The sequence below is a fragment of the Cantharellus anzutake genome, assembly GCF_015039405.1.
Source record: "Cantharellus anzutake strain C23 chromosome Unknown EI90scaffold_3, whole genome shotgun sequence".
Classification (NCBI taxonomy): domain Eukaryota; kingdom Fungi; phylum Basidiomycota; class Agaricomycetes; order Cantharellales; family Hydnaceae; genus Cantharellus; species Cantharellus anzutake.
The window spans coordinates 287,000-345,804 of NW_024066953.1; the positions used below are offsets into that span (position 1 = coordinate 287,000).

The 58,805-nt window shown below is 48.8% G+C and overlaps 1 protein-coding gene and 2 non-coding genes across 3 annotated transcripts; all 3 read left to right on the forward strand.

Annotated features, from left to right (window-relative positions):
- Positions 1 to 24,229: 24,229 nt before the first annotated feature.
- EI90DRAFT_t28 lies at positions 24,230 to 24,303 on the forward strand. Its single transcript has one exon. It is a non-coding gene; the product is annotated as a tRNA-Ala (tRNA).
- A 363-nt stretch (positions 24,304 to 24,666) lies between these two features.
- Positions 24,667 to 24,740, forward strand: EI90DRAFT_t29. The gene has a single exon. It is a non-coding gene; the product is annotated as a tRNA-Ala (tRNA).
- Positions 24,741 to 38,165: 13,425 nt separating this feature from the next.
- Positions 38,166 to 39,006, forward strand: EI90DRAFT_3115822 (uncharacterized protein; the record flags this gene model as incomplete). Its single annotated transcript, XM_039062828.1, has 2 exons — positions 38,166 to 38,211; positions 38,264 to 39,006. 2 exons carry the CDS (start codon positions 38,166 to 38,168, stop codon positions 39,004 to 39,006), a joined length of 789 nt encoding a protein of 262 aa, XP_038922623.1.
- Between the last annotated feature and the right edge of the window lie 19,799 nt (positions 39,007 to 58,805).

Sequence of the window (58,805 nt, forward strand, 5' to 3'; positions counted from 1 at the left end):
TGAAAATGACCATCTTCATTGATGGATCAAGTCCCTCCGTAAGGCTAACGACGAGCTCAACGGGGACATCTTTAGAGTCATGCGCATGGCAAGGGGACGCCCTGCATCTCCCAAACCTGCCCTGATTCAATCTTCTACTCCCTCGTCATCACAGCCCACTCTCCCCCAAACCATCGTCATCCCCAGGGTTGGCCCAGTGGATCCTGTGTCAGCCAAGTCTGTGCCGTCAAAAAAACCACCTCTTCCAAGAGATGGGCTCCAACATCCGATGATGACAAGATGGAAGGTGAATGGGTCATTGACCCTGATGCCCCCTTTGAGGAATTTGTTGCGAACCATCCACCTGGTTACCACTATTACGAATACTACAACGCCAAGCTCACCAAAGTGCATGGCGGACCCCTACCCACACCGACATATTGTTGATTGGTGGCCCTTCCTACCCACTTCTACGACATTGACCATGTCAACAGAATTGAATTCCCAGACACAACTGTGCTCCTCCACAACAAAGAACCTAAGTGGTTCGAATTGATTCGTGTCAGGGAGCGACCCGGGGTCGAGAGTGCCCGGATGTGTCACCCGGCACTGAGGACCCAATAGGGTGTAGCATGGGCACATGTACTAACGGACCCAGCACAAAAGGGCGTCCCTGGCCACTTAGGCTAAAGTGGGAAGTGTGAGGAGAAGGTTACTTCTCAGTTCCCACTTAGGCTGTGTTTATGTACATGCGGTTGGAGGTCACATGGGGAGCGCCACATCATCTACACTGTAACGGGTCTATCAATCTAGACTCACGACTCAGGTCTGGGGGGGGGTAGGTATCTCTCTATCTCTAGGGTAGATGTGGGTCCTGCAAGTACGATGCTGATACTCCGTCTAACCTCTAACTAACTGTCTGTACAGTTGTCACGGAAGAGTCCGATACAAATATAACAGGAAAGTCACATGTGTGAATGAATGAAAATAGTAAAGAAAATGAAGAAAATGTCAGGTCTCCTCAACTACTCCACCAAATCCGACGATCTTGGTCTCGTCAGAGCCACCTCCACAGTCTCTACAACTCCTACTATTACCATGACTCACCAATTCTAGTCCCTGATGCAGTAGGGGGTGAAGTGTGCAATAAGTGTCGGTTTGGCCTGCATGGACTTGTCCCCACAACAACGCGCACAGCCGTGTCTGCCCGGGTATCTCTGTAAGAGATCTCAGGAGCGTCCGGTGTGTAGGGCGTCACCCGGTGTGTCCGGGTCCAGGCATGTTGCACAGCCTGGTTAATGGTACATTGAGCAAGGAAGTCGTCCATGTAGTAGAAAAGGAAAGAAGAAGGAAGAAGAAGGGAAAGGAAGAAGGAGAGAGAAGGGAGGAGGGAGGATGGGGGCACCGGGTGAAGGTAGTGGGATCGGGTGAGGTCGGACTGGGTGGAGTGGGGTCAGGCAGGTGTGCCCTGACATCACCCCCCCCCCCCCCTTAAGCCGCTTTGCCTCGAAGCGGCCAGGCAGTTCTCCCTCTCTCTTCCTGGAGCCTGGGGGTGTGTCCTGTGGAACTCCTCAATCCGGTCGGGGGTGTGGGCTAAGTGGTCCTGCTGGAGCCATTGGTTCTCTGAGCTTGGCCAGCCTGTGAACTTTACCAGATACCAGAGTTTCTGGTGTAGCCATTTAGAGTCCAATACTTTCTCAACTTCATACTCCTCTTCTCCATCTACAAGTGCCGGGCCCGGGCGGGGGGTCAGGGGGTCGTTCTGCGATCTTGTCCAGGTGGTGGGGTCTTATGTTCGTCACAGACACAACTGGGTGTACTCCCTTCTGCTGTGCGGTGAGCTGGAGCTTGACAGCAGCCGGGGAGACGACTTTGACGACCTTGAAGGGACCTAGCCACTTATGGACCAGCTTCTTGGTCAGACGGTTGGTCGTATAGTTTTGGGCGCTGAGCCAGACTTGGTCGCCTTCCTGGTACTTGGGGGCTGCCTCCTGGCCTCGGTTGTAGTAGTGGGCCATCTCGTCCACTGCATGCTCCAGAGCTGCCTTCGCCTCCTCCTGCATCTTCATCATCCTGGATGGGAAAGCGTCAGCAGCTTCTACCTTGGACGTACGTGTGGGTTCCGTCCCCATCCTGGGGTGCTGCCTGGTGTCCAGCTTGAAGGGGGTTCGATGGGTGGAGGAGTGTATGCAGTTGTTGTAGGCAAACTCTGCCAGTGGGAGCCAGTCTGCCCAATCGTCCTGGCGGTGGTTGACAAACACCCGGAGATAGGCTTCAATCTCCTGGTTGACCCGTTCCGTTTGTCCATCAGTCTGGGGGTGATAGGGTGTTGAAGGGGTTAGTTTGACCCCCAGGAGGTCCACGAGTTCCCTTGAGAAGCGTGAGACGAAGGCGCTTCCCCTATCACTGAGGATCTCTTTGGGGAGCCCGTGGTGCTTCCAGACATGCTCCAGGAAGAGCTGGGCGATACCAGCTGAATCCACGGACATCATAGTAGGGATCGTGTGGATACGTTTGGACAGGCAGTCCACTACAACTAGGATGGCATTATATCCCTTCGACTCTGGGAGCTCTCCCACCATGTCTACTGAGATCACCTCCCAGCGGTGGGTGGGGACTTTATTTGGGGTGAGCTTCCCAACCTTTTGTGTGGGGAAGGTTTTGACACAGTTACAAGTGTCGCATCCACATACGTATCGTCCAACATACTCTGCCATCCGGGGCCACCAGTAGTCATGGGAGATGAGCTCCAAGGTTTTCCATCGCCCTGGGTGCCCCATCGCCCACATGTCGTGGTGTAGCCGTACCAGATCGTGGTGGAGTTGTGGGTCTTTCGGAACATACACCCTACCCTGGTAGAGGACCAACTCTCCCTGTTTTTCTCACTCATCCGACCTCAGCGTCCCTTCCCCCAATTCCCTCATGGCCTTCACCACCTGTTCATCATGATCCTTCGCTTCTCATATCCTCTCCAGAATATCTGCTTCCTCACCCTCCACTGAGACTGCCTCTGTTGCGCAGGCCTCAAACCAGCCTGGCTGGAGGAGTGTCAGTCCCTCGTTGTCATCTCTCCCCTTCGGGTGGTCAGCACGTTGTAACAGGGAATTTATCCCAACATCACACAGGCTCACAGGGGGGACAGTAATCTCCTGCCTGCCTCTCTCAATCTCACCAAAGGTCCTTGTAGTACGGTGCTGTATAGTTGTGGCTGTGCAGTCACGGGACTACCCCAACTACACTCGCCAATGTATGTACATGAAAGAATGAAAGAGCACTGTTTTGTAGTGCAAGGGTTTATCCCTGCAACAACGTCGTGAGAGCACATCCGGTTTCCCCATGAGTTTCCCTGGGCGGTGGACGAGGGTGAAGTAGAAGCAGGAGAGGAAGAGGGACCACCGTGCTTGACATCGGTTCAGCCTCTGGGCTGTGCAGAAGTACCCCAGGTTGCGGTGGTCCATGTAAACCTCAACCTTCTCCTTGGCACCTTCCAGGAAGTGCCACCACTCTTCAAGGGCTCAGATGATTGCGAGCATCTCCTTGTCGTATACCTCGTAGTTGCGTTCCACGTCCATGAAGCTTTTGGACATGAACACTACTGGGTGGAACTCCCCATCTGACTGGAGCTGGGAGAGAACTGCACCGGTTGCGAAGTTGGAGGTGTTGCACTTGAGCCTGAAGTGGCCGGAATCGGTGGGGAAGGAGAGGACAGGGGCAGTGGTGACGGCTTCCTTAAGGGTATGGAAGGCGTGGTCTTCATCCGGGCCCCAGTTCCAGACTTTGGTTTTACAGGTCAGTGCATGAAGTGGGCAGGCTTTCTCAGAGAAGTCTCTGATGAACCGGTGGTAGAAGTTTACAAACCCCAAGAAGGACTGTACTTCCTTTACCTTGGTTGGGGTGGGCCAGTCAAGGACTCCCCGGACCTTCACAGGGTCCATTGCAACACTCCCTTCAGAGATGACGAGTCCGAGGTACTCGATCTGCATCCGGTCGAACTTGCACTTCTCTGGCTTCAGGAAGAGCTTCCTCCTTCGCAGCATCTCCAGGACCTCTCGGACAACCCTCTGGTGCCTCTAGGGTAGTTGTGAAGATGAGGATGTCATCCATGTAACAGATGACAACCTCCCGGTCGATGAAATCCTGGAGGATATCGTTCATCATGGTTTGGAAGGTCGCGGGTGAGTTGCATAGCCTGAAGAACATCACCATGGGCTCGAACAGCCCCCGGTTGGTTGCAAACATGGCCTTCCACTCGTCACCATCCTTGATTCGGACATTGTTGAACCCCCAGTGCAGATCTAGTGCTGAGAAGTATTTGGCATTGCAGAGGCCGGCAAGGATGTCAGAAATGAGCGGGAGTGGGTATGAGTTCTTTACTGTGATCTCGTTCAGCTTCCGGTAGTCCTGAACCAGGCATAGTGACCTGTCCTTCTTCTTAACAAAGAAGACTGGGGCTCCCATTGGGGACTTGGACGGTTGGATGTGCCCGTTCTGCAGGTTCTCTTGCAGAAACTCATCCAGCTCTTTCTGCTCCAGCCATGAGAGCGGGAAGCTCTTCCCTCTAGGGAGCTTGGCATCCGGCACTAGGTTGATGGCATGGTCCCAGGGTTTCCAGGGAGGCAGTTGATCGAAGGCCTCTTTGGAGAACATGTCCCAGAAATCCTGGTACTGCTCTGGCACCAATGCTTCGAACGGTATGGGCTCTGCCTCTGGGTCATGGGCTTCTTGGGCCACCTGCTGGGAGGGTGTGGTGGTCGCTCTCAGCTCATGTCCCCATTCTGTGTTGTAACTCAGGTTATGGCACCTCTGAGATGAACTGTAATGTTTATACAAGAGTAGAAACAGATAGAGTTCATCTCTGCAGTCATGTGACACATAAAAAGAAAAGAAAAGGAAATCAAACAAGAGGTAGATGTACTACAACATTCTGGGGGATGATCATGGCATAGATCCCATCTCCAGGCTCTAGTGTGGGGTCTTGGTCACTTCATGCTTGTGGTGGGTGGCAGGAGGATGGGCAATGGGACATGACGACCTTTTGCCGTACCCAGTCCACTTCCGGGTTGTGGTGTAGCAGCCACGAGTGCCCTATGATGAGGGACTGTTGCCCGAGGTTCGCGACTGCGAAGCGGGCCCACTCTGTATGGCATCCAAACGTCAAGAGGGCCTCTAGTTCCTCGGTTATGGCCCCATTCTTGTTTGGGGTTCCATCGACATTGCAGACAGGGATGGGTTGGGGGAGCGGGGTGGTCTTGAGCCTGTGCTTTCGGACGAACTCGGGGCTTATGAAGTTCCCAGTGGCTCCTGAGTCGAGGAGTGCTGACATGGATACAGAGGCCAGGGAGGTCAGGGTGGTCAGCTTCACAGCAAGGTTGAGGGATCTTGGAGAGTGTTTGGAGAGGATGTAGATAGCGGGTGGGGACACTGCTACCTCTGGGGTCACCTCTGCAGTTTTCTCGTCCTTGTGGGCTGGGGGTGCTCCCTTCCTCTTCTTCTTTGCAATGACTCAGTGGAGTTTCGGTGCTGGTAGGGGCTTGTGTGCGTCATGGCGTCTGCGTGAGCTATCCCTCATGGGCGGCTGGGTCTCTGGTGTAGGAGAAATAATATTCAAAGAATAAAACAATGATCTATCAGAATAGTCAACAAAAAGGTGACAAGTTCAGATGTTTAACAGATCTCATGATCTTTATGAGACTGGACAGACATTAGAAGATCATTATAAATTATCTACATCCATGTAGCATGAGATTTAATCTACTACAAGCATGCCTAGAACCTGGCATAGGTGTAATATTCAAAGAATATATCCCTACAACAAGAAAATAGCACATAGACGGCAGAATAAGAAGGAACATTGGGAAAGAAATGTGAATATCTCGGGAACCAGTAAGCATTTGACTGTAATCTTTTTACCATCTAAAAGGACTATTCCTAAACTTTATCCACGGTTTTGTTTCATTCTAAAAGCTTCAAAACCGACGGAGATATCGCTCAAACGGCGAAACACCTTATAATTCATATATATTTATTTGCTAATTCTTATAAAAAGTAATGTGACTCAAGGGAAATATATTGGCGCCCGGAAGTCTGGCGGACCGAATACCATATGACAGAGTATTCCCCGACGCGGGCGGACAGTTTTTGATCGCATCAGAAAAGGAGAAAATGCTAAAACAACGGATCTTGTATATTGTCCCATGATTCATCAAAACCTTTTGATTTTAAGCTCAAATAAATCGGAACAAAGGAACGTTTGATGATCTGGATCTCGGATCATAAGCATAAAGTGATTCAGAAGTCCGCGGATCAGTTAATTAATTGGGAAAGCTCTAGAACATTAGTAATGATGCGGCTTCACAAAAAGGGGTGAATTAGAGAACAGTCTAGAAAGTTCCTTTATAGCCGAGTCATTTCTAAGGATAACCGTTCGTAATTAAGGCGGTGTAGAGCATAGCTTTAGCGCTACAAGACCCCGCTAAGATCGGCCCAAAATACAAAGAACTGAATTACTTATTGCTGAGTCATGTCCTAAGTCCATTATTAAGCTTACACAGCCCAAGCCCCTATATCATTCTAGAACTATCTATAATACAAATGTAGCACATGTAACTAGTGTGAGGCGTGGGAGTAGAGAGGCCTCTGAAAAGCATAAAAGGCCGCCGCTTCTGCCCCCTCTCAAACCTCAGGTAGAAATAAAAGTTTAATTCTCCTCACCAGTGGTTGGTTCGTTTGCTCCAAAAGATAAAAGCAAATATTAGTTGTTAGCTAATATAAAACTAACACGTCACTCTAAGCGTGAGTTAGGGTCAGTTAGACACAGCTGAACAAAAGTGTCATAGTGAGAATTAGTGAGAATTTGGTGGAGGGACTTCTTAATTGAATAATCTCTCAGCAATACTTGGTTATCACACCACAGGAGAAAAGTGAGCAATCCTGAACCTGCTAGATAACTAGCACGCACTCTAAGCGATAGAAAGAGCAGTTTGGTTACTCCTGTATTGAGTAACATTTATTGCGGAATTATTTTATTAGTAGTTTTCCTTCAGTAAATTATCAGGAAAATCACGTCCTACTGAAAAGTGGTATATCTAGGTGTAATATTGACTAGAAATCATAGTAAAGTCAATATATAATTTTATCCATAGACGATCTATACGTCAGGTGAGATCGTTGGGGGGTGTTTATTGTTGTTTAGACAGTGAACAATTATATATTTGGCAACCAAAACACGGTCAGTACGCAAATCAGCACAAACTCTAATATCGTTATTGGACGTAGGAAACTGGTTACATAAGGTGATCCAGCTCCGCTCCTCCACCGGGCGCCCTCTTTGGTCCATGCCTAGCCCCTTCCCTCTTGCTTCTGATCCTTTCGTCACTTGGCCCCTCAGCCCCTTCATCAATGTTTGGAGGTCTTCTGGGTGCAAGCGTTGGGTCTGGCTGGCCTCTGGGTGTGGGTTCGTCTCTGGTCTGGGGCGGATTACGGGAGTCATGGACGGGACTAGTGGGGGAGAGGGAGAGGGAGAGGGCATACACAGCTGTGTCCTCTGGAAGCGCTGCCACTGGCTGTCAAGGAGGGTGGCCTTGCGTTTCCATTTGGACCAGGTGGTGGGCATAGGGTGGAGCTGGTAGATGCTCTCACGGAGTCAGGTGTTGATTGCCTGCTCAAAGCAGTCGACTACCCCTACATTGCCCAGCTGCGAAGTGGGCCCCAATATCTCAAACTCTTGTCCATGGGATCACTCCCCTGTCAGATGGTAGCCAACCTCTGCTGGGCTGTGGCCACCTGGTTCGGGTCTTGGAACATGGCATGAGTTCTGCATTGAACTCGTCCATAGTGGGTGTGGGAGAGCCCATTGTCAGTAGCGCCATGGTGCATTGCGTCACCCACACTCCTGCAGTCCCTCCTTTCATGTAGGAAAGCATGAAGAGGACTTGGGAGAGGGTGCTGGGGAATTCAGCCGCACAGACGTAGAGATAGATCCCGCATTCGGCCCTGAAGCAGTCGAGGTCCTCGCTGACTCCTGAGAAGGGGGTGGGGGGGGGCGACCTTGGGTGGTCTGGGTGCATGCGCAGGCTGGCCTTGGGCTTGGGCTATCACAATGGCCTGTAGTTCCTGGAATTGGGCCAGCAAGTCATCATACTGTTCTTGCATCACCATGGCAGGGGAGATGGGGGGAAATGGGGTTGAAACCTCCTTCTGCTGTCAGGGACTGACCTGGGGTCAAGAGCGTCCGGGTATATCGCCTGGGGCTGAGGGCCCGGTAGGGTGTAGTGCAGGCATGCGTAACAACAGGCCTGAAGCAGGCAAGGGTCCCTGGCCACTTAGGCTAAAGTGGGAAGTGTGAGAAGAAGGTTAATTCTCAGTTCCCACTTAGGCTGTGTTTATGTACATGCAGTTGGAGGTCACATGGGGGAGTGCCACATCATCTACACGCACAGCCATGTCCGCCCGGGTATCTCTGTAAGAGATCTCAGGAGCGTCCGGTGTGTAGGGCATCACCCAGTGTGTCCGGGTCCAGGCATGTTGCACAGCCTGGTTAATGGTACATCAAGCAAGGAAGTCGTCTGTGTAGTAGAAAAGGAAAGAAGGAGAGAGAAAGGAAAGAAGAAGGAAGAAGAAGGAAGAAGAAGGAAGAAGAAGGAAGAAGAAGGGAAAGGATGAAGGAGAGAGAAGGGAGGAGGGAGGATGGGGGCACCGGGTGAGGGTAGTGGAATCAGGTGAGGTCGGACCAGGTGGAGTGGGGTCAGGCAGGTGTGCCCTGACAGGAGGCGAAAAGACTTCCTGACCAGTACCCCCTGGCTTGTATTGCATGGATGTACATCCTCGCATGTAGATGGATAAAACCAATGACTGATGATGCTTGTGAGCGTCGTAAAATTCAGCATCAAGAACGAGCACTTATGTACTTGAACCCTCTGCCATATCCCGGATCTTCTACCTCCTTCTGCTCTATTCCTATACGACTCCTATGACCTCCCCCATCCCCCAGCCTTTCCAATCTCTCTCTGCTACCTCCGGTCAATGCCAACGGCCCTAGGACTATCTCCTCCTTCGACTCTCTTCTGCTCAGCCTCCCACCTACATCTGCATCACCTCTGGACCTCCACCACCATACCTCCACCTCCTCGGACCCCTTGTTCAACAGAGATGGACCTGCTCGTTGTGGATAAATCTCAACTTGCCTATCCACCCTCCTTCCTACTTCCGGTCTCCGCACCTCCGGTACCTCCCTATTCCTCCTTACCTCTGGTCTTGATAATCTTTATTGTTTTATCATTTGATATTTTCTACCACCCCAATCTTCCGGACTACAACTTCCGGGCTCCGGACCTTTCTGGACATCTTTCTCTGTAGTCCCCTGCCTATTCTTAGACGGTTCCAGACCTTGCCATTCAGTTGGCTTTTAATTCTCTCACTCCACAAACCCTCAGACATAATTCAGGCTTTTTGCCTATTCCTATTTGTCCTGTGGATCCTTCTCTATTTACTTCCCCTTCCCCTTGGTAACCTTTGTTTACCTTCGGATCCAATTGTTTCCACTATATGTATGCACGTACTCACCCTAGTAAATAGTTCCCCCAGTTATAATATAAACAGTCTTGAGCCCCTCCAACACCTCCTCTAGGACATCTATCGCATCCCACTCATCTGCTGCTCTCCCCTAGAACTAAGAACTGAGTAACAGGCACGTCTAGAGATGCCTTGGTGTTAAACCCACATGAATCACATGACGAACGATTGACCCTCGCTAATGCCTCCATCATTCAGTAGTGAGGGGGGGGCTTCTGGCCCCCTTCTGCTGGCGGCCTCTGTTCTTCCGTCGCCAGCCCCCCTGACAAATTGGGGACAACGAGAATGTACTGGGCACAGTGCTCCATTCTGAGTCGCTGAAGCCGAGTCCCTTCAACACCCTGTCACCCTCGGAGCTCCACCCCACCTCCAGTCTGTCTCCGACCCAGAACACTGAGCTCCACCCAACAGCATCGCCTGGATAGCGATCGGACCTATCCAAGGAACGTCATCTTGACACCCTCCTCCAATGTCGTACTCAAACTGTAAGGAGTGGTAACCCCACCCCTTATTTCCCATTACATAATTGTATAATTGTCTTGTAATAAACATGTATATACAAAGTACATACAATAGTGTGGGAAAGTGGAAAGAGCAACTTAGCCTTTCCTCCCATACTGTTGCAAATAATAACTTCATACAAGTTACAGCCTGAGGAACTAGGCTAACCAGGGTTGGCACCTACACCAACCCCTTACACAAACCCACCTGCAATGTACATGAACCTTCACCCTGTGGCATATTCTAACCCTCCACCGCAGTACCCCCCTCTGATGTATGCACACTCATCAGTGTACAAATCTGCCCATGCACCACCAGGGCGTGGGCATGCTCCTCCCTCCACTTCCCATGGGCACGGCCATCCTGCGCACCATGCCCATTACTCTCACCGTCGTCAAGATGAGGATTTGTCCATGAACGACATCAACGTCAAGACTCATCACTACGATGACAACTGTCTCAGCAACAATGTCGCTGTTGATGCAGCAAGGTCCACGACAACTCATAGGACCACGTCAAATCGCCCATCCAGCTCTGGCCCATCGGGGTCCATGCCACGCAAATGGATGAGGAACTAATTTCCTCATGTCCCTACCTTCATCAACGACAATGCAGTCGTTGATTACTCACTTCTTACCTTCATCAACAACAATGCTGTTGTTGATTATCTACGTTGTACCATTCCTCCTTTGTCAACGACAATGTCGTTGTTGATTATTCACTTTCCTCTTTGTCAACTACAATTCTGCTGTTGACAACCTCAACTTGCAACATCGTCACTATTGATGATGGTATTTAATGACTTATTCTCAATGGTGTTGAAGCTGTTTTTCCTTCTTATAATTTACTACAATCACAGCAACGAGAAAGTGTCAGGGACAGCTCCGAAAGCGGCAAAGTCCTGGTGCAAGGGACTCGATGGGATAGGTGTCGGCTGTGCATAGTGGCGATCCTGTTGTGGGGTCCGACCACTTAGTCTGAAGTGGGAAATTGAGAAGAAGGCTACTTCTTCTGTTCCCACCCCAGGTGCTATTATATACAGGTGGTCAAGGTCACATGGGGGAAGCCATGTCATCTCCGCACACAGTTGCACTTCTCTGGGTGTCTCTGTGGGAGATCCTGGAGGTGTGCCGCTGTGCAGGCAGGGATGTGCATGGCAGGTGCGGCGATTGGGGGAGTGGCATCAGATGTGTAGTGATACATAGAGAAAAGGGAAGTCGACCATGGAACAGAAGTAGAGAGAAAGGGGAAGGAGGAGGAACGGGGAGTGGTAGCGGGGGAGAAGAGTAGGGCAGGGCGGTGCAAGCAGGCTAGAGATCTAACCCCCTAAATGCAAGCAAATTCATGGGGAGGGAGTCTGGGATGTCTTAAGCTCGTCCTGGGTTCGGTCCGGGTGCTAAAATAATCACAAAAACTCGTTAAGAATTACATACCCCTGGTCCGTCTTGAACAATTGTCAGGGATTCCTTATAATACTCAAGGAGTTAAGCTTAGAATTTCTTTCCACTTGGATCTCTCAGTGCTACAGTCTCTTTTGTAGTCAAAAGGGAGGTCTCTTTTCCATTCCTATGTGTACAGAGCTTTTAAACACATGGAACGGCAATAATGTGGAAAAACAAATGAAAAGAAAATATCAAGCGAAAGATTGTTGCTACGGACACCATGTGGACCATTAAGTACGGCCGATAAGTCCAACAGCCGACGTGGAAGTTCAATAAAAGAAAGATAAGCAGGCCATATCCGCTAATAATTGCCATCCTCCACCAATTTCCACCATCACACCACACTCATCCGTCTCTTCCTACCCATAGCACCCCTTCCTGACCTCTCCATTCGATTCCCCGGGTTCGTAGCTTTCTCCCGATACCAAATTTGTCCCAAATGGTTGAGATTTGACTGAGTGGTGGGCATGAGAATCGTGAAATTAGGCCTGTGCGCAGGTTTAGACGTCCCAGAAAGTGTCCATGAGAGTCCCCATGTCAATTGGATCTTCATATGCATCCTTTGTGATTTTTCTGAATTTTTCTGAGCACTCCAGAGTGCATTTTGGTTGTTTGTTTACTTTGGTATGGCTTGTGATTTCCATTTTGGGCTGAAAACCAGTTTCGCGATCTCCTGAAGTACGATCTCAGCTCCGCCACACAGGACTTTCAACACCGCCACCCTCACATGCCTTTTGACATTGTGTGGAACCTCACAGTAAGATGAGAAATCGTCACCACCATTGTTCCACAATGGCTGGGTCGATCAGGATGGAATTCAGGGAATCCATATTGATGATTTTTCTCTATTTTCTGAGCCCTTGATCGTCTCTCGGTGCCCAATAGTGCCAAGCGTAGTTTTCGGGCTGGACCAATTCAGTACCAGCGCATTATGCGCAATTGTACTCTGTAATAAAATGAAATAAAATGTTTTTATGTGTCAAAAACCCGGGATGTGGAAGAGGGGTAAATGCGTGAGTCCGAATGCAGGTGGGGCTCAACTAGAGGGGGTCCGAGGGCTCCGGTAGTGAACCGAAGCTTCTCAGGGAGCCCAGTTCTGCTGGATGGTACAAGAGGCTCTAAGAAGGACACGGCCTCAGCAACTCGGAGGGAGCGCTGTGCCTCCGTTACATCTCAGTTAGTCCTTGTATTTCTTATGTCTGAGGTGTCTTGTAGAACAGGAATGGGAATCACTCAGAGGGACTTTGGGTGGCATTTTAGTCGAGATTAGAACTGAGGAACTACAGGTTCTAATCTACGTGTATTTATAAAGGAGGATGGGGAGGACTTTAGTCAAAGTCCGAAATGACAAAATGGGAAAACACCGAAAGGTACCGAATGATACTGAGAGGTACCGAAAGGTCCCGAACGATATCTAAAACAGGGAACTGAGGTGTCGGGCCAAGGAGGGTGGAGTTGGAGGCCGGAAAATGAATGGGGAAGACAAATGGGTAAAGGGGGTTAGCCGACTGGATGGTAGTAAAAAGGTAGTCATGCTAAGAATGGAAGGTGACTAATAAATGATAACGTGAGGGAGATCACCGAAGGATGCGGGTAGCTCCGAAAGCGGAGTTGCGTATCTGAAGGATGTTAGGTGACTCAAATAAATGAAATGGGTGGAGGAAGGGTTTAAGGGCATGTCATGGGATATCGGAGGTCCGTCGGGGTATCGGAGCAAATCTGGGGTCTCTGAATGTTCCGACTCGGGACCGAGTTTCCAGGATGGGAGTGGCCAAGGTTCGGTGTGCCGCAACCAGACCGGAGCTGAGACAGTCAGGAGGGAAGGTGACTTGGGGAGTGGGGAGGCATGGTGTAGGGGATGGTGAAGTTGTTAGGAAGGTGTGGTGTGGTGGGAGTGCGCGGGTCGGGATTCCGGGATATGACATTATGCACCATTGGCATTGGTAGGTGATCATCGCATATGGGAAATCCTTAAGGAACGTAAAACCGCGAAAATACTGGTGATGTAGGGTATAGTAGGTTATCCTGCCTACAGCAGTGCAGGATGCAGCATGGGGTCAGGCAGGGTATGCCCTGACAGAAAGTCGCTTCATTGTCGACAACACTGTTGTCAAGATCTGGGTGCATATGTTCCAGGAGAAACTCTAAGTGGGCTTCGCCTACAAACTACTATTATAGCCTCCTGCAATGAGTGTGCCCCTGTTTGCATACATCCTTCATATGTAGAACGTCAAATTTTAATTTCCTTAAAATGCTTGTACCCTGTCTGCGATTTAATATTGCAAGGGAGGAGGATGTGAGGCCCCAGCCCATGTCTATATTCTGCCTACAACATCAATTGATGTTGTTGTTGTTGTTGTTGTTTATTCTGGATATTTAACCTGCAAACTGTAGGCTGCTTGTGAGAGCGCCAAGGGCAGGGGTCGAGATAAATACACAAAAATAAGGTGAGAAAATAAAGAAATAAGTCCGATTCGGGTGTCCTTAATCTCTCTGACAAGGCGTTGCCCAAATGCTGCTCCACTTTTGAGTTGTCGTGTCATCAATTGATGTTGTGTTGTCTGATAACTATGTCGCGACACTAATTTAGCATCATGGAAGCTTCTCTATTTATTTGTGCTGAGAATGTATTCAAATGTATATAAACCTCGGGTAGCTGTAAAAGGTGGACCAGCCTTTACTTCTACCCCATCAATATACAGCACCTAAAAGCATATACTTAGATGGACCAACTGAGGCCTGAGGTGAATGGGGGAACGGAACATACCATCCCCAAGTAGGGCCTTCAGCCTCAGTGACTCTAAAGGAGCGCTGTGCCCCCCAGGTGTCTCCTGGCCCTCATTTCACATTGCTTAGGTTGCTTGCTGGGGGGTCAGAGCTGAGGGAGTCATGATCTAGTTGATATTAGAGCTAAGATACTATAATGTATCATACAGGATATATATAGGAAGAGGAAGCGGACCCAGGCTGTAAGGGATATAGGCCGCATACTCACGGCCTACCCTATTCATTCTTTATTTATCGTGTCGGGTTTGTACCTGATGCAACACTTCTATTCCCAAACCCTTCATTCTACCATGCAGTCCCAAGCCGCAACTATCACATGTACATACAATAATGTATTTAACCTACATGCAAGGGGGTAAAGGCTTCCCCAGCCTTTACTCCCCCATTGATAATATAGCTACATACAGCATATATCTGACGGACTGGGAGTGTGAGGCAACACTTGACTATTGCGAGATCACTTGCGAACTCAACCCTAACAACCTTACACTTTTTTACACTCGGTGAGCAAATAAATTTAACCTTCCAACTTCTTCTTTGATCGACATCACAAAGCATGCTGATCTAATCAAAGTTCCCAACTTTTTGTTACCACCATGGTAACGAAAGCTTCGGGATCACCCTCTGCAAAGAGGACAAGGGTGGCTGCATGTAACAACATGCAGACTTCAGATAGCACTGGGGTTCCCAGTGTTAACACACCTGATATCCCTCCTGATCCAGGAGAGACAGATGACCCTGACACATCTCCAGGTCCACCAGGAGACCTGGAAGTGCCAGGCCCTTCCCAATCCATGACCACAGTTGTTACGGATACGGAGTCTCCAACGACCATATCCGTCGCATGGTCAAAGACTTCCCCTCTCTATCGCCCCTCCCCTCTTTCTCCTTTCCGTCCTCTATCCCGATACCCTATCCTCCTTACCCGTTCTACCCCTTTCCCCCCCCCTCGTGCAAAGCTTTCCCCATTGGGTTTTGGTGCTGGCCGAGGTTGTTTGTGTTTTGTGGGATTTCCTGCGACCTTACCATTTGTAGATAGTCACGCGTCTTGTACGGAAACCGCCGAAGGCGGTTCCCACTAACTAACAACTGCTCTACAACTGTCTCATGTACCGTCTTCTGTAACAACCCTCCCTGTGACTCAACTGAACCCGTGTGACTGTACAACTCTCAATATGTCTTATAAGTCTGGTTATATCGAGTCCTCTAATGGCCCTCGCTGCAAGAACTTGAGGTCGAGAGTCGAAGACTCTCGACATGTGTATCGTCCTATTGAATCTGTACCCTATGGGTCTTCATCACTCCGCTCTCCCCCCAGTACTCAACATACGACATCACCTCACGATCATGAAGATTGTGAATACTTTGAGGCCCACCTTCCATGATGCCGGCACGTTCGCTACGCAAACGCCAAGTCGCCGCCCATCCACCGTCTGTTCCCTCCTTCGCCAGTCATCATGTTTCCCCGCCAACGGTACATTCCCTTTGGGAACGCCAAGTCACCGAAGGCCCTACTAGTCAGTCCTCATTGCATGCTTATGACATCAACCGCTACCGGTACGTTCGCACTGCGAACGCCAAGTACCCGATGGCAACTATATGAAGTTCTCACCCATCTCACAAGTCGCAACCTCGCACACGGTACGCTCCATTGAGGAGCGCCAAGTACCCGTGGCTGACCCATCCGTCCTGGCATCTCCGACTACCTACCATCAATCCCTTAATAGCTCACTACATCACCAATCGCGATCGATGGGAATTCGATCGTCCACCCCAGGCAAGACTGGGATCACTCATCGATTACATATCCTGTTATGGTACAGACCAAATATGACCTCACTCATCCCACTATAAGAACAGATCGAGGAATGGGGAATTTCCCCCATCCCTGTAACAATGGTGGTACCTGCTGTGGTCATACCTCCTCCCCTGAGGAAGACCCACCTGACAATATTACTATGGACCTCCTAGGACCTCTGCCACCCCGCAAAGATTTTCCCACTCTCCAGTAGCTGTCGCTAATTCCACCCTTCACCTACCCACCCACAATGCTCAATAAGGTGATTCTCTCACAAGCTCACTGACCCAGCAAGTGGGTAAGTCCCTCTTGGGTTTTCCCTTTGTTCCCATTTGTCTCTTATGTATATAAGTCCTGTACTGTAGTTGATGGCTGTCAGGGGATGGACCCTGGTCCCCATGACCCCTCTCTCTATAGCCCACAGCCCTGTGTGTAAACAGCCTATCCTAAGGCACAACCTACTGTGGGTAAGAAAGTGAATAAGATAAAGGCAAGTAATGTACACTTGCCTACTGTGGGTAAGAAAGTGAGAAGAAGGTTAACTTCTCACTTTCCCACAGTGGCCCAATATGGTGAAAACTTCCGGGGATACCCGGAAGTCACATGAAGGTAGGATCCGGGGACCGGAGCATGCGGCGCATGGATCATGTGGTGTGGAAGCATGCGCGGAAGTGGAGCAGGTCCGGATGCGGGTCCGGGTCCGGGCTAAGTCAGGGTATGTGCCCTGACAATGGCACCTTAGTGCAAAATCGACAAACAACTATCCCCCAGAGTTCGCACCCCTCATTCTGAAGTCAAGGACCAGACTCCTAAGTGTTACTGAACGTAGGCACAGCACTCCTCTCCAAGTTGCTGAGGCCACGGTCCTTCCTCCTGTTCTCTACCTCTGGCCTCCTTCCGGGGAAAGGTCCAGGGACACTGCCCCTCCTCACCGTGTCTTTGACAGGAAGGGCAAGAGCTACAATGAGCTTCACATAGACGCTCTTGCTCATGCCCTAGATGGCGACCCTAAACAGATCATGCTTCACGAAATGAAGCTAGGATTCGAGAGTGGGACTATCCCCACATTCACTCAGCTTTTAACGAAGCTGATGCTCACATATGTGAAGAGGTTGGTGGCAGTACCTGCCACCAAACTCTTCAAAATGCTTGCTTATGTCCCCACAAAGGGGATTAAGCATTTTTATACTCAGCTTCTCCAAGCATCAGAGAAGATGATCACTTGCCCTGACCAGGCAAGTTTCAACAAATGTTTTGTAAATGCTCTCCCCTATCACATAAGGGAAGAGCTCATGCTATGCAACTGAATTTCAGTTGACTTCATGTCCAAAGATGAACTGTGGATGGCTGTTCTTCACATTGACAACATGATGGACTGTCAGGGACTGACCCAGGGTTGAGAGCATCCAGGTGTGTTGCCTGGGGCTGAGGGCCCGGTAGGGTGTGACATGGGCATGTGTAACAATGGTGTCATATCGGTGCATACCCGATCCCAATCCAACTCCCGGACCCCCATCTTCACCACCTCCGGAGTCCTACCCTATCTCCGTCCGCTCCGATACTCACCTCGGACTGAACATCACTCTTCTCGCTACCCTCCTCCTCTTACTCCTCCTCTTACTCCTCACGACACCTCCACCCTTCCGTCCGCTCCGATACTCACCTTCGGACCTGACACCTTTCCTCTCCTCCACGCCTTTCCCTGCTCCTCTCTTCTCTCTCTCCTCCCTCAGACCCTCTTCCGCCAAACCTCTGGCAAGTTATGACCTTCCACCACTGTCCCATACCCCATACTCGGACACCACTCATACATTCGCTCCGAGATTCCATCATAGTTCCGACCTCAGACTTTGACTCCACCTCGGCTTAAGTCCATTGCATTGGTGACCTCATACTACATAAACACCATTCCAACATTCCTCGGACTTTCAACCCTGCCTCCGTAACCTCTGTAACCTCCATAACCCCCGAGCTCCACGAACCATACCTGGCACTTTTGCTGTAACGGGTCTATCAATCTAGACTCGTGGCTCAGGTCTAGGGGGGTAGTGTGTCATATCCATCCCCGGCCATCGACTTCCGGTCCCTCCGATCCCTCCGGTCTAACTCCGCTCCTTCCTCACTAACCTCGGAGCTCCCGTATTCCGCAATCCTCTTGGTACCCCTCGATGGTCACCACCCCCTCATTTCAATTTATTACCTACACCTCCCTAAGTACGGAGCCCTGAAGACTTCTGGACAGCTCCGACGTCCGCTAGCGCACTCCCGCCTCCGCTGGGCAATACACTCGCCTGCCTGCAGAGCCCACCTTCGGGCCTATCCCTCCTTTCCGTTTCTGGGTTATTGCCTGCCTTTCCGCTAACCCCGCAACCCGACTCATTGGTAATATTCAGTCGGCTAATGTTTAACCCCGTTAGCTCCGCTCTGTTCGGCTCCGCCAATTGCGGACCTGTCTTCGCTGTAACCATATATATATCCCACTTGTACATAGGTTACACTCCAGTAATAAAATCAACTAGAGTTACCCCCCTTCAGTTCTGATTGCCAGTCAGTAAGTTAGGGCACAGACGTGTCACTAGGCACAGCGCTCTTGGCATAAGTCGCTGAGGCCAAAGCCCTCCGTCACGGAGACTCTCCTTCGTCTCGAATCTGGTCTCTGACATAGTGTCAGGGATCAGCAATGACCCTGGACCCTATGCCAGCTGCGCGTATGCGTGTGGGAAGTATGCCAGTAATTCCCATCTACTCCGCTTACCTAAGCCCCGGTGACCCGGATCATCTCCGGCATTGTTCTGGAACATTCTATGATCACATGATTCTATCGGCAATCCGTTTGGTTTCCTTATTGCCAGACTCTACATGTATATAGCTGACCCTAAGATGGGGACATCCCTTTCCCCCAGCTTTAATCACAACTAGGTTATCAGAGCATCTTGCATGAGCATGCATGTCCCCTGACAGGTAGGTCTCTCTGTCTCTCAGGTAGATGTATGGTCCTTGGGAGTATGGTGCTGATACCCTATCTAACCTCCAACTGTCTGTCTGTACAGTTGTCTCGGAAGAGTCCGATACAAATATAAAAGGAAAGTCACATGCATGAATGAATGAAAATAGTAAGGAAAATAAAGAACAAGTCATATCTCCTCAACCACTCCACCAAATCCGACGATCTTGAACTCGTCAGAACCGTCTCCACAGTCTCCACAACTCATACTATTACCACGACTCACCAATCCTAGTCCCTGATGCAGTAGGGGTGAAGTGTGAAATAAGTGTTGGTTTGACCTGCACGGACTTGTCCCCACAACATCACCACTTGTAATGTATCTTTCACGCTTTCCCCTCATCCTTATTTGGACTGCTGCTTCTTCCCATTCTAGCCAGTTAGTCATCATCCCCACTTCACCTCATCTTCCTGCCCCCCTATCTCCTTTCGGACGTACCACAGGTTCTAAACCTATGACCTTCGGTGCCGCTCCGCTTTCGTCTTCCCTTTGTCCCATTCAGAGGCACCAAGGGGAGTAGGTCCTGTATTTACTACAGGACCAATGCTGATCTGACCATACTTGGTCAGAAAAACAAACACTACTTTGATGTTGTGAACATCGAACATTACGATGCCATTCTAGGTGCTCCATGGTTGAACACCTACAAAGCTTTGCTGGACTTCGGCAAGCACACTGTCCATGTGAAGGGTGGTCTTATCCCCACTTTTGACATTCCTACAGAACGTTCCTTCATGTCAACTGGCCACCAAACCCATCGAAATTTCACTAGCCTCTCGAAGAGGCCTCCACCCATAAGCAGCCATGTGTCTGCTTCGACCAACACACCCAAGGTGTGACTCAATAAGGCGAAGGAGACTTCACCAGACAATCACTCCTCTAGGGAGGAGCAGGGTCTTCATAGCATATCTGCTATGAAGGCCATGTCCAATGCATCCACAACAGACACATTAAATTACCCAGCTCACTGGCCTGATCCCCCAGTCTGTTCTCATCTCGAAAATCGCCCAATGACAGACGATGGTTTTAGTGCCCTCCGCAACTGGTGGAGGTCATGATTTGAGGATGTCATGGTGCCTATTGTCAGGGCTGCAGGTTAACAATTATGATCTGACAGATTCCAAAGTGGAAAAGAGTCGGACAAGGGTTACCTGAGCAGCAAAAAGGGTGAGAGAAGAAGATTACTTCTCTCCCTGCTGCCAGGTGGTAGATAAGGGGCAGTTAAGTGGGGATTATGGGGATGCGGCATGAGGCCCAAGGATATGGGACATGGGAGTGGGGGCTGTGTAGATATGCTGACATACAAACAATGACATGAGGCAAGGACCTCTGACAAATAAGAAATGACTCGGCTCATGAGAGAGGTAAAAAGGAAGTGATAAATGAGAATGAATGGAATAAATGGCAGGGAACTGTGGTACTCTGACACTGTGCCTGAGATCTTACCTCCCTTCCAGGAGGTTAATCACAGGATCGACTTTATCAATCCCAATAAAAGGTATCATGAGAGGTGTGCAACGTGCCCCCAATCTCTCAAGCAACAGCTATGAGAGAAAACTCTTCAATACAAGCACACAGGCTGGTGGGTTCACTGACCAGCCATTATGGTGTGCCCATTACTATGTCTCGCAAAGAAGGATGGTTCAATAAGAACCGTTATTGATGCAAGGAATCGTAATGCAAATATGATTCTCAACGTCACACCGATGCCTGACATGTGATCCATTATGGATAGCTTGGCCAGGAATTCATATCGATCATTGATCGATATGACAGATGTGTCAGGGCACAGCCTAACCGGCTACCCTGACTCCCTATGCTGGAAGGGAGTTGCCATAAGACGATCCGGAGCGATCCGAAGAATGCAGGTAATTTCGCTTAGCTCTCGCTTAGCATCCTGCTTCTATCTTCCATCCACATGTCACCCCTTTCCCACACCTCGCTTACGATTATCCGAATGAATAGCTATCTTTTCATGTCGTCATTCTATCAGTTATCTTCTATCTCGTTGGAGCCGCACTCTAGTGGGTAGCAGTACCCATGTATATAACCCCTATCTCCGCTGAGGGTGGCACCTCAGCATTAACAATGACTAGGATTCTCGGGAACACCCTTATCATTGTGAACTGACACACAGCCCCTGACAAGATGCTTATGAGCAAATTCGCATGGAACCTGAGTGCGTTCTGCACACTGCATTTGCCACTCCTTGGGGCATGTACATTTCAAACATACTCCAACAGGGGGACTGTAATGGTCCCTCCACATTCCAGCGGACTGTGTCGTGGGTCCTCCGAGATAATATCAGGTGGGCTGTTCACACATGTGTTAGAACGGGGCGGAAACGGACGACTCCGGAGTGGAATCGGAGACTTAGCGTGGAGGGACCTTGGCCTCAGCGACTCAAGCGGAGCGCTGTGCCATTGCTGTTTGTCCATTTGGTCCTTAATTTCACAGTAGGTGAGCAGGAAGTCTCTTGGGGGCATTTCAGGTCGATTTCGGACTGAAACCAAGACGAGTATGTACAAGCGCCGATATATATAATGGAAGGGGCAAAAGCACAAGGAGAACAAAGGGTGACCGAATCGGAACAAAGACGTCCGAACGGGAACAAAGGGTAGAGGGAGCGGAGCGGTACCGAAGGTCATAGGGCAAGACCTGTGATACGTCCGAAAGGAGGTAGAGAGGGCGAGGCCCAGAGGGGCAGGAGGATGAGGGGAAGTGGGGATGATGACTAACTGGCTAGAATAGAAGGAAGCAGTAGTCCAAATAGGGATGAAGGGAAAATGCGAGAAATACATTACAGGCAGCGAGAGCGCCGAAGGCGGTCTGCGAAGCTCGGGGTTGTGGAGCTTACGGAGGTTACGGAGGCGGGGTTGGAAGTCTGAGGAATATTGGCAATGGTGTTTACGTAGTATGAGGTCACCAATGCAATGGACTAAGGCCGAGGTGGAGTCAAAGTCCGAGGTAGGGACTATGACGGAGGCTCGGAGTAAGGTACGAGCGGTGTCCGAGTGCGAAGTACGGAACAACGGTAGAAGGTCGTAACTTGGCGGAAGGGTGGTGGAGGAGTAACGGAGGGAGGAGAGAGTGGCGGAAAGGAGAGTAGTCAGGTCCGAAGGTGAGTATCGGAGCGGACGGGGGAAGCGTAGGAGGATAACGGGAGGGTGGAGGTGTTGTGAAGGGGGAGCGGAGTAGTAGGAGGAGGTGTGTTGCCAGGACCGAAGGTGAGTATCGGAATGGCAGCGGTAGGTTATGACTCCGGAGGTGAAGAGGGTGGAGGTCCGGAAGTCGGGTCGGGGTCGGGTATGCACGGATATGACAACATGGTTCAATGTCATATTTATGGGAACCGATACTCTCATATCCGTACATACCTGACCCTGATCCGACTCCCAGACCCCCATCTTCACCACCTCCAGAGTCCTACCCTACTGCCGTCCATTCCGATATTCACCTTTGGACCTGACACCACACCTCCCCTCATCCCTCATGCCACCTCCACCCTTCTGTCCTTCTCCTACCTTATCTCTGTCCGCTCCGATACTCACCTTGGACCAAACATCACTCCTCATGCCACCCTCCTTCCCTTACTCCTCTTCTTACTCCTCATGACACCTCCACCCTTCCATCATTCTCCTACCCTACTCCCGTCCGCTCCAATACTCACCTTCGGACCTGACACCTTTCCTCTCCTCCACTCCTCTCCCCTTCCTCTGACCCTCTCCCGCCAACCCTCCACCAAGTTACAACCTTCCACTGCTGTCCCTTACTCTGCACTCGGATGCCGCTCGTACCTTCGCTCCGAGATTCTGTCATAAGTTCCGACCTCGGACTTTGACTCCACCTCGGCTTAAGTCCATTGCATTGGTGACCTCATACTACGTAAACACCATTGCCAACATCCTCGGACTTTCAACCCCACCTCCATAAGCACTGTAAGCTCCGAGCTCCACGGACCATACCTGGCACTTTCACCACTTGTAATGTATCTTTCGCACTTTCCCCTCATCCTTATTTGGACTGCTGCTTCTTCCCATTCTAGCCAGTTAGTCATCATCCCCACTTCACCTCATCCTCCTGCCTCTCTGGGCTTCGCCCTCCCTATCTCCTTTCAGATGTACCACAGGTTCTGACCTATGACCTTCGGTACCGCTCCGCTTCTGTCATCCCTTTGTTCCCATTCGGACACCTTCGTTCCGATTCAGACCCCCTTTGTTTCCCTTGTGCTTTCATCTCCCTATTATATACAGGCGCTTGTACATACTCGTTTTGGACCTTCAGTCTAAAATTGACCTGAAATGCTCCCTAGAGATTTCCTGCTCAACACCTATGAAATTAAGGACCAAATGGACAAACAGCAATGGCACAGCGCTCCGCATGAGTCGCTGAGGCCAAGGTCCCTCCTTGCTAAGTCTCCGGTTCCCCTATGGAATCGTCCACCCTTGCCCAGTTCTAACAGATACAGTTTCCAAACACAATGAGAAACTTCAGTGGGTGCACAACCGACTAAAGTCTGAATGGCTATACATTAGCCGTAAGAAATTCAAACCGTTTGCCCTGGTTCTCGACATTCTGGGATGCAAGGTTGATGGCCATGGGGTCCACACAGACTCTGATAAAATGGCGAAGCTTCACGCTTGGCACAAACCTTCAGACCACCGGGAAGTGCTATGCTTCCTAGGCCTAATAGAGTACCTTGCTCAATTCATGCCTAATGTTAGCGCATACACTGGTCCTTTGCAGACCATTTGCACTAACAATCTGCCTTTCTTCTGGTCACCGCTGCACCAGAAGTGTTTCGATAACATAAAAAATCTCGTGTGCAAGATGCCGATTCTAAAACCAATCATCTGGCAAGTACCAGATGGCCTCTCTGAACAAGAGAGGAACAGATTTCAAGTCTGGGTTATTACCAATGCTTGCCCTGCAGGCATCAGGGCTATTTTAGCTCAAGGTGCCAGCTGGGAACTATCCTGCCCAGCTGCCTTCATGTCGAAGAAGTTCACCTCAACACAACGTTCATACTTCACATATGAACTGGAAGCCCTGGGTGTTTTGGAAGCCCTGTCCAAGTGGATGGTTGAATTGACTGGAGGGCGTAAATTTACAGTCGTTACTGTTGAAATAACCACCTCAGCCTATCAGGGCATATGGTGTAATGGCTGTGCACGCTGAGTTCGCGATCCAGAAGACTGGAGTTCGATTCCCAGTATGTCCAACTTTTAGGTTTCCCTAAAAAACCACGTGCAAATTCCAACATGGTGGACATTCTGCGGAATACACCGAGCACACCCAAATCCGGTTGCTGCCACGTGAGCTGGGCACGTGAAGTCAAGCATTAAATTAGCCAGCCTGACAAAGTTTCAGGGGGTGTAGCTCAGAGCACTAAGGACCCAAATCCGGCTGCTTCAGACCACATGACATGGACATGTAGGAGATTAGCAGTAAGTCCGGCCTGAATATGAATTCAGGGGGTGACGGCTCACGGGTTGTTGGAACCCCGGTGGTTTGGGTCACATGTGGATCACATGGTCGATCCAATGTGAAGGGGGTGTGTTGAAATAACCACCTCAGCCTATCAGGGCGTATGGTGTAATGGCTGTGCACGCTGAGTTCGCGATCCAGAAGACTGGAGTTCAATTCCCAGTATGTCCAACTTTTAGGTTTCCCTAAAAACCACGTGCAAATTCCAACAGTTACAGACCATAAAGCCCTCACCTATTTCAAACAGAAGCAACACACTTCTGGACGCCACATAAGGTGGCAAAACTTCTTTTATGGCTTCAAGTGCGACATCTTGTATGTCGAGGGCCACAAAAACAAAGTGGCTGATGCACTCAGCCGCTATTATGAGTCTTCGTCGGATGAAGACCTTCATTATGACGACTTTGTCTCTGTGGATGTCCACATAGACAAATTTGGAGAAGACCTCCCTCTAAGTTGTATTGAAGAGGCAGAAGAAATGCTTCTTCTGCACTGACTGTCATTATGACTCGCTTCAGCGAGTAGTATGATCGAAGAATGCGACTGGGAAGCCGTGATCCTAGACCCCCCAACAATCATTCAGGGAGCAGCAAGCTGATGCTCGCTGACATCGTACTGCCTGAGGATTCCCTCAGGAGTGTTGTTGAGGAAGACGACTTCCTCTCCTCTGTGAAAGAGGGGTATGCCAAGCATGCAGCTTGGTGAGGGATTCTAGAGAATCCCGGTCAATTCCCAAGATTTAAGGTCGAGAACGGCCTTATTTCAAAGTTGAATGACTTGGAAGAACCATGTTTGGTTCTCCCAGACATCATTCATAAAGGGGAGAAGGTGACTGGGATCGCCATCCAAAATGCACATGAGATCCTAGGTCACCTAGGATTCCATAAAACCTTAGAATATTTACGCTGCTACTATTGGTGGTCTACAATGGTATGCGACATGGAGAAGTATGTCTCCTCCTGTGAAATGTGCCAGACCACCAAGCGGTCTACTCAATGAAGAGCTGGGCTGTTGCACCAGCTGCCGATTCCAGAGGCCCCATGGTCCTCTATATCGATGGACTTCATTGGTCCTTTCCCAGCGAGTCTAGATCATAACTACCTCTGGGTAGTTATGTGCCATTTGACTTTGCAGGTTCACTTGATACCTGTGAAAACCACAATCAACATGCTAGAACTTGCGTATGAGTTCTTGAAAGGCGTTGTGCACCTTCACAGACTCCCAAGATCCATAGTGTCTGACAGAGACACTAAGTTTACGTCCAAATTTTGGATGGAATTACACAGATTACTCAGCATTGTTGTGGAGACAAGTCCGTGCAGGCTAAAACAAGCCTCATTGCACACTTCACCCTTTACTGCATCAGGGATTAGGATTGGTGAGTCGGGGTAATAGTAGGAGTTGTAGAAATTGTAGAGGTGGTTCTGACGAGTCCAAGATTGTCAGATTTGGTTGAGTGGTTGAGGAGATATGTTCTTTTCTTTATTTTCTTGACTATTTTCATTCATTCATGCATGTGACTTTCCTTTTTTGATTGTATCGGATTCTTCCGTGACACTGTATAGTTAGTTAGAGAGGGTTATCAGCACCGTACCCAAGGACCCTACTACATCTGTCTGACACTAGAGAGAGGCCTACCCACCCCCCCAGACCTGAGTTGCGAGTTTAGATTGATAGACCTGTTACAGTGTTCATCTAAAAATGACGACCACTTTCCATCCAGAAGGCGATGGACAAGCTGAACGAATGGTTCAGAGTGTTGTCCAAGTAATTTGCACAGCTGTTTAGCCAGATCAGTGCGACTGGGTACTAAAAGTCCCTCTTGCTGAGTTTGTGATAAACTTGAGTGTGAATAAATCGACAGGGTATGCCCCTTTCGAACTTATCTATGGGACAATACCCCATATGATGGTGGAAGTTCCACTGACTGGCCTCCCTGGAGTGGGCACCTTCGCACAGAAAGCGTTAGATAGCCTCCAGGGCACCCATGATGTGATAATAAAAAGTCACATCAAGCAATTGGTCCAAGCCAATCAGCGTAGGCACCCAGATCTGCCTAAGCTGAAGGTAGGCGACTTCGCCTACTTGGCAACAAAGGACCTCAACCTGCCTAAGGGAAGAGCAAAGAAACTCCTCCCCAAATACATTGGGCCATATGAGATCCTCGAAGCATTCAAGGATTCATCCAGTTATACACTCAAGCTCCCTCCAGAGCTTCTCAATAGGGGTATTCACCCCAAGTTTCATGTTTCTTGCTTGGCCCCACATGAGCCAAATGACTCACTGCCATTCCCAGGCTGGGCTGCCCAAGTCTTCTACGACTTTGTGTCAGGGCCCGGCCTCGGACTCGGAGGCTCCCTGACCTCAACCCCCATCTAACCTGTCCTCACACTATGCAGGGCATGAGATGTATAGTAAAAGAAAGGGAATATATACACTTGCCTATGCGGGGCATGAGATGAGAAGAAGGGTAAAGGTCTCATCTCCCCACATGGTTGCTATATAAAGGAATGGGTCACATGCCCACAACTATACAGCTCCCAGAGTTGTGCAGTGTGACCCGGAGGGAACACCCAGGTGGCAGTGCCCAGTAAGCGTGGGAACATTCTGGGTGAGCTGCTCACTCAGAAAGTCCCCACACTATCCTGTGCGTGCATGTACACAACACACCAAGTGTTACAGGAATGGGTTCCGGGGAACCCAACCTGAGCCGTTCGGCTCACTAATGGAGGTGGCTGCATAGCCATCGGAGGGAGAGCAGAATAGGATGAGTGTATGGAAGTACAACCTGTGTGTCGGCCAACGGTAACTTGGCGCTCCTGGGAGCATACCGGTAGCGAGTATGATGTGGGCTCCTTGAGGGAGCCACCTGGCTGTCTGCTAATGGGGACTTGGCGCTCCTGGGAGCGTGCCGGTAGCAGGTGTGCTGGGAGTGTTTGGCTAGCGGTGACTTGGCGCTCATGGGAGCGTACCGGTAGCGGGAGTTGTTGGGGAAAGCGGGCTGGTGGACCAGTGCACGGTAGTGGGTGACTGTGGGAAGTGGGACCCATGGGTGCGGGGCCAGGCATCCTGCCTGGACCATATCCTTCTCCTGAGGAGGTGGGATAGGCTACAGTTCCTGATAGGGAACTTCTGGTTGGATGGGAGTAACCACTCGACCACCCGGTGGACTGGTGGGAGCGGGTAGCAGGAGGTTGGGCATGGGAATGCCCTCCTCGTTGCAGTTTTGTCATGGAGAGGAGGAATAGGGAGGTGGACATGGTTCCAGGGTTACAGGTTGAGTTTACAGTGGTGACACAATGGTGAGGATGTTACAATCGCGGTACAAGGTTTGTGGGTTATGTATTTTGATAATGAAAAACATTTTCGGCATCTGCCTTACACATCATATGACTTCTAACTATCTAATATAAAAGTTATAATGGTCAAGGGAAGTCCCTTGAAACTCAACAAATCCCCCAGCCAGCACCAAAACCCGGTGGGAAAGCTTGGCATGGGGTTTGATGGAGAAGTAAAATGGAGGGAGGCCCTGGGTCCACCCACGGACCATAAGATTCTAGTCTATATCCATAACACCAAGGCAACAATGAGGCAACAATCAAAGAATAAAGGGGGTAAAGTAGGTGGGGAGTCCGGGGCACCCTAAGGCAGGGTGCTGAACCCTGACACTTTGGTGAAGATCCTGAACGGGAATATCAGGTCCAGGAAATCCTGGATCATTCCTGGGACACTGGCAGTAGCCTGTGGTTCCACATCAAATGGGGCCTGGGGGATCTCACAATGGGAGCCTCTCACTCATTGTGACGAATCGGCTGCATTAGATGACTACCTATTGTTACATGGAGTCGATGCAGTAGAAAATTTGAATAAGAAAAGCAAATTTCCTTCTATTCCCACATGAGGGGTGAATAAAGCGCCCTGTCCTACACACTCCCAACAGACTACCTGCTTGGGAATAGTCCTACAACCTAACGAAGGACAATTATGGTGCTAGTTGCCATATTTGGGTTTTGCCTCCGGGGTATGAACATTGTTCCCACGGACAAAACTTCATCCTTCTTCTTTTCCTCCATCATGCCTGAGCAAGTGCAAGATAACCTTGGGAGAGAAATGCCGCCCAATGACGACCATGGGCAAAGCCCATGATCGAACACCACCCCCATGGACACTGAGACCATGGGTCCTGCTTTAGGCAATATTCAACATACTTCGACGCCGGGTGCTGAGGCCCCCAGTGTCTCCAATATCCCTGATCCTACCCTGATACCAACAGTATCAGGGTGTCCTTCCCCTGTGATGGATGTGCAAGCTACTGCAGCTTACACTGTGTCCAACCATCAGACAGTGGGCCCGCAATTTTTTGCGGACTCGATGGCGCCAGGACAAGTGCCGCCGTTGCCATACTTTAACCCCAATCTCTGGGGTTACTGTCATATCCCGGAATCCCGACCCTGTGCACTCCCACCACACCACACCTTCCTAACAACTTCACCATCCCCTACACCATGCCTCCCCACTCCCCAAGTCACCTTCCTTCCTGACTGTCTCAGCTCCGGCCTGGTTGCAGCACACCGAACCTTGGCTACTCCCATCCCGGAAGCTCGGCCCCGAGTCAGAACATTTGGAGACTCCGGATTGCTCTGATATCCCAACGGACCTCTGACATCCCATGACATACCCCTAAACCATTCCTCCACCCATTTCATTTATTGGAGTCACCCAACATCCTTCGGATACGCAACTCTGCTTTCAGAGCTACCCGCATCCTTCGGTGACCCCTCTCTCGTCATCTTTTATTAGTCACCCTCCATTCTTGGCACGACTATCTTCTTCTTACCATTCAGTCGGCTAACCCCCTCTTACCCATTTCTCGTTCCCATTCATTCTCCAGCCTCATACTCCACCCTCCTCAACCTGACACCTCGGTTCCCCATTAAAGATATCGTTCAGAACCTTTCGGTACTGTCAGGGCACACCCGCCTGACCCGGCTCCACCCAGCCCAACCTGACCTGGTACCCCGCTGTCCACCCTTCCTTACCTCCTCCCCCTTTCCCTTCCTCCCTCCTCATTCTTCCCTCCTCACTTTCTCCCTATCCTACTTCTTCTTTATTTCTCTCTTTATTCTACATGGACGACTTTCTTTGTATCAATGTACCATTGACCCATCTGCAGCGTGCCCACCATGTACCCGGACCGGGCACCTTGGGCAACTTCCCGCTGTGCCCAGTACATGCATCTGCACCAGATGCCCTCGGGATCTCCCACGGAGATACCCAGGTGGTTACGGCTGTGTGCAAGGGTGACGTGGCACCCGTCATGTGATCTAAGCCGCATGTATATAAACGAACCTGAAGTGGGAACCGAAGAAGTAGCCTTCTTCTCAACTTTCCACTTCAGTCTAAGTGGCCAGGGACCACTGTCCTGCATCGGGCCTGTCAGTACGCACGCCCAATCCGCCCCCTGCCAGGCTCTCAGCCCCGGACGCTACACCCAGGCCCCCTCGACCCCGGACGAGTCCCTGACAGGTACCTCTCGGTATCATTCAGCACCTTTCGGTGTTCTTTATTGTCATTCAGACTTTGACTAAGTCCTTTCCCATTCTCCCTTATAAATACCTGTAGATTAGAACCTGTAGTTTTCCTCAGTTCTAATCTTGACTAAAATGCTTCCCAAAGTCCCTCTGAGTGAATCCCGGCCCTTTCCTACAAGATACCTCAGACATAAGAAATACAAGGACTAACTGAGATGTAATGGAGGCACAGCGCTCCCTCCGAGTCGCTGAGGCCGCGTCCTCCTTAGAGCCTCTTGTACCATCCAGCAGAACCGGGCTTCCCAGGGAAGCTTCGGTCCACTACCGGAGCTCCCGGATCCCATCTAGTTGAGCCCCCGCCTGCATTCGGACTCACGCATTTTCCCCTACAATCCGGGTTTTTGACAGTTACCACCCTTCCTTCCCTCATGGAGCACCCACTCCTGAAGCGGCTCACCAGCCACATGCTACAATGTCAGGGTCTTTCCTGACTGAACTCCTTACGGATGCAAACACCTGTGTTCGACGTCTTGATGACGAATTATTGCAGTCTCAAGAGGGGACTCGATGTTGTAGGTGGGAATCTCCGCTACCATACAAACAAGCCCAGAAATCGCGATTCTAACATCCTGACAAACACCCCGTACCCGAGGCACTTTATACACGGTCCCAGATACCCTTTCTACCATTTCCCCATTTTTCCTTATTTTTCCGATGCATTTCCAGCCCCACAGTCAAGATTCCCATGCCTGTCAATCTAGCGGCCACCCAATTCCAGTCATATCTCAAGAACCACTGGATGGATTTGGATGAAATTAGTACTGTTGGAAAGCTATGAGTGAGGAGAGTCCATTCGGGCGGCGGGAGAAGGTTGTTGAATGCTCGATTAGGAGGGATACTATTTCCATCATTCATTTTATTGTTTCCGATATTGTTTTCATTGCTTTTATTTGTATTTCCTTTCCATCACTTTCTTTGCTATTCTGTGTCGCCATAGAGGCGTATTTCTATTGTTCCCCTTTTCCCTGCAATTCCTCACTTATAGCGCATATTTTCATGTATGGTACAGAGGACTCCTGTCATATCCATACAATCCTGACCTCCGCTCCGGGCTCCCGGAACTCCAAACCTGACTTCCAGAGTCCTACCCTACTGCTGTCCGTTCCAATATTCACCTTTGGACCCGACACCACACCTCCCCACACCCCTCATGCCACCTCCACCCTCCCATCCTTCTCCTACCCTATCTCTGTCCACTCCGATACTCATCTTGGACTGAACATCACCCCTTCTGCCACCTCCTCCTTGCCGACTTCCAAGAGGTTATCCCACCTCTGGCTCCAACACCACCTTCGGTCCGACTCCGGAACATTCCGTGTCCGACCTCATCCTCGACACCTTCCAGACGAGCACGCAACACCTATGCTCCCGACTCCGGACCTCCGCTCCGGAATCCTGTTTGCATCTCTGTCTCCGGAACCTCTGGTCTTAGCTCCGACCTCAGACTTTGACCCCACCTCCGCTTATACCCATTGTATTGGTTAGCTCGTTCCATTTAATTATGTTTGCCAATATTCCGGAGTTTAACTTCCGAGTTCGGACTTTCCAGACTTACATCGGACCTTGCAACTATTGGATTGCTCCATTCAATTCCGCTATTCTCCCTCATTCCTATTTGGGCTGCTGCTTCCTTTCTATTCAGTCGGCTGGCCATTCCCCACTCCCATCCTCCTTCCTTCCTCCTTGGGCCTTGGCCCTTCACTCCTCCTTTGGGAAACACCATTGAGTCAAACCCTTGACCCTCAGTGTTGTTCCTCTTTCCAGCTCCCTCTGTCTCCTTTCGGAGTACCCTCGCTCCTTTTGATTCCGGACCCCTCCTTATATACATTGTACATAGTAACTTGTAACCTCAGTCCGAAATCGACTTGAATTCCCCCAAGAGACTTCCCCTCTGCTAGATCCGAAATTAGGGACCCCCAGGACAACCAGCAATGGCACAGCGCTCCACCTGAGTCGCTGAGGCTGAGGTCCTTCCACGCTAAGTCTCCGATTCCACTCCGGAGTTGTCCGAATCCGCCCGTTGTAGGAGAAATAACGGCCACACTATGGAAACCCATTATGGAAATATGCCAGATAAATCACAAAAACCTCATACGACAAGGAGATATGAGAAAATAGAAGGACCTGAATTTTTACGAATTATTATGACTATACACGATAAATCGAAAGAAAGAAAAATAGCAAAAATACTTCAAGCTTACTATCAACGAGACGGAATTCTCGGGGGAATTTATAGCAAATATTAAACCAAGAATTAGGACAATCGACCAAGATTTGACTATAAAAATAATCAGAGAACCTCCACGGAAACTACTTTCCCACATCCGAACACATAGCCAAGGATGGAAGTACCACGGAACGAAGATTCCTCAGGAACTAATGCAAAAGTCAGAGTCGTGTTTACAATAGGAAATGTAGATGTCCTCTAAACGGAACCAATGAGAGTAATTACAGGGGAAACTACCTATAAACGATGGAGATATGACTAAAACTCCTGCAAAACGAGGACAATGCCTAAAAGGGAAGCGCGAAGATTAACCAGTAACGACCGAAACAAGCTTGATAGCCCATTAGAAAGGAAGGGATCCAATCTTAATCCTCCCAAATTTTCATAATAAAAGGATCATGCGTTAATGAGATATCCAATAACGGGAATAGTGACATCAAAAGTCCGAGCTTAGGGAAAAGACGATGTTTGCGTAGGATCCAGAATTAAAACATACAACGAAATTTACACGGAAATTATTAAAAATGGGGAACTATAGTTATGCAAATTTTCAGCCCAAACAGTCCAGCCGTTGTGAAGTTATACCCATGACGGGAATATAGAAATCCGCATCATGTGTAATGACATGTGAGGGTGGCGATGCGCAGGGAACCGGCCATCAGAACCGAGATCCGCACTTCGGCAGATCGCGAAGACCAATTTCCATCCAAATAAGGAAGAGCCCGGTCAAAACAAAGCACGGAAAGTGCAAAACAACCTTAAATCATGAGGGAAAAATCTGAAATAAATCACAGAAGCCCATATGAAAGAAATAAACACCCACGCATATCATAAATCCCGAACAATTAAACGGAAACGGTGCCCGCATACGAACGACTATGGGAATGATGCACATGATTACCGAATGTGTGCGCGAACTTTTGCTAACTCAACGAATACCAGGAAATAGGACACAACCTTGGTACCATTGGAAAGGTGGGAATAAATGAAAATTTATGATACCAAGAACGTGAGAAAACATCCAGAAATGAATGAGATATAGGGACATGAAGTTAGAAACCTGAAAACATGCGGGAAAACAGCTTCAAGAGGTCCAGAGTCCTAAATAAAATACATAAAAATATGAAATCTTCAAGGACGACCTACTATAACAACGAACAATACATATGGAGGATTAGGATGTGATAATACAAAAGGGAATCAGGGAATATGAACGAAATTCACGAAAACCACTAAACTACGACGGACCATGGTGGAAATTTTAGGGAACAATATTCTAATGAGGTGGAGAGCTATAACACATTCGTTTGAGTAATTCTTGATTACTAGCAACTTTTTCTTTCAGTTTTAAACCTGAATAATTCACTCATTTACCATTTCAGTCTCATTTTTACTAAATGTCACTGAATAAAAATGGAATAAATCAGCTGAAGGTCTCAGCACAGCCGTACGCATAGTAATGCGAAGTTTGAATTCAGAATCATCGAGTCATAGCAAATTTAATGGTATATATAGGGAATTTGAAATAGGTAACTGCGGCAAATGCAGCGCAGCCAAGTTCCAATTAACCAGTAAAATAGCTTAGGCAAGGGAGGACAATAAGAATTCTAGGCGCAGTCTGACCACAGTAGAACTGCAGTTCAGCGCAGCAAAAGCGCAGTAGAACTATAGCATGAAAATTTCATTTTTATTCAGTTTGAGAAAAATACACTGTAAATAAATCCTGTAAATAGAAGGTAGAGTGTGAAAAAGGAAGGCGACCCAAGGAGTATAAAAGGGAGACCCTTTCTGCGACTTTTCGCCCCCCTTAGAGAAGTAAGAAAATAGAGTATTATTTTTCTCAAGCATTTCTGGTTGTCACTCCAGTGCGAAAAAGTGATATACAGTTAAGATTGCCACTGTAGTAAAAGGCAGCAATAAAGGAGAGAAATATTAAGTAGATATTTCAACAGGAGAGCTGGTTAACACTCCAGATTTCAAAGTGTAAACACAAAACAGTTATTTTGCTACTGTTAAAACAAGCAATAAAATAAGACAAAAATAAAACAAACTCAAGGGACACTCCAGACAGAATCCAAATTCATTAACTGAATAGAATCTTCGAAACTTCACTAAGTAGAAGATTAAATTCAAGTTTAAATCCAAATTAAACAACGCTACACAGAATTACACCTAGACAAATTAATAAATTTCAATAAAGAAACAGCTCCGCAGGGCTCGGTTTATCTGTAAGTCAATTCCCAGGAACTCTAAAACTAACCCATAAAAATAGAATTAGCCAAAACACTTGGATTGGTACTATATTTACAATAAATAACACTAGTACACTTCCCCATCCTAACTAAAGAACCAGGGAACAGCTTGGTGGTGGTCTCGTTTGAACCTCCCAACTGACCTTCCTTCATTCTCTCCTTCACCGTTCTAACAACTCCTCCGATGAGAAGGGACATCCCACCAAGAAGTTTAGTTGTTTGACCAGTCTAGTGATGCCAGAGCGCGACCAGTACATTGATACAGTATCTCTGACTCCTGACGATAGTCCAGAGTGACCAGGAGTGAGTACTTATTTTATTGATTGTTGTCAGTAGCACCTGGACCACGGCACAGTATCGCCACTGTCACCATTACTCTACCCCCAGGTCCCTACTCTTTTGCCTGGGCAGCTCTCTTGCCCAGTTACAACGTATCCAAGAAGAAAACATGGGGCTCTGTGAGGAACTCTTTAACATCAAGCTTGAGAACCAGCATCTCACCAGCAAGTTGCAGGAGGTCTCGTTACACCGGGATTCCTCCAACGAAAGTGCGACTCACTGGAAAGGGACCTCAAGGCCTATGAAAAGGAAGATGAGGCATCGCACCCTCGAAAAATCCCTCACAGAAACATGTACCCAAAATGCCCACGTTGAGAGGGCGCATTGTGTAGATGACAGCCCTCATTCACACCCTGGACCAGTCAAACCGGCCCATCCTCAAGTACCTGTTGCTGACCCAATGGTGGGCCATAGGGTCCAATCTAATACATCCAATCCCGAGTCAGGACAAGAGCAGGCACCGCATCACCCCCTCCTACCACTTGAATATTCATGGTTCCGGCTACCTAGCCAGAATCACTCTCCTTCTCCTGGGACATTGTAGGAGAAATAACGGTCACACTATGGAAACCCATTATGGAAATATGCCAGATAAATCACAAAACCCCATACAACAAGTAGATATGAGAAAATAGAAGGACCTGAATTTTAATGAATTTTTACGAATTTTTACGAATTATTATGACTATTCGTGATAAATTGAAAGAAAGAAAATTAGCAAAAATACTTCAAGCTTAGCATCAACAAGACGGAATTCTCGGGGAATTTATACCAAATATTAAAGAAAGAATTAGGACGATCGACCAAGATTTGACTATAGAAACAATCAGAGAACCTCCATGGAAACTACTTTCCCATGTCTGCACATGTAGCCAAGGATGGAAGTACCACGGAACAAGGATTCCTCAGGAACTAATGCAAAATTCAAAGTCGTGTTTATAATAGGAAACGTAGATGTCCCCCAAACGGACCCAATGAAAGTAAACACAGAGAAAACTATCCATAAACGACGGAGATATGACTAAAACTCCGGCAAAATGAGGACAACGCTTAAAAAGCAAGCACGAAGAATAACCAGTAACGACCGAGACGAGCGTGATAGCCCATTAGAAAGGAAGGGATCTAATCTTAATCCACCCAAATTTTCATAATAAAAGGATCACGCATTAACGAGATATCCAATAACGGGAATAGTGACATCAAAAGTCCGAGCTCAGTAAAAAAAACGATGTTTACGAAGGATCCATAATTAAAACATACAACGAAATTTACATGGAAATTATGAAAAATAAGAAACTATAGTTATGCAAATTTTCAGCCCAAACGGTCCAGCCATTGTAAAGTTATACCAATGACGGGAATATAGAAATCCGCATCATGTTTAATGGCACGTGAGGGTGGCAATGCAAAGGGAACCGGCCATCGGAACCAAGATCTGCACTTCAGCAGATCGCAAAGACCAATTTCCATCCAAATAAGGAAGAGCCCGGTCAAAACAAAGCATGGAAAGTGCAAAACAACCCTAGATCATGAGGGAAAAATCTGAAATAAATCACAGAAGCCCATATGAAAGATATAAACATCCATGCATATCATAAATCCCGAACAATTAAACAGAAACAGCGCCCGCATACGAACGACTATGGGAATGACACACGTGATTACCAAATGCGCGTGCGAACTTTTGCTAACTCGATGAATACCAGGAAATAGAACGCAACTTTAGTACCATTGGAAAGGTGGGAATAAATGAAAATTTATGATACCAAGAACGTGAGAAACCATCCAGAAATGAATGAGATACTAGGACATGAAGTTAGAAACCTGAAAATGCGCGGGAAAACAGCTTCAAAAGGTCCAGAGCCCTAAATAAAATACATAAAAATATGATATCTTCGAGGACGACCTACCATAACAACGAACAATACATATGGAGGATTAGGATGTGATAATACAAGGGGGAATCAGGGAAGATGAATGAAATCCACGAAAACCACTAAACTATGATGGACCATGGTGGGAATTTTAGGGAACAATATTCTAATGAAGTGGAGAGCTACAATACATTCGTTTGAGTAATTCTTGACTACTAGCAACTTTTTCTTTTGGTTTTAAACCTGAATAATTCACTCATTTACCATTTCAAGTCTCATTTTTACTAAATGTCACTGAATAAAAATGGAATAAATCAGCTGAAGGTCTCAGTGCAGCCGTATGCATAGTAATGCGAAGTTTGAATTCAGAATCACCGAGTCATAGCGAATTTAATGGTAAATATGAGGAATTTGAAATAGGAAACTGCGACAAATGCAGCGCAGTCAAGTTCTAATTAACCATTAAAATAGCTTAGGCGAGGAAGGACAATAAGGATTCTAGGCGCAGTCTGACTGCAGTAGAGCCGCAGTTCAGTGCAGCTGAGCGCAGTAGAACTATAGCGTGAAAATTTCATTTTTTATTCAGTTTGAGAAAAATACACTGTAAATAAATCCTGTAAATACGAGGTAGAGCATGAAAAAGGAAGGCGACCCAAGGAGTATAAAAGGGAGACCCTTTCTGCGACTTTCCCCCCCCCCCCCCTCAGAGAAGTAAGAAAATAGAGTATTATTTTTCTCAAGCATTTCTGGTTGTCACTCCAGTGCGAAAAAGTGATATACAGTTAAGATTGCCACTGTAGTAAAAGGCAGCAATTAAGGAGAGAAATATTAAGTAGATATTTCAACAGGAGAGCTGGTTAACACTCCAGATTTCAAAGTGTAAACACAAAACAGTTATTTTGCTACTGTTAAAACAAGCAATAAAATAAGACAAAAATAAAACAAACTCAAGGGACACTCCAGACACAATCCAAATCCATTAACTGAGTAGAATCTTTGAAACTTCACCAAGTAGAAGATTTAATTCAAGTTAAATTCCAAATTAAACAACACTACACAGAATCATACCTAGACAAATTAAGAAATTTCAATAAAGGAACAGCTCTGCAGGGCTCGGTTTATCTGTAAGTCAATTCCCAGAAACTTTAGACTAACCCATAAAAATAGAATTAGCCAAAACACTCGGATTGGTACTACATTTACAACAAATAATACTAGTACACTTCCCCATCCTAACTAAAGAACCAGGGAACAGCTTGGTGGTGGTCTCGTTTGAACCTCCCAACTGACCTTCCTTCATTCACTCCTTCAACATGGAGAAACATACCCATCCCAGGTTCCTTCCATGCCAACAACTTCGTACATGGAGTTACCATTAGTGGCCAGAGGTGGCTCATCACCACCGAAATAGGCCATCGTCAATGGCGATGGGACAACTTCATACTCCCATTCCTGAATACAGTGAACAGGTTTAAATTTTTGGTCGACCTCAAGTGGATCGACCAGAAGGTTGGGGTGGCTGGGGTTATCGATGATGCCCCAGGCGATGTTCACGACCTTCACACTCATTACTTCGAGCTGAAATTCAAGGGTGGAAGGAATCCTTCCATGGATGACTTCGACAAGAGGTATGGGTATGTCCAAAGGACTCCCGAAATTCTCAACGAGGCAGGAATGAAGTACATCCTGCTGTCATTGTGGAGGCATCATCCCTCCAACGAGGCAAGGGCCCATAGGGCGGCCAATATGACTGCCTTCAAATTCTCGAAACTGCATGTGGGCGACTACCCCATGCCTCCTCCCCCTCCATCGCAGTCAGGGCACTTCATGCCCGAACCAGCTCCACCCGTGCCTCTGCAAAAGATGTGGGTTTCTCTCTCTCAATTAATGGATGGCAACTATGGCCATCTACCTGCTGCCATGCATCCTCCCACCCCACTGCCTATCCCCAATGAGGACAAGGATATGAAGAGTGATGGCAAGGCGACTACATGGTCAGTTGACGAGACTGCTCCTCTTCCTGAACGTCGTTTCCCTGCTGCGATTCGGTCTGAAACCGAGGACACTGGTGCTGGTCCTTCGGACCTTTCTTGTGCTGCTGTATCGGCTGCCACTGCCCCTTCCTCCAAGAAGGGTAAAGCAAAGAAGGTTTAATCACCTTCTCTTCATCGAGGTATATGTGCCTCATTTAACATGGAGGGGTTAATCACCCCCCTGTTCTATCATCCGCTCTGGTGCATCATTCATACCGCTGAGGCCTAACCGCCTCATTCATCATTTTTTTTGTCTTCTGCTCTGGGACCGTCGTAACAACAGTTCTGCAAAGGCCTAACGGCCTTTGCTTTACTATGTTCTCCACCCCATTCTCTGGACTGTCATAACAATGGTTGTGTGAAGGCTTGACAGCCTTCACTTCCTTATTTCCTCTGATCTGCTGAAACAGTGGGTCGGTGGAGGCCTGACAGCCTCTACTTTATATATCTTTTCTTTGGTCTGTCAAAACAACAGACCCATGGAGGCCTAACAGCCTCTACCTTGTAGTAATTTCTGGATCCATCGAAACAACGGATCTGTGGAGGCCTAACAGCCTCTACTTTCACTCAATCCTGAAACCATCATAATAACGGTTTTGTCAAGGCCTAACAGCCTTGCAATTACTGGATGGCCTAACAGCTATCATTTTTATTCTTTCTTGAATAACTCTTGTAAAATTTTGAGGGGAATGGATTAATCGCCATTCCCCACCTTATATTAATTTCTTGACAACTTTCTTGTTATACCTGCCTGTGTGATATTAATATCGCAAGGGAGGAGAGTGTAAGGGATATAGGCCACATACTCGTGGCCTACCCTATTCATTCTTTATTTATCACATCAGGTTTGTACCTGACACGACACTTCTATTCCTGAACCCTTCATTCTACCATGCAGTCCCAAGCCACAACTATCACATGTACATACAATAATGTATTTAACCTACATGCAAGGGGGTAAAGGCTTCCCCAGCCTTTACTCCCCCATTGATAATATAGCTACATACAGTGTATATCTGATGGACTGGGAGTGTGAGGCAACACTTGACTATTGTGAGATCACTCATGAACTCAACCCTAACAACCTTACACAGGCTGAAGGCCGAAAGGTCTGGAAGCAAATGGGGATGGGGGGCAGGGTTGGCCGCATAGTGGCCAGCAATGACTGAGGGTCAAAACAAACAATAACAGATAAATAAGTGAAGGAGTGTAGGGCTGCAATAGCAGTGGTGGCAATGGTAGTGGCACCAGACTCGAAGTTGGGCCGGAGTTGGGCATGGGAATGGTAGTGGCCTGGTGAGGGCCAACTGGGCAGAGTAGGTGAAGTCATGGAGTCATGCTAGGCATGGTGCTGGAGGTGGGCTCAGGGCAGGGAGGTTGGTGTGGCTGCAGGGAAGTTGGCCAAGTGTAGGGGAGCCTAGGGCAAGTGGGGAGGATGAGCAGGGAGCCCTCAGGGAGGATAGGGATGAGGTCAGGGCTTGCACTCATGCTCGCACAGCAGGAACAGGCTCAGGTGGCATCAGGACAGGTGGCTAATGGGCCGGAATGCATGGCCATGACAACCTCTGCCTGCATCTGCACCTCTGCCCACCTGTCAGGGCATACCCTGCCTGACCCCAGGCCACACCCTGTGCCACCCCGCCCTACTCCGCTTCCCCTGCCATCACTCCCCACTCCCCCTATCCCTTCTTTCCTCTTTCTCTATGTACCACCACACCCTAAGGCCACCGCCTCTGTCACCACACCCACTGTGTGCATCCCCACCCACACAGTGGCCACCCCTGGGATCTCCCACAGAGACACCCAGAGCACTGTGGCTGTGTGCGGAGATGACGTGGCCCCTTTCACGTGACCCTAGCCACATGTACATATATAACAGCACCTGGGGTGGGAACAGAAGAAGCAGCCTTCTTCTCACTTTCCCACTTCGGGTAAGTACCGTAGCTGTCATATCCATACCTACTCTGCCCAACCTCTGACCTACTCTGCCACCATTCTGGTTCACCTCCAGTTTGTCATCTCCCTTACCTCCACCATATCCTCCAGCATACTTCCGGTCCACCTCCACCTCCGATCTCCAGTACCTTCTCCAGTACCCCTTATCCTCATCATAGAAGTTTATTAATATTCCTACCTACCCAACATTACTACGGACCTCCTAGGACCTCTCCCAATCCCGCAAAGGTTTTCCCACTATCCAATAGCTGTCACTAATCCCACCCTTCATTTACCCACTCCACAGTGGCTATTGCTATTCTCTCATGTAACCTAGACATTCATGCTCCCACTCTCGAGCTACAAACCACTCTTTTATAGGTTCCAACTTTGACCGTGTTCATGCACGACCTGGCCATCTTTGTCAAGGCTGTTAATGAAGATGGGCTGGTTCCTCATGAACCCGTTCCGCTTGTTGACCTCAACCTCCCTATTCCACCTATTCCTATTCTCATTGGTGATGACGACGAAATTGAGCAAGTCCCTGTTCCGGTACTTGCCCAGTTAGCACAGGTGATCACCTATCTTGCTCACTCCACCACTCATCCTGCTCCAATCCCTGTTCCAGTTCCTGCTCCTGTACAACCTCCCACTCTGTCCACCTCCATTCGAACTAAGGTTCAAGAACCCAACCAGTTTGACAGGGTCGATCCTCGCAAACTCCACACCTTCTTGGTCCAGTGTGAACTGAACTTTCAGGACCACCCCCTGGCCTTCATGAGTGACTGCTCGAAAATTATTTACATGCAGTCATTCTTGACAGGGATGGCCCTTGATCATTTCGAACCGGACCTTCTGGAAGGGCTGCCTGAGGGCGCTCAACCTTTGTGGATGGATAACTTTCAGGAGTTTGTCTTAGAGCTCAAGGAGAACTTTGGTCCCCATGATCCAATGGGTGACGCTGAAGACGAGATCCTCCAGTTGAGTATGAAAGACGGACATCACTGTCAGGGACTGTGTGTCAGTTCACAACGAAGAGGGTGTTCCTGAGAATCCTAGTCATTGTTAACGCTGAGGTGCCACCCTCAGCGGTGAAGGAGAGAACGAAGGAAGGTCAGTTGGGAGGTTCAAACGAGACCACCACCAAGCTGTTCCCTGGTTCTTTAGTTAGGATGGGGAAGTGTACTAGTGTCAGGGCACACACCCTGACTAGCCCGGACCCGGACCCGCTTCCGGACCCGCTTCCACCCGCCACGCTTCCCACATGCGTGCATGCTCCGCGCGCCGCATGCTCCGGGCCCGGTTCCTACCCCTTCATGTGACTTCCGGGTATCCCCGGAAGTTTTCACCATATTGGGCCACTGTGGGAAAGTGAGAAGTTAACCTTCTTCTCACTTTCTGACCCACAGTAGGCAAGTGTATCTTACTTGCCTTTTATCTTATACACTTTCTTACCCACAGTAGCATTGTGCCCTGAAATGGGCTGTTACAGGTCAGGCTCTGGGTTATAGAGAGAGGGGTCATGGGGACCCGGGTTTGTCCCCTGACAACTAGTAATATTTGTTGTAATTATAGTACCAATCTGAGTGTTTTGGCTAATTCTATTTTGATGGGTTAGTCTAAAAGTTTCTGGGAATTGACTTACAGATAAACCGAGCCCTGTGGAGCTGTTCTTTTATTGAAATTTCTTAATTGTCTAGGTGTAATTCTGTGTAGCGTTGTTTAATTTGGAATTTAACTTGAATTAAATCTTCTACTTGGTGAAGTTTCAAAGATTCTACTCAGTTAATGGATTTGGATTGTGTCTGGAGTGTCCCTTGAGTTTGTTTTATTTTTGTCTTATTTTATTGCTTGTTTTAACAGTAGCAAAATAACTGTTTTGTGTTTACACTTTGAAATCTGGAGTGTTAACCAGCTCTCCTGTTGAAATATCTACTTAATATTGCCCTCCTTAATTTCTGCCTTTTACTACAGTGGCAATCTTAACTGTATATCACTTTTTCACACTGGAGTGACAACCAGAAATGCTTGAGAAAAATAATACTCTATTTTCTTACTTCTCTAAGGTGTTAGAACTGGGTGAGGGCGGACAACTCCGGAGTGGAATTGGAGACTTAGCAAGGAGGGACCTTGGCCTCAGTGACTCAAGTGGAGCACTGTGCCATTGCTGTTTGTCCATTTGGTCCTTAATTTCATAGGGGGTGAGCAGGAAGTCTCTAGGGGGCATTTCAGGTCGATTTCAGACTAAGGTCTAAAACGAGTATGTACAGCCACCGATATATATAATGGGAGGGCGAAAGCACAAGGAAACAAAGGGGATCCAAATCGGAACGAAGGCATCTGAACGGGAACAAAGGGAAGACCGAAGCGGAGCAGTACCGAAGGTCATAAGGCAGAACCTGTGGTACGTCCGAAAGGAGGTAAGGAGGGTGAGGCCCAGAGGGGCAGGAGGATGAGGGGAAGTGGGGATGATGACCAACTGGCTAGAATGGGAAGATGCAGCAGTCCAAATAGGGATGAGGGGAAAACACGAGAGATACATTACAAGCGGCGAAAGTGCCGAAGGTGATCCGTGGAGCTCGGAGGTTGCAGAGCTTACAGAGGTTATGGAGGCAGGGTTGAAAGTCCAAGGGATATTGGCAATGGTGTTTACGTAGTATGAGGTCACCAATGCAATGGACTAAGGCCGAGGTGGAGTCAAAGTCCGAGGTAGGAGCTATGACGGAGGCTCGGAGCAAAGGTACAAGCAGTGTCCGAGTACAAAGTACGGGACAGCGCGGAAGGTCATCACTTGGCGGGGGGTCGACGGAAGAGGGCCAGAGGGAAGAGAGAGGAAGGAGGAAGGAGGTAAGGTGTGGAGGAGAGGAAAGGTGTCAGGTCTGAGGGTGAGTATCGGAGTGGACGGGAGAAGAGTAGGAGGGTGATGGAAGGGTGGAGGTGTTGTGGGGAGGAAGCGGAGGAGTGGGAGGAGTAGGAGGAGGGTGGCGAGAGGAGTGGTGTTCAGTCCGAGGTGAGTATCGGAGTGGACAGAGATAGGACAGGAGAAGGACAGAGGAGTGGAGGTGGCATGGGAGGTGTGGTGTCAGGACCGAAGGTGAATATCAGAATGGACAGCGGTAGGGTAGGACTCCAGAGGTGGTGAAGAAGGAGGTCCAGGAGTCGGGTCGGGATCAGGTATGCATGGATATGACACTACAGCTCCTCCTTTAGAGCCAAAAAATTAGTTTGCGACTCCATGGACTCAGCATGAACCCGGGGTTGTGTTACTCCCTCACATGCTATCAAAGAGGTTTGCTTAAGTGCTGCCTCAATATCCGAAACATCCTCCCTGTTTCCTTCATCCCTTTTTCTTCTTCTCTTTTTTCTGAAAATGGTCTACTCTCTCCTCCTCTGTCTCTCCCTTCTGTTGTTGATCCAGGAAAACTGTTTTCTCCAAATGGTCTACCTCCTTCATCATCTGTTGCTCCTAATCCTTTGTCCTCACTTCATCTTTCTCCTTTGTCTGATACTTCTGTCCCTCCTAATAATAAAAACACCCCTGATGAGCAATACCAAGCTCTCATTGATTCAGGATTGTCAGATTGTTTCATTGATGAAAAGTTCATGATTAAAAACAACCTGTCAACCTATCCGGTTTCACCTTTGTCTCTCCACTTGTTTGATGGGACTGTTATAGAGCGCGCATATTGTCTGGAAGTGGAGAAGGGACTCAGGAAGGAGGGACCTTGGCCTCAGTGACTCAAGTGGAGCACTGTGCCGCTGCTTGTTGTCTAAGGCAGTCCTTAATTTCAGGTTAGCAGGGGGAGTCTCTTGGGGGGACAATCCAGTCGATTCTGGTTCTCTAGTCATCGACTCTAGTTGTCATCGATTTCAGACTGGAGTACTACAGGAAACTATGTACAGAGTGTATATATAATAATACAGGAGTGGAGTCAGAGGACAAAGGGAACTGGAAGGAGACAAAGGGGGACTGGATGAGGGAACAACCTCAAGGGTCAAGGGTCAGAACTCTATGGTGCTCCCCAAAAGGGCAAGGCCAAGAGGGGAAGGAGTGGAGTGGGTTGTGGGGAATGACAGCTGACTAATGTGGAAAGGAAGCAGCTGTCTAAATAAGGAGGAAGCAACAAGAGGATTAAATGACACCATACAGTAGAGACTGCAGGGTCCAGAGTAAGTTCCAGAGGTCCGGAGTCAGAAGTCAAAGTCCGGAATATTGGCAAGACGTAATAAATGAAATGCAATAAGGAATACAAGGAGATAAGATGGAGGAGGAGGTCAAAGTCCGGGGGCAGAGATGTGACCGGAGTTCTGGAGGTGGAGGTGTGATGGGGTTCTGGTACAGGAGTCCAGAGCTGGAGGTGTGGAGCATCACAAGCTCTGGTCTGGAAGGTACGAGGTTGGGATTGGACCCGAGTAAACCAGAGTCAGACCGGAGGTAGTGTTGGATGTTGTGTTGGAGCCAGAGGTAGAGTGGGCTCTCAAAAACCAACAGGGGGAGGTGGAGGTGGAGGATGTGGAGTTCTGGAGGAGGAGATGGAGGTCCAGAATCAGAAGTGGAGGTCCGGAGTTGTATGGATATGACAGGGACCACAAACTCCATCATCACTAAAGCAGTAGACATAAAACTCCATTTTGCTTCTGGTAACATCACCCAGACAAATTTCTACGTCACCTCATTGGATGGTACTTGTTCCATGGCTCTAGGACACAACTGGCTCACCTGCCACAATCCATTGATTGACTGGGTAAAGAGCAGTATCTCATTCCAAACCTCCAAACATACCAGTCCTGCCTCCATGCACACTCCTCTGTCGCATCCGGAACCTATTCCACCTGTTGACTGCTCTACCCTGATTACACTGATTGCATCTGACTGCCAGGCTCTATCCATTGAGTTCATTAGCCACTCTGCATTTGCAAAGTTGTGCAAACTCGAAGGCTCTACTTCATATAGCCTGAGCACACTCCTGATAGAAGCTAAGCTCCGTGCTGCTTCTTCATCCTCTGAAACTGTTGACCTTTCAGCCATTCCAGAGCAGTACCACGATTTTTCAGATGTGTTTAGCAAGAGCAAAGCCTCTATACTAGCACCACATCATGAATACGACTTGAAGATCGACCTTGAGGAAGGCACAACACCACCCCTAGGAACCCTTTACTCTCTCTCTCCCCTGGAACTTGAAGCTCTTCACATGTTCTTGGAGGAACACTTAGCTTCCGGTTTCATCTGCCCCACTACCATGCAGCACCAGTTCTCTTTGTCTGCAAGAAGGATGGATCACTCTGCCTTTACATTGACTTCTGAGGACTGAACAAGATCACGAAGAAGGCTTGTTATCCACTTCCCTGCATATCAGACCTCCTTGACGCTCCTAGCTGTGCCAAAGTCTACACTAAACTCGACCTCTGCCATGCATACCACTTGGTCTGTATTGCTGTGGGTGATGAGTGGAAGACTTCTTTTCACACCCACTATGGATCCTACAATGGCTAGTCATGCCGTTTGGTCTGACTAATGCCCCTGTGGCCTTCCAACGATTTGTCAACACGATCTTTGCTGACCTCTTGGACATTTTCATGGTTGTGTATCTGGATGATATCCTCACTTATTCCGAGGACATTGCTTCTCACCAGGAGCATGTCTGTGAGGTTCTCCAGAGACTCCATGCTAATGGCCTTTATGCCAATCTGAAGAAATGCGAATTCCACACTGATAGTATGGAGTATCTCAGCTACTGCTTATCTCCAGCTGGACTTGTGGAGAAAGGCTGTTCAGGACTGGCCTGAGCCCTGTAAGGTTAAGGACATCCAGTCCTTCCTTGGCTTCACAAACTTCTATCAGCATTTCATCCACAAGTATTCTGACATTGTAGTACCTGTCAGGGACAGCTCTGAAAGCAGCGAGGTCCCAGTGCGAGGGACTCGGTGGGACAGGTGTCGGCTATGTGTAGTGGTGGTCCCGTCGTGGGGTGAGCATCCCTGACCACTTAGTCTGAAGTGGGAAGCTGTGTTATCATTAAAGGGGAGAAGCTACAGTACTTACCTGAAGTGGGAAGTTGAGAAGAAGGCTGCTTCTTCTGTTCCCACCCCAGGCACTATTATATACATGCAGTTGGGGTCACATGGGAGGAGCCACATCATCTCCACACAATCCTGGAGGTGTGCCACTCTGTGAGTGGGAATGCACACAGCAGGCGTGGCGATCAGGGGAGCGGGGTTAGGTGTGTAGTGGTACATAGAGAAAGGGAAGTTGACTGTGGAATGGAAATAGAAAGAAAGAAGAAAAGGGAAAAGGAGAAACAGGGAGTGATAGTGGGAGGAGCGGAGTAGGGTGGCATGGCACAGGGTCAGGTGGGGTGTGCCCTGACAGTACCCTTGACATGGCTCACACATGAGGACCATGGCTCTTCTCTGATGAATGTCACTCCGCTTTCCATCTTCTTAAAGACACCTTCACCTCTGCCCCCATCCTTACTCATTGGGTGCCAGATGCTCCACTCATTGTGGAGACAGATGCTTCCAATTATGCAGCATCAGGGATCCTCTCCATCTGTTGTTCTGATGGTGAGATACACCCTGTCGCTTTTCGCTTGCATACATTGTCCCCACTGGAGTTGAATTATGATGCCCATGATAAGGAGCTCCTTGCGATACATGAGGCATTTAAAGGTTGGCATCATTACTTATGTCATATCCATACAATCCTGACCTCCACTCCGGGCTCCTGGAACTCCGAAACTGACTCCAGAGCCCCACTTCCCTTCCATCACCTTCTCCTTGCCAACTCCCAAGAGGTTATCCCACCTCCGGCTCCAACACCACCTTTGGTCTGACTCCGGAACATTCCGGGTCCGACCTCAACCTCAACACCTTCCAGATGAGCACACAACACCTATGCTCCCAACTCCAGACCTCTGCTCTGGAATCCCATTTGTGTCTCCATCTCTGGAACCTCCGGTCTTAGCTCCGACCTTGGACTTTGACCCCACCTCCGCTTATACTCCGGACTTACTTCGGACCTTGCAACTATTGCATTGTCCTATTCATTTCCACTATTCTCCCTCACTCCTATTTGGGCTGCTGCTTCCTTTCTATTCAGTCAGTCAGCCATTCCCCACTCCCATCCTCCTTCCTTCCTCCTTGGGCCTTGGCCCTTCACTCCTCCTTTGGGAAACACCATTGAGTCAAACCCTTGACCCTTGGTGTTGTTCCTCCTTCCAGCTCCCTTTGTCTCCTTTCAGAGTACCCTTGCTCCTTTTGATTCCGGACCCCTCCTTATATACAATGTACCTAGTAACTTGTAACCTCAGTCTGAAATCGACTTGATTCCCCCCTAAGAGACTTCCCCTCTGCTAGATCCAAAATTAGGGACCCCCAGGACAACTGTAAGGTCGGTGTAGGTGCCGACCTTGTATCGCTTCACTCCTCAAGTCCGTCAAAGATATAAGCTTGAATAGAGCTATATTTCAACGAGGTAGAGGAAAGGAGTGTAACTCCATTCATCATACCCCACATCATTTATATATGTAATTACATGTGTTGTATGTTATTTATAGTGGGGCATTCCTTACAACAACCAGCAATGGCACAGCGCTCTGCATGAGTCGCTGAGGCCAAGGTTCTTCCATGCTGTAAGGGATGGACAGGGATGGGATGATGTGCACTTTGCACGCATTCCTTTTATTCTTTATACTATAATAATCTTCGGACTAAACAATGTATAACAACTGTATATACATATATAGTGTCCAGGGTCAGGAAATGGAGCTTTGCTCTTCTCCTCTCCCCCTGTCGAATACTAGCTCCATACAGTCTATGTTATCGACAGCCTGAGGATTGAGGAGTCACCAAGGCCGGCACCCCAACTGGCCTTACACACGCTAACTCTCTGATTCCATTCCGGAGTCGTCCAAATCCGCCATATCTAACGCTATCATGATAGTGAAGGGATGTCAAACAAGAAGTATGAAGTTATTTTGCTCACTGCATGCCAACGTTGTTTGCAAATGGATTGACTGCACAGGGTTGCAGCCATGTTGGTCAGAAGAAATGCTGGCAAAGGTTGCAAGGGTGAATTGTCCAGGAGGTAACATTACACAGAGGGGGGTATTGGTAAGTTAAGAATGATTTTATAGTATTTGGGAAACTTAGCTTGAGCAACGCAGGCCTCTTATCCAGTGTCAAGGAGACGTTCCTTGGATAGGTCCGATCGCTATCCAGGCGATGCTGTCAGGTGGAGCTCAGTGTTCTGGGTCGTCCGACAGTGGGTCAGAGACAGACTGGAGGTGGGGCAGAGCTCTGAGGGTGACAGGGTGTTGAAGGGACTCGGCTTCAGCGACTCGGAACAGAGCGCTGTGCCCAGTATGTTCTTGTTGTCCCCAATTTGTCAGGGGAGCTGGCGATGGAGGAACCGAGGCCGCCAGCAGAAGGGGGCTGTTAGATCAGGTGGATTCAGACAACTCCGGAATGGAATTGGAGACTTAGCATGGAAGGACCTCAGCCTCAGCAACTCATGTGGAGCACTGTGCCATTGCTGGTTGTCCTGGGGGTCCCTAATTTTGGATCTAGCAGAGGGGAAGTCTCTTGGGGGGAAATCAAGTCAATTTCAGACTGAGGTTACAAGTTACTAAGTACATTGTATATAAGGAGGGGTCTGGAATCAAAAGGAGCAAGGGTACTCCAAAAGGAGACAAAGGGAGCTGGAGGGAAGAACAACACCGAGGGTCAAGGGTTTGACTCAATGGTGTTTCCCAAAGGAGGAGTGAAGGGCCAAGGCCCAAGGAGGAAGGAAGGAGGATGGGAGTGGGGAATGGCCAGCTGACTGAATAGAAAGGAAGCAGCAGCCCAAATAGGAATGAGGGAGAATAGTGGAATTGAATGGAGCAATGCAATAGTTGCAAGGTCCGAAGTAAGTCCGGAAAGTCCGAACTCGGAAGTTAAACTCCGGAATATTGGCAAAGGTGATTAAATGGAATGAGCTAACCAATACAATGGGTATAAGTGGAGGTGGGGTCAAAGTCCGAGGTTGGAGCTAAGACCGGAGGTTCCGGAGACAGAGACATGAACGGGATTCCGGAGGGAGGTCCGGAGTCGGGAGCATAGGTGTTGCATGCTCATCTGGAAGGTGTCAAGGTTGAGGTCGGACCCAGAATGTTCCAGAGTCAGACCGAAGGTGGTGTTGGAGCCAGAGGTGGGATAACCTCTTGGAAGTCGGCAAGGAGAAGGTGATGGAAGGGAAGTGGGGCTCTGGAGTCAGTTTCGGAGTTCCAGGAGCCCGGAGCGGAGGTCAGGATTGTATGGATATGACAGGGGCCGGAAGCCCCCCCCTCACTACTTAATGATGGAGGCGTTAGCGAGGGTCAATTGTTCATCATGCGATTCATTTGGGTTTTATACCAAGGCGTCTCTAGATGCACCTGTTACTCAGTTCTTAGTTCTAGGGTAGAGCAGCAGACAAGTGGGATATGATAGACGTCCTGGAGGAGGGTTTGGAGGTGTTAGAGACTGGATGCGAGATGAAGGGTACGTCTCCATGGCGGAGGGCTTCGGCCTCAGCGACTCAGACCAGGAGTGCTGTGCCAAGTTACACATCCATGCCCTAATTTACTTACTGGCAGCGAGAACTAAAAGGGGGATTAACTCTAGTCGATTTCATCACTAGGGTGTAACCTATCTACAAGTTATGTATATATAGTTACATGGGGGGTGGGCCCGTGAATAGTGGGACCAAGCAGAGCAGAGCTAACGGGGTTAGATGTTAGCCGACTGAATATTACTGACGAGTTGGGTTACAGGGTTAGTGGAATGGTGGGCTATAACCCAGAAACGGAGAGGGATAGGCCTGAAGGTAGACTTGCAGGGCAAGCAAGTGAATTGCCCAGTGGGGGCAGGAGTGCACTAGTGGATGTTGGAGCTGTCTGGAGGCCTTCGGGGTTCCATACTTAGGGAGGTGTAGGTAATATATTGAATTAAGGGGGTGGTGACCATCGAGGGAGTCAGAGGTGATTGCAGAATATGGGGGCTCTGAGGTTAGTGACAAAGGAGCAGAGGTAGTCCGGAAGGATCAGAGGTAGTGGAGGATGATGGCCATAGATGGATATGACAGGACTCAAGACTGTTTGTATTATAACTGGGGGGAACTATCTACTAGAGGGGTACATGTGTACATATAGCAGAAACAATTGGATCTGAAGGTAAACAAAGGTTACCAAGGGGAAGGGGAAGTAAATAGAAAAGAATCCACAGGACAAATAAGGAATAGGCGAAAAGCCCAAATTATGTCTGAGGTTTGTGGAGTGAGAGAATTAAAAGCCAACTGAATGGCAAGGTCTGGAAACATCTATGAATAAGCAGGGGACTACAGAGAAAGATGCCCAGAAAGGTCTGGAGCCCGGAAGTTATAGTCCGGAAGATTGGGGTTGTAGAAAATATCAAATGATAAAACAATAAAGATTATCAAGACCAGAGGTAAGGTAGGAATGGGGAGGTACCAGAGGTGCGGAGACCGGAGGTAGGAAGGAGGTGTCAGGGCCCAGCCTGGGACCCAGAAGTACTCTTATGCTATGTGGGCACTCTGCAGGCACTAAGTTGTATGACATTGTAAAAGGTAAGTACAACTTGCCTATGCAGGCACTAAGTTGAGAAGAAGGGTAACCTTCTCAACTCCCTGCATGGCACCCATAAAAGGAAAGACTGTACAGTTCCCCAGTTGAGTGGTGTGACTATGGGGAGGGTCCGGGTGGCAGTACTCAGAGGGTGTGGGAACATTCTGGGAGTTGCTTGCCCAGAATTGTGGCTGTGACCCGTGGGAACATTCTGGGTGAGCAGCTCACCCAGAACTGTGGCAGTGTCTGGAGGTCTTCTCACACTTCCGTGCTCACACAAGTGTACAGGGCAGTGAAACAACAACTGGTAGAGAAGGGGAGGTGGTGGTGTGGGGTCAGGGCTTGGGTGCTGGGCCCTGACAGGAGGGTGGACAGGCAAGTTGAGGTTTACCAACAACAAGCAGGTCCATCTCCTTTGAACAAGGGGTCCAAGGAGGTGGAGGTATGGTGGTGGAGGTCCAGAGGTGATGCAGACATAGATGGGAGGCAGAGCGGGAGAGAGTCAAAGGAGGAGGTAGTCCTAGGGCCATTGGCATTGACCGGAGGCAGCAGAGAGAGATTGGGAGGGCTGGTGGAGGTCATAGGAGTTGTATAGGAATAGGGCAGAGGGAGGCAGAAGATCCGGGATATGACATCCAGACACAATTGCAGCAATCAAGTGGACATTGTTGAGCATCCAACAAGCTGGTGCTGCACTGGATGCCCACCAACATCACGAAAACTAACACAAGCTCCCATTAGCTCTTGAGTGCTCCTGAGCAATTAGAGCTATTAAAGCCCAGGAGAAAGGTACCCCCCTCTGGAGTGCTCCCGAGTGACACTTTGCTCCTGAAGTGCTCTGGAGCACTCTGGAGCACTCTGGAGTGATGCTGAACTACCGGTTTTCTACATTCACACAACAATTCCAATCATGTTTATATTACAGGAAAATGGTATAAATCATTATGATCAAAATATATGTACATGAAATGTAGCTAATAATCATTATCTCTGAGTACTTATCCAAATGGGTTTTCCATGCACTGCATGTCTACAGACCAATGGACTTGCTATTAGAAGAGGTTGAGGTAGAGTAGAACAGGAACTCACAGGATGGTGGTAAATAGTCTGACACTCCGGACACTGGCATCATCATTGACTCCGTGACAATATGGCACTGTCAGTGAGTGGGTAGGGTCGGCTTACAGGAATTTAATGAGGGCTGTCAGATGGGGTGGGGTGATGCATCACTGTCATCAATCAGTATGGGAATGACATGGCACCTAAGAAGCGCGAATGTGACTGAAAAGAATGAGTGACATGAGTAAAAATAGAGGATGTGTGATGACAAACCTGACAGCAAGATGGCAAAGGCATATGCCTTCAGGGCCAGGAGCACAAGGGGTTCGGTGTTGCTGATCCAAGTTCAAGTGGGGGCAAAGAGTGAGTATGGGGAATGGAATCATCGAAGATATAAGTTGGTACCTGAAAACATGGCAGCTGGTAGCTGTTTTGACAAGGAAATCCCAGTGTGTGTGTGTGTACTCTCTCTTATTACCCCACAGCCTCAGGAAATCCCAGTGGGTGCAATGCTTCACTGCAGTCAGGGTCACAGTTGGCTGTGGCTCCTGCCAGTATAGCCTGACAGCATAGATAGCATAGATTGTGTGCTCATGTTCAGAGCAGTTGGGCAGGATGGGGAGAAGGGCTGCTGATGTGGTGGAGAGGAGCTGCTTGCTGCCGTGCTTGTTGAGAAAAAAAAAACAAGATTACTCACATGCGTTTGCAGGATATGCCGGGGCAGGCTAGTCAGCCAATTAACCCACCCTATCAAGGGGTGTTTTTTATGCTTCAAATAGGGCCTAAATGGCCTATTTCAATGTGGACGTCCTGGTGATGCGGCTTGCTGCCAAAAATGGACTATGTGCCCCGTGATGTTGTACATATGGCTATTTACATAAATAGTAGACAGGAAAATGGAAAAGATAAAGGGAATTAGGGCCGAGGTGGGGGAATGGCCAATGTTTCTCAATGATTTTGAGCATTATACTCTGCCATGGTGCTTTCAAGGGAATTTTTAATGCTTATAAAGATTTTGGAGATTTTACAGGCCATTGTAGATAACCATATCCGGTATGCACCTACTATGGGTAGCTTGCGAGGCTGGCATCTCTGTCTTTGATACCCTTTAACTATTACAACAAACCTCTGTGTAAGGGATATAGGCCACATACTCATGGCCTACCTTATTCACTCTTCATTCTTTATTTATCGCATCGGGTTTGTACCTGACACAACACTTCTATTCCTGAACCCTTCATTTCTACCATGTGGTCCCAAGCTGCAACTATCACATGTATATACAATAATGTATTTAACCTACATGCAAGGGGGGTAAAGGCTTCCCCAGCCTTTTACCCCCCCATTGATAAATACAGCTTCATACAGCATACTTCAATGGACTGGGAGTGTAAGGCAACCTCTGACTGTTGCGAGACCACTTGCGAACTCAACCTTTAACAATGCTTACACTTTTTTTATGCTTGGTGAGCAAACAAATTTAACCTTTCAACTTCTTCTTCGATCGACATCACGAAGCGCGCCAATCTAATTGAACGACTTTTTGTTATCACCATGGTAAAGAAAGCTTCAGGTTTGCCCTCTGCAAAGAGGACAAGGGTGGCTGCGCATAACAACGTGCAGACTTCAGATAGTGCTGGGGTTCCCAGCGTTAACACACCTGATATCCCTCCTGATCCAGGAGAGACAGACAACCCCAACACATCTCCAGGTCCACCAGGAGACCTGGATGCGCCGGGCCCTTCCCAATCCACGACCACGGTTGTACCTGCCATGGTCACACCTCTTCCCCCTGAGGAAGACCCACCTGACATGCCAGTTGGACCTGATCTGTTCATTGACGTGCCTGGTTCCCCCAATCCTCTCAGATCGGGTGAAGCATTAGGGCTTGGTGATGGCCCTGACAACCCAGTTGAGGTCATCAACGTGGGTGGTACCAAACCACAAGCGAAAACTCCTGGATCATCAAACAATCAGCACGATGAATTGATGATGATGCTAAGAAGCATCAATCAACGGCTGACTTGCCACGACGAGGCTATAGAGGACTTACAGGCTTGGATTTATTGCCCTAGCCCTGGATTGGCTGGAAGCCAAATTCCTCTAAACTCACCCCAGTTTGAGGCGACAAGTGTGCCTCCACCCATACCAGTCAGGGGACGGGACAGAGAACCCATCCAGTGATGAAACTCACTGGCAGATGAAGTCTCTGCTGATGAAGACTATGTCAGGATGACCACCTACCTCCCTGTGCCCAGGCATCCCAGTGTGAGGATGACGACATACGTCCCTCATGCTGATGAACCCGAACCTGGGAGTCCTTTGACCCCATTGCCAAAGAGAATCCCTTCTTATCTGAAGGGAAAGAGTGTCGATTGGGGCCCTCAGGGCCTGCCTGTTGTCCTCAGGAGGACACAGCCACTTCCTCAGTCGCTTCCTGCACCTGAAGTGCCCATCGTTTTGGAAAATTCAATGGACAAAGGGGAGACTGATCACGATCTGCAATTGACCCAGAACCTATGTCACGGTTCCGGGCCTGCCCTTGTCATGAATGCAGGGGGCGAAATAAAGAAAAAGCAAATAACTATCTTTGCTCCCCATGCACTTAGTGAGACGTCTGTGGAGTATGGGACATGGATGGATGGTGATGCCGTCTACATGCACAGACCTGAAGGTCTGGACAATCATGCCCAGGAGATCAGACATAGGCTAGGTTCCTACAGTCGATTTACTGCACAGGACCCACAAAGTGGGGCCTTTGAAAGATTAGGCCAAGATTGGCCCAGTCAGGTGGACGCCCAACAAATTCCTCTCAGGGCGTCGAGACAAGAAGTCTTGACCCCACAGCCAACCATCCGTACCCTCCAAGATCCTCTTGGAGGGGCTTCACATCCCATTGTGGTTTCCCCAGTAAAGAGGGAAAGGGAGCCTAGCTCCCAAGTTCCACGTGTTGCGAGCTCTGTCCACCCTCAGGTGGTGAGCTCGACTATCCCCCACAATGGATTCATTGAATCCACTCTCAGGTCTTATTCTAGGGACCCAAGTAGTTTGTCCCTGGTGACCCCAAGGGATTCATGGAGGAGCTGGTTCGCTGAATCGCAAACCTGATCAGGATAAGGATCCTGACCCCTCTTCCTGCTGATGTAAAAACAGAGTTATTAAAGAAAAACTCTGTTCCATTCCCCATGACCCTATGGTCTGGGGAGAACAATTGCGAAAAATCCGAGAGTTGGCTCATCGAACTCACTTCCTGGATTTCAGGAAATGGGTGGAAGGGCGAGAGCTACAACGAGCTCCACATAGACGCTCTTGCTCGCGCCCTAGATGGCGATCCTAAACAGATTGTGCTTCACGAAATGAAGCTAGGATTCGAGAGTGGGACTATCCCCACATTCACTCAGCTTTTAACAAAGCTGATGCTCACATATGTGAAGAGGTCAGCAGCAGTACTTGCCACCAAACTCTTCAAAACGCTCGCTTATGACCCTGCAAAGGGGATTAAGCATTTTTATACTCAGCTTCTCTGAGCATCAGAGAAGATGATCACTCACTGTCATATCCCGGAATCCCGACCCCGCGCACTCCCACCACACCTTCCTAACAACTTCACCATCCCCTACACCATGCCTCCCCACTCCCCAAGTCACCTTCCCTCCTGACTGTCTCAGCTCCGGTCTGGTTGCGGCACACCGAACCTTGGCCACTCCCATCCCGGAAACTCGGTCCCGAGTTGGAACATTCGGAGACCCTGGATTTGCTCCGATACCCCGATGGACCTCCGATATCCCATGACATGCCCTTAAACCCTTCCTCCACCCATTTCATTTATTTGAGTCACCTAACATCCTTCGGATATGCAACTCCGCTTTCGGAGCTACCCGCATCCTTCGGTGATCTCCCTCACGTTATCATTTATTAGTCACCTTCCATTCTTAGCACGACTACCTTTTTACTACCATCCAGTCGGCTAACCCCCTTTACCCATTTGTCTTCCCCATTCATTTTCCAGCCTCCAACTCCGCCCTCCTTGGCCTGACACCTCGGTTCCCCGTTTTAGATATCGTTCGGGACCTTTCAGTACCTTTCGGTGTTTTCCCATTTTGTCATTTCGGACTTTGACTAAAGTCCTCCCCATCCTCCTTTATAAATACACGTAGATTAGAACCTGTAGTTCCTCAGTTCTAATCTCGACTAAAATGCCACCCAAAGTCCCTCTGAGTGATTCCCATTCCTGTTCTACAAGACACCTCAGACATAAGAAATACAAGGACTAACTGAGACGTAACAGAGGCACAGCGCTCCCTCCGAGTCGCTGAGGCCGCGTCCTTCTTAGAGCCTCTTGTACCATCCAGCAGAACCGGGCTCCCTGAGAAGCTTCGGTTCACTACCGGAGCCCTCGGACCCCCCTCTAGTTGAGCCCCGCCTGCATTCAGACTCACGCATTTACCCCTCTTCCACATCCCGGGTTTTTGACACTCACCCTGACCAGGCAAGTTTCAACAAATGTTTTGTAAATGCTCTCCCCTATCATATAAGGGAAGAGCTCGTACTATGCGACCGAATTTCGGTTGACTTCATGTCCAAAGATGAACTGTGGATGGCTGTTCTTCACGTTGACAACGTGATGGACTCAATGCATGCAATAAACGTGTATAAAGGAGGGCTTTCCCCCTCCAAATCAACCAATACACACCCGACTAGCAAGTCGAGTGTATCCAACAACTCAACCCCATCCACAAGGGGATCATTGGGAGTTGCTCCTAGGATAGCCCTAACCAGGGGCTACCTGAATTTCTCTTCTTACTCTAGTAGTAAGAAGCCTGCTGCAGCTATGATGAAGCCTGTTACAGGCTCGTCTCCTTCACATGCCAAAGGGACTCTCCAGGCCCCTTCTCCATCAAACAACCAGTATTTGAAGAATACGGGCATTCTTAGATGAGCACCTAGCCTCCGGGTTCATTTGTCCCACTACTTCCGCTCACACAGCACCGGTCCTCTTCATCCACAAAAAGGATGGATCCCTCTGTCTTTGCATTGACTTCCGAGGGCTGAATAAGATCACCAAGAAAGATCGCTACCCACTTCCCCACATCTCAGACCTCCTTGATGCACCTAGCCATGCCACTGTCTATACCAGACTTGACCTCCAGTGTTAGAGACCGGAGCGAGATGAAGGAGTTGTCTCCGTGGCAGAGGGCTTTGGCCTCAGCGACTCAGGCCAGGAGCACTGTGCCAAGTTACACGACCGTGCCCTAATTTACTTACTGGCAACAAGAACTAAAAGGGGGATCAACTCTAGTCGATTTCATCACTAGGGTGTAACCTATCTACAAGTTATGTATATATAGTTACAGCAAGGGTGGGCCCATGAATAGCGGGACCGAGCGGAGCGGAGCTAACAGGGATAGATGTTAGCTGACTGAATATTACCGACGAGTCGGGTTGCGGGTTTAGCAGAATGATGGGTTATAACCCACAAGTGGAAAGGAGGGATAGGCCTGAAGGTAGACTTGCAGGGCAAGCAAGTGAATTGCCCAGCAGAGGCGAGAATGCACTAGTGGACGTCAGAGCTGTCCAGAGAGCTTCGGGGCTCCATACTTAGGGAGGTGTAGGTAATATATTGAATTGGAGAGGTGGTGACCATTGGGGGGGTCAGAGGTGATTGCAGAAACCGGAGGCTCCGAGGTTAGTGGCAGAGGAGCGGAGGTAATCCAGAAGGATCGGAGGTAGTGGAAGACGATGGTGTCACGACCTGACATATCCGACACCTCCCTCTACGCGTCCTAGTGCCACTTGGCCCGTCCCTCCCGCTATCATCATCATCCGTTCACCCATCCGTCCACCTGTCACCCTCATCCGCACTTCCTCCCTCGCGCGCGTGCCTACCAACCTAGGTTACCCGCTTCACTATTGTCTGCCCCCAGCCGGACGGCTTGCTAGACGGCCGGATGGTTCTTTCTCTTTTGTCCGCTTGCGGACTATTGTTCTTCCTTTTGTTTCTTGCTTTCCTTTTGTTGACCAAGTTTGCCGATATTAATTATTTGTTTCTTTCTTCATTCATTAATATCGCGCTTGATCCGCCACTCCTTCCGGGCCGGTCTCATTTAGTTACTTGTGTTTATAACGCGTGTAGGTTACACCGGATGTACCTTAGTTCGTATATCGACTTGGATTCCCCCTCTAAACTCTTATCCTCATCGTAAGGCTTCTGTCTGAAATTGGGACACCAACGTAAGAACGAAGCGCAGCGCTCCACCCAAGTCGCTGAAGCTAAAGTCCCGCCCCTCCGACCTTACGAGCCCGGACGACCTCGCGCGCCTCG